Raw genomic sequence first — 72089 nt, 5'->3', positions numbered from 1 at the left:
GGATTTCCCCTGCTCAGGGAGTAGGGAGCAATGAACACTGTAGGGATCGTATCAGTTGGAACACAATTCATGCATGTAGCTCTCTTTTAACGAGCTGGATCTCTGACTTCACCCTGCTGTTGGATTCCATCATTGAGCCTATAGATGGACCTTCCTTTTACCTATGTTTTAGAATGAAGTATTCCAAAGGTGAAAAGTCCAAAAATGTCGTCTTCTTTTTTCCACAGATGAAAATCATGTTTGGAAAAATGTTAGGTTAATGAACACAGTTTTAATTTTAGGGGGATGAACTTTCCATTTGAGTTGCTTCAAACAATGTTTTTTTTAAAGATGACTTGAAATGGCCTTAGTCTATGTTAACTCCACTAGCACAAGGCCACTTTATAGACAATGAGTGAAATATTGATTCACAGATATGTAGCATGATAGAAGATGCTTTTGGCTTGCTTATATATGTTAAAGCATGGAAAATGTACTGTGTGAGAAAGAAGAGCTGCTGAAGCAGAACAAATGAGCCTGTTTGAAGTTCACTTGTCACAAAATTCTCTCAGGTTCACTTGTCATTTTATAAATACATTTGGTAATTTGCAGAGTGGGAGAGTCGATTGAAAGGTATATGCTAAAGCTGCATGACTGTGTGCTCCTTTCATTACTCCCACTAACAGTTTAGGCCTCTGATCTTATGAAACCAACCTGAGAGTAGCAGTATTTATAATAGTGTGCAATGGTTCAACATTTTTTCATCATCTACAGTATATGGTGTTTTTTTTTTCTTTTTTGTTAAATTTTAGATAACATTTATTGGTGTAACATTTTGCTTTCTCTTTTTACTCAGTGGTTTTAGACTTTATATGTTTAGATATCTGCTTGGATACTAGAGTTTCACAATGGAATATTTAGTTTTGCTTCTTTTTGTCTGTTTTACTTCATCTTATGCTATATACTGTACATTCATAAAATGGATATTTTTAGATTCAGCCGTGTTGTTGGTTGTTAATGTCGGTATGCAGCTGGCCACTGCATTGCAGTGTCACCAGGCAGCCTCAAGCTGTATCTTGTACGGTAACAGACACATTTGCGTGTCATTGTCACTTTTTGTCCTATAGCTCTGTGGGGACTGCATATTAGGGCGTTTCATTTAGCTTGGACTGCGGATTTCACACATGCTGAGAAGTCATGTCACTCTGCATCATTTTAATTAGACTTCTCAGTATGACTAACCATTTCTTTAGGGGCATTCTTTTAATTAGCAATAGCTTTAGAAAGGCTTCTAGTTAAACAAAAGTTTTACATATTTTACATTTGCATATGTGCTTGTGGTTTTGGCAGTTGCTTTATTTGCTTTAGTCACGATATGTCAACTTCTCTCCAAATATTCTGGGACAAAACTTTTGTCCTCTCACATCAAAACCCACATATTTCTTTACAACTGTTTTCTTTGCAACTGGTTTGAACTGAAAAAAAAAAATCTTTATATTTTCTGAAATTTTGTCAATAACAATAGATAGATAGATAGATAGATAGATAGATAGATAGATAGATAGATAGATAGAAACTTTATTCATCCCTTCAGGGGAATTCAATGATTCAGCAGCTAACGCATATATAGGTGCATCTCAATAAATTAGAATGTCGTGGAAAAGTTCATTTATTTCAGTAATTCAACTCAAACTGTGAAAATCGTGTACTAAATAAATTCAATGCACACAGACTGAAGTAGTTTAAGTCTTTGTTTCTTTTAATTGTGACGATTTTGGCTCACATTTAACAAAAACCCACCAAATTCTCAACAAATTAGAATGTGGTGACATGCCAGTCAGCTAATCAATTCAAAACTCCTGCGAAGGTTTCCTGAGCCTTCAAAATGGTCTCTCAGTTTGGTTCACTAGGCTACACAATCATGGGGAAGACTGCTGATCTGACAGTTGTCCAGAAGACAATCACTGACACCCTTCACAAGGAGGGTAAGCCACAAACATTCATTGCCAAAGAAGCTGCTGTTCACAGAGTGCTGTATCCAAGCATGTTAACAGAAAGTTGAATGGAAGGAAAAAGTGTGGAAGAAAAAGATGCACAACCAACCGAGAGAACCGCAGCCTTGAGAGGCTTGTCAAGCAAAATCGATTCAAGAATTTGGGTGAACTTCACAAGGAATGGACCGAGGCTGGGGTCAAGGCATCAAGAGCCACCACACAAAAGGAATTTGGCTACAGTTGTCGTATTCCTCTTGTTAAACCATTCCTGAACCACAGACAACGTCAGAGGCGTCTTACCTGCACAAAGGAGAAGAAGAAATGGACTGTTGCCCAGTGGTCCAAAGTCTTCTTTTCAGATGAGAGCAAGTTTTGTATTTCATTTGGAAACCAAGGTCCTAGAGTCTGGAGGAAGGGTGAAGAAGCTCATAGCCCAAGTTGCTTGAAGTCCAGTGTTAAATTTGCAGTCTGTGATGATTTGGGGTGCAGTGTCATCTGCTGGTGTTGATCTGCTGGTGTTTTTTCACTGCACCCGTTTACCAAGAAATTTTAGAGCACTTCATGCTTCCTTCTGCTGACCAGCTTTTTAAAGATGCTGAATTTATTTTCCAGCAGGATTTGGCACCTGCCCACACTGCCAAAAACACCAAAAGTTGGTTAAATGTCCATGGTGTTGTTGTGCTTGACTGGCCAGCAAACTCACCAGAACTGAACCCCATAGAGAATCTATGAATTCCACTGATCACCTTCATGCCATGCCGAATTGAAACAGTAATTAAAGCAAAAGGAGCCCCTACCAAGTATTGAGTACATATACAGTAAATGAACATACTTTCCAGAAGGCCAACAATTCACTAAAATGTTCTTTTTTTTTTTCTTTTTTTTTAATTGGTCTTACGAAGTATTCTAATTTGTTGAGATAGTGAATGGGTGGGTTTTTGTTAAATGTGAGCCAAAATCATCACAATTACAAGAACCAAAGACTTCAACTACTTCAGTCTGTGTGCACTGAATTTATTTAATTCACGAGTTTCACAATTTGAGTTGAATTACTGAAATAAATTAACTTTCCATGACATTCTAATTTATTGAGATGCACATGTATAACAAGAACAGTAAAGACACCTAAACAAACAAATAAATACATTTAAAAAATAAATAAATAAATAAAAATCACAATTAAAGAAAACATTCATTTTCAGAAAAAAACAGAAAATATACTTTAAATATAAATCAAAAATTGCAAATAGGTGGTGGCAGATCACTGCGTGAGTGAGTCATTCATTCAACTGATTCATTCAAATGGCTGATTGATTCAGTAACAAAACACCGTCTTGTGTTGCTCAGAGACACAAAACAGTTCTGCTGTGTCTTTGTTTTAATCATTTTTATTGATGAAATATGGCAAAAACAGGAACTTGTGCCAGCATGGGGCAAAAGGCACAGTATTGATACAAATAATTTAGCTAAAATAATGTTTTTTTTTTTTTTTTTTTTTTTGATAAGACATTTGTCTCAAAATATATACATCCATTTTAGAGATTTTCATTTGCTACTTATCATAGACAATATATATTGCATACCCCTCTGAACTCTCATTCTGACGCCACCCATTCACTGCAGAGGATCCACTTGTTGAGCAAGTGATGTAATGCTAAATTTCCGCAAATTTATTCTTATGATGAAACAAATTCATCTACATCTTGGATGACCTGAGGGTGGGTAACTTTTCAGCAAATTTTCATTTTTAGGTGAACCAATAGTTTAATTTAAATCAAACTATTAATAATTTCTATGAACATGCATTTTTTATGTGGTTCTATCCACTTGCAGACATCACTGGAGATTTGTCTGAACTTTTCTGCTTATTCTGCAGTAATTCATCATGTATTATTATTAATTGAATTGACACAAAAACTGCTTGTGAGAATAGCTTTTGGACACCACACTGTTTACAGAGCAAAGAAAATAAAATAAACTTTCTGCTGCAACATAGGCCCATTGTAAATACGCGCCTCTATATACATTTCTGCAAAACTGAAAAAAAAAAAAAAAAATAATACCTATATGTACGAAATCACTGCAGTTTCCAGTTGAAATGAACATGGAGGCCATAAAACTCAGACTTCACTCAGACTAAAACTTTTATTCCTTTTCACACAAAGTATGTGTTACACACAGAGTTTTGATTAATAATGCTAATTTTCACAATTACTTGCAGAATATTATATTATGGCTTCAAAACAATTTTAACATCCTGTGTGATTTGAAAACTGATAATTCTGAACGTTGCCGTCACACATACAGCATCATATGTGGAGTGTGAGTCTGCTCGGTAGCTCATGTGATACGGCGTTGCACTTGAGCGATGAAGAGCTCCGGTACAAACCCCGTGAAACTACAATTTGACTAAAACAGCTCAAATCCGCATAAGGAAGTTAAAATAGCATGGTTGCCACAACAAATGTGTTTTTATATCACTTTTGCATTAGTTAATACTATCGGGAAGGTTTAGGGTTGGGTTTGGTGTAGGGGATATTTCCAACATGACAGAGCATTAACCTTATAGCGACAGTCCCCGGATATTTTAATTCTGAACAGCCGCAATATGTCACCTCAAGCTGCGCAATTAAAGCACAGCAATATGTGCCTGTACCAACATAATAAAACCATGCCATAGTTACACTGAATGTGTGTTTTAGATCCACTCTCTGGATATTTTACTTTGAAACTGCTGCAAAACGTGCAGTAACGTATGCAATTACAGTGTTGCAGAAATGTATGCAGAGGGACGTATTTCCAATGAGCCTGGATTGACTTTCTAGCACTATAATATTTCATATTTCTGTCACCTTTGAATATTATGTTCTGTTAGAATTCAGTCTGACAGCATTCAGTCACATTTGCAGTTCAGCACCTATATTTCCTAGAAAACCAAACCCGTCACTGCTTTAAAAAGGGGTTTCTTTGAACATCTGCCACAAAGTTCGCTGCAACTTTGATTTTCTCAGTGCAGTATAGATAATCTGCCAATAACTTGTCATTTCAATTAAGCTATAGTGTTTATATCCTGCAGGTCTGCATCGTTGGCGCATACCCTGAATCGATATGTTCTCACTTCAGGAAACACATTTTTCACAGCATACTTTTATTCCAGAGATTCCCATTCCTGTCCATCAATATGTCACCATGAGGCTGAAGCCACCTCTAATTAGCAGTGAAGCTTTAGCTGGGCTGTTCCTGTCCTCAAGTGAAAGCCCCATATTAATGTCTCATCTTCGTCTCGACTCTTATGCCACAATCTCCCACTATAATCAATGCATATAGTGTTTATTTAAGGAAACAAACAGGAACACCAAAAAAACGTATTAAAAAAAAATCAATGCATGCATTTGGAGGAAATCTTTCTTTTAAAACATTAGGTTTAACAAAGCAAAACGTTGCGGGCACATTATAATTCCTTGCATGTATAACCACTGACTGCACACATCCGTTCAAAGCGTTTTACTCCAAAGAGGGAATCTCCTCAAGCACCACCAGCGTGCAGCACCCACCCGGCTGAATGGCATCCATAATGTAGTGGAAAGCTACACAGCAGGTTTTGGTGGAGAGAAGACTGTTAGGTGTGGATTATGAGGAAGCCATGATGGATAGGCAGTAATAGAGTAATTTGACTGGAGGTTTTCACTCAGGCAGCGCCCTGGGATTTTAATGGCCACGGGCAGGACCACAGTTTAACATCTCATCTAAAGGACAGTGGCTTTTTAAACACATTTTATGCAGTGTTCCTGTCACTACCGGACAGTGAGGAAAATCCATGCAGACTGGAGAATGAGCACCACCTGCTGGACACTCAAACACTTGAGCTTGTGATCTTTTGTGTACTGTACAGTAGGTACTGACCAGGCTCAATCCTAACCAGTTCAGAGTTCAAAGTTGTAGGGTGAATTGTTTTCCCACCAAAAAAAAGCAAAAAGACAAAACACTGCGGTAATACTTTCAGTCTTTGCTTTAATAGGGCCTACTAGACAAATGTTTCAACCCTTTTGATCTTTGTCAGATAGTCAAAAAAGTGATGAAAGTCTATTGAATTATTAATTGTTTTCTCACACACAAATCATTATGCATTATTTAAATGCTTAGCTGTAGTTAAATTCGGTTAAATTTCAGACATATATATTATCTTGATGGTTACACTTTTTAAACAGAAGATCAAACATACAAGACTTATACTATATATATTGAAGTATAATCTCTTGGTTTTAATCACTGTATTATAATGTGACACATGACTTACAAATGAGTGTTATTCAACACAGATTTGGAATGGGCTCAAAAGTCATGCAATACTTGTGAGGTAATACTGCCACCCAGAGTTCATCTGTGCTTACCTTCCTGTGTTATGCATTTTATATGAAACCAGAAATATGCAGTATGTTGTTGTTATATTTTTATTTGTTTCATTTTTAAGAATTACATTATGCTATTTGTTGATATGATAGATTTAGGGTTTGGTTGTTCTCTTTTCAATGTGCTAACATATTGCTGTTTTTTGATGTTTTATTATTATTATTATTATTATTACTTTATTTTCACATGCAAGGGGTGACAGTTATGTTGAAAAATATATTTTAAATATTTGAGGACTGAACCTATGAAATAAAACAAAGAAATACTACCATTCAATACTATACTACCATTTTTTTTTTAAAAGCCATTTACCTTTCTATTTTGATATATTTTAAAATAAAATTTATTTATGTGATGCAAAGCTGATTTTTCAGCATCATTACTCCAGTCAGAAATCATTCTAATATGCTGATTTGTTGGTGTTCAAGAAACATTTTTATATTATCAATTTATAATAAAAAAAAAAAAAAAAAAAAAAAAAAAAAAAAAGTAAAATACTGCTTAATATTTTTTTTGTGTGTGGAAATCGATTCTTTGATTAGTAGAAAAACTTTTTTTTTTTTTTTTTTTTCTGCCATGGAATAAAAATGACAATACATTTTTTCTAATTTATATCTTGCAAATCTAAGTTTATATCTTGCAATTCTGACTTATGGAGAATTGTTTCTTTATTTTCTGCCACAGAATAAAAAAATAAAAAGGTAAGTGTGCCTTTTTATGTTACAACTGCAATTTTATATCTTACAATTCTCTTTTTTCTTAGAATTCAGACTTTTTCTTTCAAATTCGAGTTTACATCTTGCAATTTTCCCACAGAATTCTCCACAGACAAATTATCAATTATTGTTTATTATTTTTTATTTTATTTTTCTTTCTGCCGCAGAGTAAAAATAAAAAAGTAAGAGTGATATACATTCATTCAGTCATTTATTTTTTTTTATTTACTTACTTTTCTCTGAATTGCAAGTTTATATCTTGAAATCTAAAGTTTATACCTTGCAGACTTTTTTTTTTTTTTTTTAATCTCTCTAAACAAATTATGCTTAATATATTTTGTGGAAAATGTACTTTCAAACCATATGTTTGAAATATAAATGTTGTAAAATTATATATTTATTTACTGTCTCTATTAGTGAATTTAATGTATCCTTGCTGAATAAATGTGTTGGTTTCATAGACAAACAAACAAATAAATAAATAAATAAATAAAATCTAACTTTTTTTTTTTTTTTTTGTAAAGAAATGCTTTGATATGACTACAGAGTTTGGACGCTCTCTGTTCAAGTGTGTTACTGTAACCTTGTTTTTGATGTTTTTTTTTTTTTTTTTTTTTTATTAATAATTTATTTTCACATGGTGAACAAACTCTGGTACACAACATAAAAAGAGTGAGCTAATTAAATAATACTGAGAAATGGAGTTACAGGTGCATTTCAGTAGATTGACCAGCTGTTTCTAGTAACCTGTATACAACACTTTTAAACAAATTCACAAATGACAGATACTGTACCGTCTATGCATTCCCAGATCACCACACATCAACAACAATGAGCTGTCATGGGAAGATCTAGAGAACATTGTGCAAGGAAATTTCCTCCTCTTTCATCTCTCAAAGAACTGCAGGGGTTTCCTCTTGTGAAATATCCACTACACACAGTTCTGGATTATATGACTGCATTCAATACCATTGCCAAACATTGTTTGATGTTTCTGGCTGAGAAACAACTGAGAAACAACCTTGTGAATGAGTTTTTCGGCATTTGAGTTTCATTTCATTCTTTCTTATACAATTTAATTTACTTTCATATTTTGCAAGCAGAATTTTGAAGAAATCATCATTCACTTTTCATGAGAATGTTGAAATTTGATGAGGACTGGGGCCTTTGGGCTCATATAAATTAGTTTAGTTTACTTTTGTTTTGGAGCTCGAAAGGGCCAGTCATCATTCATTTTAGTTAGATGAAAAAGAGTAGCCAGGATATTTTTGGGTGAAATGTTTTTACAGTTTTTGTTATCCTACTCTAAACTACTTTTTGCATGGTTTATTACTCATTCACATTCCAGGAAATCAATAATCACAAACAACTAACATATAATTATATAAAGTTGCAGGAAAATAATATATATGCACTTTTTCTCCACGTTAAATTACTTAAGGTCTGTGTCTCCCACTTACAGTTCTCTTAAAGGTTGCTTTAGCCTTCATCATTTTGCAAATGAACGCTGCAAGTCCCTGTATGTGATAATAGCATTGTGCTGAGAGGTGCAGCTTGTACTGAAAGTTTGTGAAGGACACTTCATACAGCGAGCTGAAGTGTTTTATTTATGGAGAATCGTTTGAAAGAGAGTGAGGTCCATCCCTCCTACTGCACCTCAATTACTGCATGTTTCTGAAATATCCTGCCTACAGCGCATACTGCACTGTATGGCACAACTGTCATCCACAGATATTATAAATTATTCTTCTCTGAAAGGTTTCATCAATTGTTGCATTGCTTTGAACTGTGTGGTCATTTGGATTTCAAGAGCAATCCACAATACGCTGCTCCACATAATTAGACATAGTGGTACAATATGTTTGTGTAATCTATTATTGGATGTTACGCAACATTTTTTTGTGTCTTTGTGCTGTAGACTTCTTATAAGCCTGTTCTTCCACTGAATAATAAATTAAAAACAGCTAATTGCAACTTTATATTCCACAATTCTGACTTTTCTTAGAATTGCAAGGTATAAACTGCAATTCTGACTTTCGCAAAATTTTTCCAAAGAATTTTATTTTTTTCTGCCATGGAATAAAAATGAAAAAGGCAAGTGTGACTTTTTATCGTGCAACTGCCAATTTATATCCCACAATTTGTTTTTCTTAGAATGAAGACTCTTTTTCATTTCATTTTGAGTTTACATCTTGCACTTCTGAGTTAATATCTTTTTTTCCCCCACGGAACTCTCCACAGAAAAAAATAATAACAATAAAAAAAAAAATAAAAAGGTAAGTGAGACTTTTTATCTCACACTTGCAAATTTATATCTCACAATACTTCTTTTCTCTCTCTCTCTCAGAATTCAGACTTATTTCTTTCAATTTTGAGTTTATATCTTGCAGTTCTGATGGTTTTTTTTTTGTTTTGTTTTTTTTTTCTGCAGAATTCTACATGAAAATCGCAGGGTTTTTTTTCTTTCTTTCTTTTCTTTCTGCCATGGAATAAAAATAAAAAGGAAAGTGTGACTTTTTATCGTGTAATTACCAATTTATATTTCAATTTTATTTTTCTTAGAATGAAGACTTCAGAATTTAGACTTTTTCATTTAATTTTAAGTTTACGTCTTGCACTTATGAGTTAATATCTTGCAGTTCTGACTTTTTTTCCCACAGAACTCTCCACAGAATTTTTTTTATCTTTTTCTTTTTTTTATGCCACAGAATAAAAAATAAATAAATAAAAGGTAAGTGGGACGTTTTATCTTGCAGTTGCCTATTTATATCTCACAGTTATTTTTTTCCTAGAATTTAGACTCACAATTCAGACTTTTTTTCTTTTAATTTTGAGTTTATATCTTGCAAGAATTCTCTGCAAAAAATTGCTGAATTTTTCTTTTTTCTTTTTTTTTTTTCTGCACAGAATAAAAAAATAAAAAGCCAAGTGTGACTTTTCATCTCGAAATTGTTTTTTTTTTCCGTCCTCGTAATTTTAATTTATTTTACAATCTCGAAGTTTATACCTTGCAGTTTTCAATTTGTAACTTGCAATTCTGACTTTTTTTTCTCAGAATCGTGAAAAAATGGAATTCTGAGACAAAAAGCCGCAATTACCATCTTTTTTCTTTTTCTTTCTTTCTTTCTTTCTTTCTTTCTTTCTTTCTTTCTTTCTTTCTTTTCCATGACAGAAACAGGCTTCCATACTTCTAGTTGACTTTTACACATTCTGTATGGGGGAAAAAAAATAAATAAAAAGAAAAATTCCTTTTTTACAAACCATATAATAACATATCAAACAACATGACATTAGGATGCATAATTTATTTTCCACATGACTGCTCTATAGTGTAAATTAGAAAGTGAGGGGAAAAAAGAAAAGAAAAATCTACCACACAAAATATAGCCCAAACCTACGCTAACATTCCTCTACAAAATTACTTGATTCATTTCAAATTTACATTTTGCAGTTCTGAGTTTATATCTTGCAATTCAGATATTTTTTTCCCACGGAATTCTCTGCAGAACATTTCTTTTTTTCTTTCTGTTTTTATTTTTTTCCTGCCACTAAATATATATATATATATATAAAGGCAAGTGCAACGTAATATCTCGCAACTGCCAATTTATATCTTAGAATTCTTTCTTCCACTCAGAATTGCAAATTATCGAGTTTATACCTTGCAATTCTGAGTTTATATTTTGCCATTTGGACTCCACAGAAAAATTTGCTGACTTTCTTTCTTTCTTTCTATGATGGAAACAGGCTTCCATACTTACATAGTTGACTTTTACACATTCTGTATGGGGGACAAAACAAAAATGGAGTGTCTTTTTACACTAAGTGCAAATGGCCTGCCTTGTTGGAAGAGGCTTTTTACACTAACTGGGATAATCGACACTACAAAAGATGTCTATTGAACAACAGCTCCAGTGGTGCAGTTGATAAAGCATGCACTGTAGTCTTTTTTTAACATGATTGACCCAGGTTCTAACCCACCTTTTGGTTAACTTTTTTTCTCCCTTTTAAAATCTTATATCATATTGGAAATCAGTTAGGGTTAGGGTAGGTGTAGGGAGGGCTTTATCGTCCCAATAAGGTGGCATCCATTTAATAATCTGAATTAAAACCACAAATTACAATTTATGTTATTATTGTATACTGTTTTATAATGTACTACAGTACTGAGGAGTAGATAATTGCCTCTATTTGCAAAGTCCTGCTAATTTAACACAGTGTAAATAGAATCTCTAGCTATTTGCACTTAGTGTAAATTGAACCCAGTGCTATTTGGAGCATCTGTCGTTAAGAAAATATGCTATTTTCACTTTGTGTAAATAGCATCTAATTGCTATTTGCACTTAGTGTAAATAGCATCTAATTCTTCTCAATGTCTTCATTCTTTCTTCCTTTCTTGCCATGACGGAAAAAGGCTTTCATACTTCTAGTTGACTTTCACACATTCTGTATGTAAAAAGAAAAAAAAAAAAGATCTTTTTTTCCTAAAATCTGCCAACCATATAATGACATATCACACAACATGACATTAGGATGCATAATTTGGATATATTTTCTTCAGTCACGACTACTCTGTAGAGTAAATTAGTGTAAAAAAGAAGTGAGAAAGAAGAAATGATCTACCACACAAAATATAGCCCAAATCTACAGTAACATTCCTCTACAAAATTGCTAGACTTTCATAATAAATTATGGAATGTGACACATTTGATTTGGCTCATAAGGTAAAGTGTAGCATACCGCTATTTCTAAAAATGATGTTGCTAAAAAGCTAGTTGACAACATGTTAATTGCTCAGTAAGATAGAGTAACACTGGATGTCACGTAACCTGTGATGCTGTTAAACATAAAAGAATGATCAGCAGGCCCAGACTGATTCTATGGACTTTTATCTCCATGTCACAGAAGTGCTATTTTTGGTCAAAATCTGTGGGATAAACATGCAAATGGTGGATGGTATGTAGAACTTTGTTTCGGGTGTTTTTCATAAATCTGTTGAGCTCTCCGTTGAGTGCCGTGGGCACAGATTCTGTGTGGGCCTGCTGATCGATTTAGCTGCCCAGTTTTGTAGGCTGATCCTCCTTCTGTACTGTGCAGACCATAAAGAACAAGGACATTATTGCTTGTGAGTTCTATTCAGTGAATCAATCACCTTTTGTGTATCATTTATACATTATGCCTCATTCACACTGACAGGAGGTCACAAGGTTATGTGCTGGATGCTCCAACATTATTGGTGGGTTGCATTACCAAGCAAATTAGATTTCAAATGAATTGTATTAACAGAAAAAAATAACATTTCATTGCATTTTGACAGTGAATCTATTTTGTTGCCTATAAAAATGAACATTGTGCAGAAGAAAGCATTTGTAGAAAAACAAAATTGAAGTTCTGCATAATACATCATATCATGAACAAGATTGCACGAATTAGATTCGTTCAGAATGCCAATGATCTCTGACTCGGTTTTACACAGTGTTATTATATTGCTGCATGTGGGTAGAAACAAATCATACAGGACAGTAAAATCACTCACGGCAACATTATCTTCTCCATCTTGCTGACACTTGACTGGTGTCTCACAGGAGATGGATCACTGGAGCGCCACTGTCTACGTTCCTGTTAGTATTCATAGCATTGAGTAATTGCACATAAAGTTAAACTTTTATCTACTTCTTTGTGTTGTTGGCCATGTCCTGTCACTGATGCTGAAATCATCAGGCCTCATTGAAAATGAATGAGGTCTGGTAGCTTTGTCACTGCAGATTGATGTCAATGTGAACATTGCTTCAGGCCCCGGGGATAGTAACCTGAGGTCCTACTTTTAAAACCTGGAAAAAGGGCATGAACTGATTTGGTGTGGTTTCCCATCACCATGACCTCTTGTTTATTATTGAGTAGAAACCCTGTGAAAGAACAGAGAAGCACAATCTTACAATACTGAAGACGGCAATTTCAAGAGAACCACATTTCTAAGCCCAGAGATTTTTTTTAATGTATTTTATGTGTCATTAATTTGCAGAAATGGTTTTAATTATTTCCATTTAATTGATATATTCACCTTATCAACCCTTGAGGGATTGGTTTACTTCCAGGATAAAAAAATTTAACGATAATTTACTTACCCCCATGTTATCCAAGATGTTCATGTCTTTCTTTCTTCAGATGAAAAGAAATTAAGGTTTTTGAGGAAAACACATTCCAGGATTTTTCTCCAACAGGGATCAGCGGGTTGAAGGTCCAAACTGAAGTTTCAGTGCAGCTTCAAAGTGCTCTACACGATCCCATCTGAGGAATTAAGGTCTTATATAGCGAAACGATCAGCCATATTCTAATAAAATAAAATAAAATAAAATAAAATAAATACAAATGTATATACTTTTTTAACCACAAATGCTTGTCTTGCACTAGCTCTGTGATGCGCATCCGTGACTTCATGTTTTATGTAATCACGGTGAAAAATTAATGCGTGGTTTGATCTTCATCCATGTACTCCAGTTTAAAAAGTAGAGTAAGGCAAAAACAACATCTCATTTTCTCCTCCAACACATCTGATATCTGTGTTTTACCACTGATTTACCGTTGTTTTATTGTTTGTTTTAGCAATATAAATTGACTTTTTTTGCACGTTTACTTTCTAAACTCTGGGTCGATACTTCCGCCTACGTCACTTATTTTCCAAGGTCTTACGCAATGCCTAAAGTCGAGCTAGTGCACGATGGGCATTTGTAGTTAAAAAGTATACCCTTTTTTTTCCCTTAGAAAACGAGCATTAAAACTGCAATTTGGACCTTCAACTCATTGGCTCCCATTGAAGTCCACTATATGGAGAAAAATTCTGGAATGTTTTCCTCTAAAACCTTAATTTCTTTTCGACTGAAGAAAAAAATATGTGAAGATTTTGGATGACATGGGGGTGAGTAACGTATCAGGAAATTTTTATTCTGGAAGTGGACTAATCCTTTAACCATAAACATTAGCACTGATAAACATAAATTGTTAACCTACTTGTTTCAATATATGAGCCTATATTCTGGTTTTAAATTCAGTTTACTTAAAAAGAAGACCTTATTATTCATGACAGAAGTAACCTGGTCTCATGATGAAAATGAACCTGTAGGAGCGTTTTCACAAGATGGAAATATTTACCAATAAGTACATATCTCTGCAGTTTCCAACAAAAATGTCCACTGAGTGACGCTAAAAAACTGTGCGCACCTAAACATTCCCAATAGAATAAATAAAAGCAAATGTGATCGCAATCACAAGCATGCCGTTTTAACTTGTTTTTCGCTATCTCATCTTTTAGCTCTTTTATTGTGAGTCATGTTTTTCACAGGATTCGTACCCAAGCATTCTGCCTCCTAAGTCCAATTCCATGCCAGCTGAGCTTTTGAGCAAGCTTGTTACATCTGGAAAACAAAACATATGGAGGTGTAATCACAGCTGTGTAGAAAAACTATTATAAGTACTCGCTGTTTTGCTACCTCTAGTGTTCATTTCTGTTGGAAACTGCAGTGATATGGTATGGTGATATGTATTTCGTGGCTTGCAAAAACATTCCCACATGTATGTTTTCATCATGAGATCAGGTCGGCTATTTTCTGTTTACATGAAAGGCTTCCATTTTATTAGCTTCCATTTATTAAGCCAGGCACATCTTATTTGGTGTGCGACTGGCTTAACAGAGTACAGTAAATGGTGTGTTTTCGATTGATAAATAGTAATAACACCAGTTTCACCAGTTTTGTCATGAGAGCTCTCTGAGAGTTTAACATGGTGTATATGACAATGTTGATGTGTTTGGTTTTGATGGAATAGATCTGCTATGCTGCTGCTTCTGTACATCCACAGACACGTGCTGTGCGCATGTGTAAAATACCGGATATAAACGTATATAAAATAACCCCATTTATCACACTCATGACATTACCCCATAGCAGATCTATACAGGTGGAGCTGGGGAAGGTGGAGGGTTTCTAAAACGCACCTCATCTGCAACAACAAGCAAACTCATTGGCTCAGACTGAGTATCAACCTGCGCCATCTAGAGTTTCATGACAGAACTTTGTATTTTGCAACATCAAGCATAATTATAATAACAGGAAGCATCTGACACTGGAAACTGTATACATTCAAGTGTAAAACAGCCGCACACACATTAAACAAATAGTATTTAAACCTGTTGGTTTCAGGTTTGAATCAGGTCATAGAGTTCTAGAAATGCAGTCCTGAAACTGCAGCCTCCAGTATTGCAGGATTAATCTATTGTAAATGACAAACTTGACGACTACATACGTCTCATTTAGGAAAAGTGCACCACTACATTGCAGTAGTTTACTTATAATAGTTATTTTTCTCAGACATCCTCAATTATGGAAGTGTCTGACAATTGTAACCTCAAGAAGGTGCAGCCTTTGAAATCTGAAAGCCTTCGAAAAGCTACAGTTACTACGTTTTTCAGGAAACTACCTAATTCATTTCTCAATTTCTTAATTTCCTAATTAATGAACTGTACTATTTAAATACCAAGTTAGATCACTGTATTTTTTTTTTACCACAGCAATATAACTGCTTGTAGTATTTTAATTCATTGAAGTATGCATTATTCTACCTCAAATTATTCTGATTGGAACAGAATGATTTTGCACATGTTGTTTCTTTCTATGACAAACCGTCACAAATAATATGGAAGAATATTTGATTAAAAGAGTTCTCACTGTGTTCTCTGATTGCTGTCAAAACAGAATAACCACATTTAAACCAAAGCAACAGTTTAAATTAAACATTTTCAAAAAGATCTGCATTAAACATACAGTAAGTTAACAATGTTAAAATTCAACTGGGGAAATTTAAATTAATTCTCACAGCTAAGATTGGCCAAATTAGGGCAAATCAGTTCCAGACTTTGGCAGGCCACAATGGAAAAATATTTTTTTTTAGAAGATCCCCAACAAAGAAACCCTGGTTGTCTCCCAGCAAAGGCCACCTAAATCCAGTGAACCTTCGGTTCTTGGCCTTTGTGAGTGTTAGAGATGTAATGAAACCGTAAAAAAAAAATTAGACTAGCAGAAAAAGTTAGGCAGCCATATAAGTGCATTCATATTTTTTATTAAAATATATACTTAAAAAATGTGAATATAAAACACTTTGACAACATTCATTCACACAAGCTCAGTGTACTGCAGCATTCCTCCTGACACTTCTGTTTGATTTCAGTGTAATCTGCAGTTTCGCAAATTAAGCAAACTTCACACAAGCAAATGAAGTTGAATTGAACTACATCTCATACAGATGTAGAATTACTCCCCTGTTCCTCTGTAAGCTTTCAGTGCTGTAATGATAATGCTGCAATTATGTTTCAACAAGGGAGCACTTCACAAGATGTGTAGAGAGGCCGAGTCTGTGATGAAACATTTCTCCACTTACATTTAAATGTAGAAAATATAACTGAAAATTCCTCTATGTAAAGTCCTGTTAAAGAGACAGTTCAGCCAAAACTGAACATTCTGTTTCTTAACTCCCCATCACATCGGTCCCAACTGCAAGACTTGCTTTCTTGTGTAGAACATAAATTCTTAAGACTTACATAACTTGTGTGTGGGATGTGCCCGAATACCCAGTTCAGAACGGAAATGGCGTGTGCTACAGAACCCCTAAATACGTGACGGAAGGAAAACATATATTTGAGTGCTTCCTCTTACAATTATATATTTGGGTAATTATATTGTTTATAAATTGCGGTCATCAGGGAGCCGCTATTAATATGAGGGGCACTTAAATCTCTGTTCAATGTTTTTTTTTACTTTCACTTTCGCATTTACACATACTCTGTTTACTACGGAGTGGCAGTACTTACCAAACGATTTACAAGATTAGATGTTTGTCAGCAAGTCATTCGCCATTGTCCTATCAGCCATCTCTCCTTACTCTCTCTATGTGGCAAGTAAAATATTATGTTCTGTAATGTAACAGGCTATCGCTAGCAAGCGGCTAACCATTTATCTCCAGTGAAACGGATTTCCAGCACAGTGCGTTTCAACTACAGTGTCAAATCCATGCTCAGTGTCGCCGACAATGCTACAACGCCACTGCTTTGGAACGTGTCAAATTTAGGGCAGAGCCACTTCTGAAAACAATGTTTACACCCTGTCTATGTTTCATGTTCTTCTTTTAACAGCGGTTCGCAAACTAAACACTTTATTGGTGTCATCTAGGGCACCATAGCATATAATGAAAGCATGCAAAGTGCATTTACTTTTGCATGACTTGTTCAATGATATGTGATGTCAGCTCTGTAATCCACCAGTTCCGCAAACACTTGGAAAAATATGTTAAAATTTTGCCTTGCCTACTTTTCACAGCGTTTGGTTGTCACTTGGCGTTTTGTACTCGAGATTTAAATAAAGTTAAGGAACGCCCAACCTTTTTCACCCATGTCACATGGCCATTGCCGCAGGTACAGTCATAGATATGTATAGGTAGATGCCCTATGGCGGAAGCGTCTAATTCATCCATTTGCTGAAATCTATGGGTACAACAATAAACATGATGTTATTGTTTATACGGTCATCAAGGATACGCAGATCGAATGTGGGCAGCCACGCCATCGTTTTCAAAAGTCTCAGTTTTAGTCCATTTACAATGAAATGCAGCCCCGGAGTTTTCAAACTAAAACGGGGTCTGCAGCATTTTCAAAAGTCTCCGTTTTCGATGGTTGAAAACGCCGGAGTAGTGTAAACGACAGTTATGCGTTTTAAAACGAAAACGCACTAGTGTAAACGCAGCCTTTATCTCGATTCGAAAAACCGAGCACGCTGCGACCACGTTGTTTCCGTTATGAGCGCGGCTGCCATGCTCCTACATTTAAAATAATGAACTTGAGTGCGCAATAGACGCGATATGTGAACGGCCCCTTATTCGTTTTCTGTGCCTTTCCGAAAACGGATTCATTATTCGGACACGGTCAAACAATAGCTTTGTGTGAGATAGACACCACATTGTAAACACTATTAACAAATAATCTTTTCTTCATTGTGCCATTGAGTAGACTTTGGGAAACGGATCGATCTAATCTGTAAATGACTGGTTTAAACCAATTTTGTGAAGTGAGTCAACCAATTCACTGAAAAAAAAAGTGACTGATTCAAATTCTTAAAGCCTGACTCAAATTTGTGCTCACACAAAGTTATCAAAGACTTTGAAAAAAAATGAAATATAGTTCAGTTCTATGGAGCACTTTTATGATATTTTTATAATGTTTTTGCATTTTTAAGCTTGAAGGCTTCAATTCTGATTCACTGTTACTGAATTAAAAAAAAAAAAGAAAAAGACTTAGAATTTCTCCTTTTGTGTTTCAACAAAGAAAGAAACTAATTTGGAGAAATGCTTTTAACTGTTTTAGGGGAGCAAAAACCAGCATTTGTAAAATTTTAAAAAACCTAGTTCATATTTTGTCAATTATGTACGACACTGAACCAAGAATGAAGCAAACGTGATTTGTGATGCAGTGTACAGGGAACAGGGAAGAGTTCTTTACAATCTGTTATAAGACAAAGGCAGTCTTCTCACTGTCCATGTATTTGAAGTCACAAAATCATCCATTCGTTTTACACCTCAGTCAAGATTTTTTTTTTTTCCCTAAAGAACAAAAACAAAATCACCATCACTTCTCCTATTAACACAAAATCACCTTACCACAACACCGTCCACGAAAAATCCATCATAAAAGTGAAATTCAGCTTGTGTTGGTAGAAAACAAAAGAAAGAGGACTTGTGAAATATCCTTTTTTCGTTCTTTCAAGTTATGCCTCAGAGCGCAGAGTGAGATCCGCGCGTACATACAAAGAATGTGAATGTCTTTGAACGGCAGCCTAGTTGGCAACTCCCGTATCCTTCCCGATGTACATGTCAGCGAGCTTTTTAAACTGTGGGCCCCAGTTAGAGAGGTAATCATATTCATGGTCTGCCTCAGTCACAGAGGACTCCAGAGAGCTCAGTGACTCAGCGATTGATCCATTGCCCTCATAAGCATAAGTGGCGAGAGAGTCATAGGGAGGCGCGAAAGGGTCTGTGTCATTTTCTTGCAGTCTGCTAATAATGAAGTCTCTGACATCCGCGCACTCCTTCATGGGTGAAGGTCTGTGGTAGGGAAACAGCATTTCGGGGATGATGTCGCGCCGCAGCTTGTTGCTTTCGATCACCTCCGGGTGGCGCAGCGTGCCTATGTCAAAGGCCTGCGTGTCCTCCTCGCCGCCACCCTCGTCATTGTAGCTGACTACGTTATCCCTGACGTCCTCTTTGGAGATAATCAGGGGTTCCTTCCTCCTCTGCTTCTTTAGAGCCGAGAACAGCACCACAATCACTGAAGAAGAGGGAAGACATTCACCTTGGTTAGTGTTTGTTTGAGAACAGTTCATGCATGCATGCATTTCATTTTTAATCAAAATGGATCTTCTGGTGAAACCACAGACATCTCTGGTGACATACGCAGGACTTCTCCAATCATTTAATCTGCTTAAACCCTGGCGCTTTACAATTTACCACAAGCTTGCTTTTAGAATCAGACCCCTGCCATTGTTTTTGGATCATCCTTAATCCTACCTAATACCTAAACTACCTTACTAACAGTTAATTAATAGCAAATTAGGAGTTTATTGAGGCAAAAGCCATGGTTAATGGTTTGTTAATAGTGAGAATTTGACCTTAAGATAACGTGTGATTTTTTTTTTCTTTTTTTTTTTGATAATCAGTTTCACACAGATGTGCATCACAATACAATGAAACCTAATTAAAACATTTTCATCTCTAAATTGTTTTAGTTTTTGATCAATTCAATAGTGATTCACGCTTAAAATTCAGAAATTCAGTGGTTTCCTCCATTTTATCAGTAAAGTGTAAAAAAAAACAAATTTACAAAATGACAGTATTAGTTTTTGATACATGTTATTTTATAAAACATGAAACATTTACAGCTCTTATTAAAGGAGAAAATAACACTAGACTGCAATAACATTAGACTGTGCTGAGAAAATGAACACTATTAAACATGTTTAAATGACATGCATTTTATCTTTGGAAGCTCTAAAATACTAAAACTAAAATATTGAAAAATTAAATTAAAAACAAAAACTGAAACTAGAAAACTAGTGGAGATACTAAAACTAAAAGTGATGAAAGTGAATGAAAACAACTCTAAATTAAAAAAATCTAATCTGTAATAAGCCTGCCTTGTGTTATTATAAAAGCTTGTGGGGATAAACTCACTAAGCAAGATGAGGATGCAGAGAAGTATCGCCACTAGCGCCCCGGTACTGAGACCAGCAGAGAGCAGCAACGCGTCGACACTGCAGGACCGCATGTTGCCGGTGGCGTCACAACTGCACACGCGAATGGTCAACGTGCTGGTGCTGCTCTGGATGGGGTAGTCGCTGTCGGAGATAACTACTGGCAGATAGTAGACACTCATTTCACGCCTGTTAAATCCACTTCTTCTGGTCAGGATTCTGGCTGTGTTATCTTTGGGAGAGGTGGGGGTTAAGAGAACATTCAAACAGTCAGAGCTAGAGATATTATCTCACGCTGAGTCAAACAACAGCAAAAATAAAGCTGTTTTTGTTGGTGCCAAAACAGAAAAGAAGATTAAACGCATGCATTTTCCATGAGATTCAAGATTGAAACGTCAAAGGAAAGATTTATTCACCTTCATTATCAAAGATGGTGAAGTTTGGATTCATTGAACTCAAGCTGAATACAAATTTGTGACCCACAAGAGGATCGTCTGTGTCGATGGCACTGATAGTCTGTATGAGCTGGAATGGTAGACAGGATTTTGAACAGGATTTTCTTTTATATAAAAAGCATTCATGTTTTAGGCTAAAATAGTCAAAAGCAAGTACAGAGTATAAATACCTGCCCAGCTTTGACATTCTCACACACAAATGTCTCGTAAATCATGGCAAATTCTGGCGCGTTGTCATTCACATCCAAAACCTTTATCAAGACAGGAACACGGCTTCTTTGATGAGGGTTATCTAGAGGAATAATGTAAAGATTATCGCAATGTAATGCTGACATGTATGTATGTGTGTGCATGTGTATATACAGAGCATTGCAAAAGTATTCACACCCCCCCTTGTTTTCACATTTTGCTATGTTGCTGCCTTAGGTTTAACTGCTTTAAATTATTATTTTTTTCCTACATCATAATGGCAAAGCAAAAAAAAAAAAACAAACAGGCTTTTAACATCTTCACAAATTTATAAAAAATAAAAAAAACTTAAACGATTACATTGCATATAGCTCAGGAGCATTCATACTGTATGCTTGTAGATGTTACTACATTTGGAGTCAAGAGTCAACCTGTGGCAAATTTATTTGAATGCTTATGATTTGGAAAGGCACATGTCTTAATAAAATGTCTAACAGCTGAAAATACATATCAGAGCAAAAACCAAGCCTTGAGGTAAAAAAGAAGAAGAAGAAACAAAAAAACTGCCTTTAGAGCTAAGAAACAAGATTGCATCAAGCCACACAGCTGGGGAAGAGTTCAGAAAAATTCTGCTGCATTGAAGGTTCACAGAACCTTATCCTTAATGGAAGGCGTTTGAAACAACCAGGACTTTTCCTAGACTTCTCCTTTGGCCTCCTGGACAAACTGAGCAATTAATGGAGAAGGGCTTTGGTTAGACTAGTCACCAAGAACCTGACAGTCACTCTAGTTGAGCTCCATGAACATATGCAGAGACAGGAGAGACCTACAGAAGAACAAACATCACTGGAACACTCCACTGATTTGGGCTTTATGGCGGTGTGGCAAGACTCAATCCTCTCCTCAGTGAAAACACTTGAAAATACATTTGGAATTAGCCAAAAAAAAAACACCTAAAGGACCCTCACACTGTGAGAAACAAGATTCTTTGGTCAGTTGAACCTCAATTCCAGACACCATGTTTGAAGGAAACCAGACACTGCTTATCACCTTAAGAGTAACATTCCAACAGTAAAGTTTGCTGGAAGCAGCCTCAAGCTGTGGGGATATTTTTCGGCAGCAGGGACTGAGGGACTCGTCAGAGTAGAAGAAAAGCTCAATGCACCAAAATATTGAGATATTGAGAAAACCCAGTCCAGAGCATTCAGAACCTCAGACTCGGCAGAAGGTTCACCTTCCATCAGGACAATAAGCCTAAGCACACCACAAGAGTGGCCCAGCCAGAGCCTGGGACTGAACTCAATCAAATATTTCTGAAGAAACCTGAAATGTGCATCTGCTCCCATGCAACTTTACAGAGCTTGAGAGGTGAAGAAGTGAGGAGAAGAATGACAGACAATGCCAAATGCTGATCAGCAAAGCTTGTCCCATCATACCCAAAAAAAACTTGAGGCTGTAAAGGTGCTTCAGCTAAGAACTGAGTTGTGGGTATGAATACTTACGCAATGTACTTATTTCAGAAGTTGTGACAATTCTCTTTTTACTGAATACAGGACTTAGAATGTAGATTAATGAAAAAAGTATTTAAAGCAGTTTAACATAAGGCAGCAACATAAAACATGAAAAAAATTAAGGGGTGTGAATACTTTCGCAAGGCATTGTATATATATGATGTGTCACCACGCTATTTCTTTATGCATGCGTTTACTTACTTATTTCACTGGCCAGGACTGAGATGTTGTGCCACTTTGACACTTCCCTGTCAAGAGACTTAAGAATTGTGATGGATCCATTCTTGGGGTCGATGTGGTAGAGTCTCTCCGGGTCTGTGTGTTGATCTATTGCATATCTATGGACAGGTTTAAGAAAGAAATAAAAATAACTCAAACAGTCACTGACAGTCCCTGAAGTTTGAAGAAGGGCTGGCATTGCATAGACTTTATTATAAACTGGATCACATTAGACAAAGGCCAATGTTTTGTTTTATAGAACTTCATTATGGAAGCCCATTTCTGCTTCCAGGAAATATATATAAAGGCAATTGCCCCTTACAGTAATTTGTCATAATTACAACTTTATATTGCTATAACAATATTAGCTATAACAAAAACAAAAAAAAAATCCTGTAATTAATCTACTCTTAAATTAAATAAATGCAAGTTCGGAAAAGTCCTTGAGCAAGAATTTGAACTAGCGCAGTGCATTTTATGTCGGGCACTGCCGTTAAAGCTATTGGTAACGACGTAAATTTTATTTTATACAGAAAATCTGTATTATTTTTTACCCATTCAGCATGAGTCACTTGATTTTTTTCTCAGAGCTGATAGTGGGCATTACGTCAACACTTAACTGTACTGAACAAAACCCCTATTTTGTTTTAATCTTCTTTGCTAACCACTCATAAACCATTTTCACCATGCACACTCTGCATATGTACTACTATGACATGTATATTAAAATCGTAATTTTAGTTTATTTTTTCACTGCATACAAATCATTTCAATGTAAATTAGGCTTTTTATAGACTGTGCCTTATACCCCAAACGTCAGCACTATCTGTATGTGTACATTTTCTAGGCATCATGGCAGCAGCAATTCATCAAATGATAATCAAATAAAAAGTAAGAACATAAACTGGGCATATATCCAAACACACTGTTTGGATATATTTTTTTGCAGCCGAGAGCATTTTTGTCATTTTAAAGAGTTGATTCAGGCGCTGAAGAAATGTTGTCCCAGTGAAGTATGTCAGATTGCAGTAGTATGCTGCATCTTTCACAACCTAGCCTGCAAGATGCAAATTGCATTCAACAGATGTTTTTAGAGGCACGTTTGTGCCGTTATTTGATTTGCATAATTTATTTAGAGATTCAGGTGCAGTGCAGACAGCATGTGGAAATAAACTACCGTATGCTATCGTGGGTGCAAATCATTTTAGTGAATACCCTGCAGTAACTGTTGAATAATTATAATATTTCAAATGCTCACTGGATTGGGTAATGTGTGGCATCAGGGTCCCAGGCTGAAATAGTTCCAATTGCTATTCCTTTTGGTGTGTCTTCATTGACCTCAAAGACATACTGAGGCCTGCTGAAGACTGGAGGCTCATCCACGTCCTTGGCCGTGACCTTGACGATGGCTGTGTCTAAGAATGGGCCCAGATCAGCGAAGTTGGGGTCCTGGTGTGTATTAGTCACCTCCACTTTCACTGTGTAAATGCGCTTGCTTTCGTAGTCCATTTTCTGGATGAAAATCAAGAAGATTGTGTGTTTTAATAGCGTCATAAATCATAACATATTTATAAACATTGATACAGGATTTTACCTTTTTTACAACGATAACTCCTTCTTGGGTTATCTCATCTGTTATTATATCGAGATAATCTTTGCCATCTCCGTCTACAATTTTATATTTCATTTCAGCATTTTCTCCCTCATCACCATCGTTGGCTTTGATTCGGCCCACAGTTGATCCAATTTCTGCTGACTCATAAGTGCTTAGGTGGTAAGAACCTTGAAAAGGAAAAAGGTTATGTTCATTTCACTCATATTCAGCAATTTTATGTCCTTTCTGGTCGTGATTCTAAGCCCTTCATGGCTTTTTAAGACAAAATGCACCCTATTTAATGACTTAATGCACAATACTAGATGTATTTTCATTGGTGCATGTTATTATGGACAAAAATGGTCCTCATTATATTTTAATCAAAATCAAATAACTTGCTCTTCCTCTGAAAAGCCTTTTTTCTGATGTTGGCCATACAAAAATGTTGCCTAACTAAAATGTTAACCAATAGCAAACAGATCATTAAGCAGTATTTTAGTGAGCTCACATTTGTTTTAGCTCCATGTAATTTTTTTTACAATTAGTTGTCTCACCCTACATTTCTCTGGTTGAATACTCTATCCCACTTGGAAATGCATCAGAAATACAATTCAAACAGTAGATGGGTAGCAATTCATGTTGACTTTAAAGTACTAGTTCACTCCACAATTAAAATTTCCTGATAATTTATTCACCCCCATGCCATCCAAGATGTTCATGTCTTCAGGCAAAAAGAAGTTTTTTGAAGAAAGCATTCCAGGATTTTTCTCCATTTATTGGACTTCAATATGATCCAACAGGTTGAGGGGCCAAATTGGAGTTTCAAGACAGCTTCAAAGGGGTCTACATGATCCCAGCTGGGGACGTAGGTGGAAGTACCGACCCAGTGTTTACAAAGCGAACGTGCAAAGAAAGGTAAAACAACAATGTCGAACGATTTTGAAGTTGGAGGAGAAAATGAGATGGAGTTGTTCGCCCTACCCTACCTTTCTGAACCAAAGTACATAGACGAAGAACTACCAACGTGACTTTTCAAGTGTGATTAGTTAATGTGTGTAGTTGTAGACGCGCATCACAGAGCTAGTGCAAGATAAGCACTTGTGGTTAAAGGAGTCCACTTCCAAAACAAAGATTCACATATAATGTACTCACCCCCTTGTAATCCAAGATGTTCATGTTCGTAAAGAAAATGTTTTTTTGAGGAAAACATTTCAGCATTTTTCTCCATATAATGGACTGATATGGTGCCCCCGACTTTGAACTTCCAAAATGTAGTTTAAATGCAGCTTCAAACGATCCCAAATGCTGTTGTAAATCACAGCCAAGAAAGAAGGGTCTTATCTAGCGAAACGATCGGTTATTTTCATAAACATAATACAATTTATATACTTTTTAATGTCAAACGCTCGTCTTGTCTTACTCTGCCTGGACTGTTTTTTTCCAGTTCATGACAGTTAGTGTATGTCGAAAAACTCCCATCTCATGTTCTCCCTCAACATCAAAATCATCCTATATCGCTGTTTTACCTTTTTTGTTAAGGGTGTTTGATCTTCTTTGCATGTTCACTTTGCAAAGACTGGGTCAGTACTTCTGCAGCGATGTTGGATGATTTTGAAATGGTTTTTGAAGTTGAAGGAGAAATACGATCAGAGTTTTTCAACATACCCTAACTGTCTTGAGGCAGGAAACACAGAGTTCAGGGAGAGCAAGGCAAGATGAGCGTTTGAGATTAAAAAGTATTTAAATTGTATTTTTTTTAATGAAAGCAACCGATCGTTTTGCTAGATAAGACCCTTCTTCCTTGGCTGGGATTGTTTACGACCGCATTTGGATCGCATTTAAACTGCATTTTGGAAGTTCAAAATTGGGGCACCATATCAGTCCATTATATGGAGAAAAATCCTGACATGTTTTCCTCAAAAAACATAATTTCTTTACAACTGAAGAAAGAAAGACATGAACATCTTGGATGACAAGGGGGTAAGTACATTATACGTGAATCTTTGTTTTGGAAGTGGACTTCTCCTTTAAAAAGTATACAAATTCACAATTTTTTTTAGAAAACAGCCATTCGTTTTGCTAGATAAGACCCTTTTTCCTCGGCTGGGATCGTGTAGAGCCCTCTGAAGCTGCATTGAAACTGCAATTTGGACCTTCAACCCGCTGATCCCCATTGAAATCCGCTATATGGAGAAAAACCCTGGAATGTTTTTCTCAAAAATGGTAATTTCTTTTCAACTGAAGAAAGAAAGACATGAACATCTTGGATGACATCGGGGTGAGTAAATTATCAAGACACTGTAATTCAGGAGTGAACTATTCTTTTAAAAGCACTTCTTAGTGATATCTTACTGTAAGCAAAACGTGGCGGACTGTCGTTAACATCCGTAAGGGTGACGTTGACCATGGCGGTTCCAGACAGACCACCCATCTGTCCTGCCATATCTTTGGCTTGTATAACCACCTGATATTCCTTCCTCACTTCTCGGTCCATATTGGAAAGGGCTATTCTGACAATTCCTGCACAGGAAAACATAATATTGTAATATCAATAACAGTGTAAATGTAACATCTCTTTAATATGTATATACTGTTGTGTATATATTAGTAATACAATAAATAGTCCATATCGTACATATTCATTCACATAGATAATTTTTAATTTATTACAATACATTTTTACTATTTATTCAAAGCACATGTGCATATTCATTCATTATCCACTAATTTTTCACAGTTTAATGCAAGACAGCTATTTTGCAGATCCAGGTAACCTACTGCATGCTAAACAAAAACTTACACTTCCATTTTTCTTAATATTTTATATAGTAATATTTATTTGTTTTATAGCACTACTTCCAAAAGGGTCATTATTTTCCTTTCCTGCTTAGGTTTGTGTTTATACCTTCATCTAAATATTCTTCATCCGTAACCTTTATATTGCAGCATTTATCAAGCTTAACTTCCATTCTTCCCAGCAAAAGTAATAAAACAAGCCTAGCATAGTAATTCGTTCCATTTCAAAGTTTTATTCCATTTCGTGTAAAACAAATATTCTAGTAGTAGCTGGATATGTTAACCAGGCGCAGCGGTGTGTGATCTTTATGCTTCAGACATTCCACATAAAAGTCACATCCCTGCCTCACTTTGTCAAATGGCCTCAGGCATACATCGTAGTAGTATGTCAGCAGAGAATATGTTTTCAGCAAAATGTTTGGAGGACTCACCGGTCTCGGGCTCCACAGAGAAGTAGGGCTGCCCTTGCAGAATGCTGTAGACGAGTTTGGCGCTGTTCCCGTATGTGGCATCATCTGCATCAGTGGCATTGACTTCTATTACAAACGTACCTATAAAAAGAAAGGAAAGCAAATGGAGATGTTTAATTATTATAAGTATTCTCTTTTAAGGTGACCCCCAAAAACCATCAACAATGTAATAAAATGTCCTCAGATTTGAATATACCAAAGCCTGCAATTAAAAATCAGTAACTTCACATCAAATTCTAGCAGAAGCTAAATACATTCAATTTACCAAAATACTGTCTGCCAATATTAATTTCTCCTTATTGGTATTTTAGGATAAGCATCTGAGACAAGTCAATATATCAATGAAGCGTAATTGAGAACATAACTGAGTCTTCAGAAATATGAAAGACCAATCTCTGAGCAATAAAATATTCCTCTAGGTATCAGTGGAGAAGATACAGTCACTTTAATATTAAGATTAAACCGATTAGCATCTATATAAGACTGTTCCAGGGGAAGGATTGTGCTTGGAAATACATTTATATAATACTAAATTTCTCAAATGTGAAGAACCAAGCTCTCAGTAAATTTATTATCAAGGGGTACAGTCGTGAAAGAAAACAAATAGTTGGGTCGTTGTTTTGTTTTCCGAACTGAATTATTAGAATTCATTATGGTTCAAAAGCTACAGTGCCTACAGTAACCTAGATTTACCACCATTCCTCAAATTGGAGAACACAGATGGAATTGGTTTTGTCCTAGGGTTGTGTGTCAGAGGGTAATGCGTGCTTCATTATATGATGACACTTTCCCCTTGATTGAGGGCAATAATTTCATAAATAAGATGTACAGTCCCCTATATTAGATTCCAGCTGAACACGAGAACCCATATCAGAGAAGGAAGAGCATCATTAGATTTTCTTTGGGGAGATGATACCAAACAGACTGCTTCACTGCTTGAGGACTGACTTGATTGGAAACGGGATAACCAGAGGTTATTATGATATTACTGAGAAGCAGCATGGATCTCCTGAATATTCATGCGCTGTGAATATGTATGGTGCAGTGTCACTGCTAGCACAGAGCAACTGATTGTGTGAGACAGTGGTGATAGATGATGTGCGAATGGGAATTAGATGTAAATAGAAAATGTGATAAGATGAGCAAATAGAATCTCTTCCATCAGACACTACATCAGGACTCAAGAGAGACACTGCCTTGCGGGCACTGGTTTTAGTGTTTACATATATTTGCATTTGACTACCTGCAGCACATATTATTAAATGCGCATTCTTAGAAAACTGCTACGTTTAGGTAATACGGTTATTTCTGATTATTAATAGAACCATGGTACTTATTTGCTATGTGGCAACAAACACCAAATAATGAATAGTTAATGCCAGTACTCATTTTAGCATTTTTATTCTAGTTTGTTATGGTCCCTAGACCTCTTGACAGCATCAAATTCTCCTGTCTGAACAAAGTTTTTTTTTTTTTTTTTTTTTAAATAACTCTAACATTTATTTATTATTTTTATTTTCTAATATTTATTTATTTATTTATTTTATATATATATATATTTTTTTTTTATTTAGGGGCACACAAACAATAAATAAAATAAAAAATAAAATAAAATAAAATAAAATAAAATCATACAGTGTTAAGTAGCTATAGGTCAACATGTTAAAGTGTTAAATCAAAGCCATAAAATAACCTTAATAACAAAAACAAAACAATTTTTGTCAAAGTCTAACTCAATTTTGTCTAAATCCTCGCCTAGTAATGTTGAGTAACATGATAGATAACATGATAAAGACCTAAATCAAAGCCAAAACAGTGGTAAAACTAGAACAAAACAAAACTTTTTTTTTTTTTGTCAAAGTCTAACTTGCCTTTGTCTAAATCCTTGCCTAGTAATGTGAGTAACATGATAGGTCAACAAGTTAAAGACCTATAACAAGTCCAAAACAGCCATAACAATAAAACAAAACAAAACAAGACTTAAGAAGACATGATAAAGACTTAAATCAAAGCTTAAACAAAACAACCTTAATAACACAAAACAAACCAATTTTTGTCAGTCTAACCCATTTTTGTTTAAATACTCACTTAGTAATGTTGAGTAACATGATAGATCAACATGAAAAGACCTAAATTAAAGCCAAAACAGCCGTAACAATAAAACAAAACAAAACAAAACAAAACAAGACTTAACAAGACATAATAAAGACCTAAATCAAAGCCAAAACAGCCATAACAATAAAACAAAACAAAACAAAACAAGACTTTACAAGACATGATAAAGACTTAAATCAAAACCAAAACAACAACCTTAATAACACAAAACATGTTTTTGTGTTTTTTTTGTCTAACTCACTTTTGTCTAAATCCTTGCCTAGTAATGTTGAGTAACATGATCCGTCAAGAAGTTAAAGACCTAAATCAAAACAGCCGTGACAGAAAAAAAAAAGACTTAAGACATGATTGAGACTTAAATCAAAGCCAAAACAAAAACAAAACAAGTCAAATAAAAGCAAGACAAATACTTAAATCCATGCTGAAACAAAACAACCCTAATAAAACACAAACACACAAAACAAAATGTTGTGAAAGTCTAGCTCTCTGTTGTCTAAATGCTTGATTCCATAACACTACATGCTCCAAAGACTTGTCAACTGAAGAATACGAAAAAAAAAAAGTCTAAGAACCAATAGCACTGAGGCATCATTGACCTTAAAAACACTGCAGTGACAGGAATATCACACCCTGGTGCAGTATTCCAGCATGACAGTAAATGCACTTCAAATAACAACACCAGGAGAAAAAGTAATTTTCATTCACTCACCGACGTCTGACATTTCAGGTACACTGGCAGTGTAGACAGCCTTGGTAAATTTGGGCTCATTGTCATTGATGTCATGTATCTTGACAATGAATTCAGTGGCAGGCTCCAGAGGGAGGCCGGTGATCTTGTTGAAAGCTTGGGCCTGCAGTGTGTAAGAGGACTTTTCCTCTCTGTCCAGTCTCTGTGTAGCATGTAAATCCCCAGACTTCTCATCGATACGAAAAATTGTGCCTGCTCCTTCCCCAGAGAGAACGTATCTGGCAGTTCCATCCCCTCTGTCTTTGTCTGAGCGAAGCTGCATGGACAGAAAGCAGACTGTGACTTCACCCAAGTTTTTTGTCGCAGTGCACATTCTTAATTTTTGGCACATCGTTTGTGGATATTTTCAAATCAAACACTTTAATCAAACACTAGTAGAGTCCTTCCTTCAGCAAAATGTTAATATGATATGCTGTCATGTTTTATTAAGCAGTGGACTTCAGCTAGACTTGTTTTCAATCATGGTTAGCAGCTTAGAAGAATCATCTTTTGGAGGGAAGGCTCTCTAGGGACAATAGAAACACATAAAAGCCAAAGCCTTAAGAGTACAAGTCTTCAGAACATATTCCATTAAATACTAATGAAGCTTTTAGTCGGTTTTCACCACTGCATTTTCATTGCGTTTCCATTTGCATTTCTAAAAATACAAAATGTTCCTAGGCCTTTTAGAGCATGATTCATTTCCATGACTTTTCATTTTAATAGTGGTAATACTAATCAAAATTGTATTTATTGCCGTCTTTGTCCTCTGTCAACCTGACACTTAGAATAAACTCATAAAACTGGATCTCATCACTGTCCTCTATACAGTATTACAATAAAATTGACTGATGCTAGATACCAAATCGCTAATGCTTTATAGTCTTTCAACATTTTTATTTATTTGCCATTTTCTTTCTCTCTTTTAGCATGTTTGACTTCTTGAAATTGTGATAATAATGACACTTCGAGAAAATAAGCAGTGAATAAATGTTCGATTTGTAAAATAAACTCTGTCTACTATAAAATAATACAATTGTTTATTTATTGTAAAATAAAATGTAAAGTCATGGGGAAAAGTGCAAACTGGATTTTCCCTGCTTTTTTGTTCTTTATTATTATTATTATTTCATTTTATTATAAAGGAAAGTTTTTAAGTCTGGGTATAAGAACAAGCCTTGTAATAGAACATTTTTTCATTTCAACCCTCTTAAATATTTGGTAAAGTCATTAAAAGGAGACACAATCTTTTCCTCTTCCTTTAAAATCTTAGTAGGGGACAGAAAAGTTCTCCTAATTGAAGAATCACCCTGATACATCCCACTGGTTGGGTCATTCACTTTCCCCTAAATGAGTTTATTTGCCCTAAAGCTGTCCAACTGTCACCGTCTGATGCTTAATTAAATTTTAACCAGTGGGATGAGACTATATGGGTTCTAACAGGCTTCAATGAATTTTAAAAAATCGAATAAGCAGGTGTTTCATGCGTTTATGTGTGCAGATGCAGGTCCGGCATCTGGTCAGAGTCATGGCCAGTTAATGCATTTATCCTGGGCTCTATAGGTTGTTTTTAGAAAAAGCCAGTGGTCTGATTTCACCAGCTGACCCTTCAAACACACTCAGCAGGTTCTCATAACAAACACTTTATGTTATCCACACTGACTGATAGAGAGGGCAAATGAAAGGCATGGAGAAACCTCACAAAACAGACTGTTACAAAAGCAGCACTTGTTAATTGGCTTACTATACGTGTTCTCACTCTGTCTCTAAACAGTGTACACTGCACGCTACACACTCAGCATACTCAAAACCCCTCAATTTAGTAATAAATATGTGTTGCAATGTTTAATATATACAAGTGATTTGTTCATATTACGTCTAAACTGTTATGAACTTTTTGTTTCCATTCGGTGTTTCGGAGCACATACCAAAGCCAAGTGACTACGTCACGTGATTTGAGCAAACGTGGATTATGAGATAAGGAGATCAATTCATATTATATAGATACATTAAACTTTATTGGTATTTTACTGTTATTATTTATATATCTATATGGAAATAACCAGCAGATGTCCTTTCGAAACGCGAATCAGTTTGCGATGCGATTGGTTCAATTGATTGAATGTTTCGAAAAGCCTCGCTTCTGTCATCACAACGGTTAATTTCGGCAAGACCGCGCGAAGCCTTTTTCCTGCAAAAAAGGACAGCAATAAGCTGCGAGGCACACACCTACAATGAAACGCAATCCGACGTCGCTATAGGCTACTGCACAGGTGAGTGGCATCTTGCGTGTTGCATACAGTTGAGCCAAACCAATCTGTCACCTGATTGCTGCAGTGTTGCCAAGTCCGCGGGCTAGTGAAACACTGTTGCCGCGGGTTGTTTTTTATGTCTGCGAGTTTGCGACCCCAGTACCGCCATATTTAGCCTCTAAAAAAGCGGAACGTGTATTTTATCCCCCTGAACGCAATTTCTAATCGGGGACCCCTCTCGAAACGTGATTGGGCTAGTTTTGAGTAGCAACTGGGCTTGTTTTGTTGTTAAAACCTGGCAACTGTGGACTGCAGTCAGAATCCGGTTTTAACAAAGTTAAGTAGCCTTTTGCATTTAAACGGCCATTTAATTTATGAGTAGTGATGGGAATAATGGCGTTATAAATAAACGACGTTACTACCGGCGTTATTTTTTCAGTAATGAGTAATCAAACGAATTACTGTTTGCTCCGTTACAACGCCGTTACCATTACTGACAATAAAATGCGGCGTTACTATAATGTATTATAATAATATGAAAATGTTACATTAGCACCTTTAAGATGTATTTGTATATGCGAAATAAAATAAAAAATAAAAAACTAGGAAGTGCTTCTGGACCAGTGTTGTTTACATCTAGCGAAATGGTCTATATATTTTTCTCAGTTTATCTGAATGGATGTGCAGCATACCTGTATTTGACAAACCGTAAACTCTGTGGCACACGACTAACGTAGCCGTCACTTTGTCTCACACATGCTAAGAAAGATACACAGCCACAGTCTTATACCATGCAGAATTGACACGCTACATGTAAACAATATTCTTTGTTGTATTTTCCTCTGAAAATAACGAAATTCCGTTGGAGTCCTTCAGCTTTTAAGAACTGCCGGTTTCTCCGGTAGTAGGCGGAACTAATGTGCAAACGGCGATCTCATTGGCTGGCGCTCACCTATTATCGTCCCTGTTCAGATTTCAGCAAATCAGTTCGAGCGAACGCAGACAACGTGATTAATATTCATGAACCCAGCAGCTTATTAATCCTAAAATTGTTATTAATAGTAGAGTCCTAAATTCAGTCAATATGACAAATGCATTCATTTTATATAATGTTATTCTAATTACTAAAGTTCTAATTGCTAAAGTTTAATGCTAAATTATCATAATGTCATATTATAATGTTTGTATATATATATATATATATATATATATATATATATATATATATATTTACTCACCAAACTAATATTATATATAGTCTGGTGAGTAAACTAATATTTTAATTCATTTAATTTACATTTAAATCATGTAACATATTTAATATTGGGGGCATCCAAGTTATTTGATATATTTAAACATTTAAAAAAAATAACAATAATAAATAAATAAATAAATCCCAACACTGCTTGTGAGGCCTTTTCCTCTTTTTCTCTAATTAATGAATGTAACATATTAGTTATAGAATCGAATCATGAATCCCAGAAATTACCTATAGCAGTGTTCATAATACATTTATGCAGCTAAATGTAAATCAGAAGATAATACATGAATACAAATATTGAACCCTTTATTCCTTTACACAGCATTAAATGATGGCTAAGTTTATCTCCTGATTTCTCTGTCAAGGGCTGTATCGGTGTCCACTTGTTTACTTTGCCATTTGTTACTTTTCCACTTCAATTCTTAATGTAAGAGTGCCGTGGCCATGTATTACTTAAATGTATATGACTTCCGGTGTTAGCCACCTCCAGGTATTTGTGGCTGTAAAACAGCTCAGTGCACCGCTAATAATGCAAACTGGTATTTCGTATCGTAATATTTCAATGTACTGTCGCAATAATAAACACAACATCAATTTAAATAATAATAAAATAGAACAATAATAAACACTGCACGTTGTTATTTATCTATAGAGGTTACATTAATAGAAAATACATACTTTCACGTTGAAAAAAAAAGGTGGATTTGCTCTCTGTGATTAAAATTTGACTCATAGCCAACTACCCTATCAAAGGCACTTAGTCTAGCTTGTGCAAAGTTCAGAAAAGATGTTCTGAAGTTATGCAAATGTACTCTTTTATGGTGGCATCATTATTGAGTGCTATATGCTAAATAAGAATTATACATTGAAGGAAAAAGAACACAGTTTTAAGCCTTGTCTTATTCGATGTTTTCTGTATGTATACAACACTGTCAGTGTTTTAATAACAGGGACTGTGCTGCTGAATGTCAGTATGGACTCCTCTTTCATGTTTAATGTGGCATAAATATAGCATGCCTCTGAACTGCGGCTTGATGAATTGCAGTCCCTTCCTTCACACAGCCACTGCAGATGGGTTGGAAGTCAATGGGGGGGAATGAAAAAGAGTGAGTGAAATAGCCCATAATTGTTGATTCCTGTCAGGTCTCTGCGGAGCCACTTTGTCCTGGAAATGAGAGCGGTAAAAAACTAAACCCTGGTACAAAGTATTCTTTCTCAAAACGACTCTCTCCCACTCTTCACTTTCTGTCTCTCTGCCTCTGTGAATATTCATGCCTCAGTGAGTGTGTAATTCATATTTGTGCTACTTTATGTTCTTTGATGATGGCATCAAGTGTTTCAAAGTGCCTGCCACACAGTGCCGTGTTCAAATCCAGTGTCAAACCCTATAAAGCTCAGGAAAACGACAGAGGAATGCAAAAATCAGGCATTTGCATCTCCTCCAAGCCCTGTTTTGCTAGACAAGAAGGCTCGTTCTGGGCCCGTGTTATCGTGGACGCTCACCTTGCCGACGTACTGATAGTTACTTCCTGTGTATTCCTCCGACAGGAAGAACTGCCTCCACATCCAGTCTCTTTTGGATCTGTGCAGCACCAATTTATCTCCTTTCATCAGATGGTTCCAGTGAAAGAGATTCCCATCACTCCGCTCGAGCAATATGACTGGAGAGCTCAGGTGCGGAAAGACCAGTGGAAGCAGCCAGAGGAAGTGATTCATTATCATTGCAGCCAATCGATCGGCACGACGACAGCGACTCCTTATGAATAAGCTAAGAAGGGAGGGCAGTGCTGAATTGAAAGTGATGTAGATGGCAACATCAGCAACCCTGACATTGTAGAATCGCCTTTGATCCTCCTTTGATTCCCTATAAAAAATAATCAAAGCAAAAAGTTACAGTGTGTTGGAGGTCATTGCAGCCCTTGTCAAGATGCAACACCCGTTTCTTACACTGTAATCCCTTTGTTGTTGGCGGAGTATGTCCCACAGGGCCCTCATGCAGTATTCTATTCACAGAAGATCAAACATGTAGCCTCACACAAAACCTTGCTTATAACATGCCCGTGCAATTAACAGAAATGCCTGCATCGGTAAACACAGCTAAGATGGCATAGTACGCCAGGTCTGGGTTATGGTCAGGGCAGAGTGTTATTATCTGTTAAGTGGAAATTTTCTGCTATTTACGGCATTGATGTTGAATAAATAAAAGACTACATATATAGTAATACAGATACAACAGCATGTGAAAGTTTGTGAACCGCTTGCAGAATCTGTGAAAATGTGAATTATTTTAACAAAATAAGAGAGACCATACAAATCGCATGCTATTTTTTTTTTTGTTTAGTACTATCCTGAGTAAGATATTTTATATACAAGATGTTTACATATAGTAACTATATATAGTACCCTTGGTTCTTAATACAGTGTGTGGTTACCTGGATGATCTAAGACTGTCCTGCAGATTCTTTGGTTTTCCAGCAAATTTTGCATATTTGAACACTTTCCAGCAGTGACTATGATTTTGAAATCCATCTTTTCACACTGAGGACAACTAAAACACAACTATTAAAAAAGGTATAAACATTCAGTGATGCTCCAGAAGAAAACACGACACATTACCGGGGGGGTGAAAACTTTTGAACAGGATGAAAATGTCCAAATGTATCTTATTTTGTTACAATATCTTTCTACAATATCTACAATATCTTTCCATTTAGGACTGCCCTTCGGAAGATACTTGCATGTTTCCCGGAAGACAAATGAAATACAATTTACCTTCTTCAGATTCAGAAAGCGTACACCCCGGGCTCTTAATGCATGAGTCCCTCAATTATCGTCCTCCTGTGAAATCTGCAGGATGTGGAGTATTTTTCTGAAGAACAATGCTTAGTTTAACTGTTCAAAACAAACAAGGGACTCATGAATAATCATCACAAAACAAAACAAAACAAAACAAAAAAGATTGTCGTAGATCATCCAAGTAACCACACACAGTATTAAGAACCAAGGGTTCCCAAACATTTGAAGGGGGTTATTTTAATAATTTCAGCTATTTTATTGTCTTGTGGACTATATGTAAACATCTTTTATGTAAAATATATTACTCAGAACAGTACTAAATAAAAATAACATGCATTTTATATAATCTCTCTTATTTTGTTAAAATTATTCACATTTTCACAGATTCTGCAAGGGGTTCCCAAAGTTGTGCATGCCGCTGTACTTTGTGTATAACAGTATTCATGTTATTAGATTACTTTCTTAGGTTACAGATTAATGAAAACACTTGCAGTTGTTTTGCAGAACATATTTTGCTTTGTTCTTATGTGTAGAGCTTTAATCACCAGATAATAAATGAATGAATGAATGAGGCATTTATATAGCGCTTTATTGTGTATTGCTGTACACCCAAAGTGCTTTACAATCACAGGAGGGGATCTCTTCTCAGCCACCACCATGTTGAAACATTGAATCATTTTGCAGTATAAAAATTTATTTCAATGTTTCAAAAAGCCTCACGGTATGCATCTTATGGAAGAACATTGTAGCTAGAGGTACTTTGCTCAGTTTATGTATATGACTAGTCATGCCAAGCTATTTAACAGTGGCTGCTGTCATTTTTGGTCTGAAATAATCTGAATATAAACACTTAACTACAGGCATACTGTTGTGATGCTAGACAAAAACACATTTTGGAAGATGGACTGATTATATACTTGCTTATGTTGATTTAGTAAATTTTGAACAAACGATCAACAAAAAATTTACATAGTGCACCTTTAATTTAGCGTCACTAATGCACAATGCATGATTTTTTTGTGATTGGCACTGTGATTGATATGACCAACTGCATTTTTAGAATCTGCTGTGAGGCAGGGTTTGCGTTAAACTCGTTCGGAGGGGGGGAGTGAATAACAAACCATATATATGTTAGCTGAGCAACGTCTGTAGGGTAAACGGTCAGGTAAAACTAATAAAGATCCCAAAATAATAAATGAATATAGTCAATATATAAAAAGTAGATCCAGCTGCTACAAACAGCATTGCTATTGATCAGGATCTGCTACCAATGTTGTTCGGAGATTCACCCAAAAATAAAAAAAATTCTGTCAGTAATTACTTACCCTCATGTGGTTCCATCTCCATTTGGTGTTCATCTTCAGAACACAAATTAAGATATTTTTTTATTAAATCAGATAGCTTTCTGACCCTGCATAGATAGCAATGCAACTACCGCGTTCAAGGCCCAAAAAGATAGTAATGACATTGTTAACATAGTCCATGTGACATCAGTGGTTCAACTGTAATTTTAGCAAGCTACAAAACTACTTTTTTGTGTGCTTCATTCAACAACTTGATTTCTTACGTATCAGTAAGACGCATACATGTGAAAATGCTGCTGATGCAGGAGCCAGCATTCAGACATAGAACTTGGATGTGCTGTGCTTTGTTTGCAAGCAGAGGAATGCTCACGCATGCGTCGCGGTACTCTCGTGAATAGTGTCGAGACTAACCTGAAACCTAAGAAATTGTTGAATAAAGTTTTTTTTTTTTTTTCACACACAAAAAGTATTCTTGTAGCTTCATAACATTACGGTTGAACCACTAATGTCACATGGACTATTTTAACAGTGTTCTTACTACCTTTCTGGGCCATAAAACATTTCAGTTGCATTGCTCTCTTTGCAGGGTCAAAAAGCTCTTGAATTTCATCAAAAATATGTTCATTTGTGAATGGACAACGTTCTTAAAGGTTTGAAACTACATGATGGTGAGTAATTAATGACAGAATTTGTATTTTGGGGTGAACCATCCAAACTGGTCTCATGACAAAAACATACCTGAGATGCAAAATATGTACCAATAAGTACATATCACTGAATTTCCAAAAGAAATAAACACTAGAGGCGGTAAAACAGCAAGCACTTTTAATCGTTTTTGTACATAGTTATGATTACACCTCTATATCTTTCACTTACAAGCGTTCTGACAACTAATGCTACCTATCAGATTATTCTACCAACACCATTTTTTTTTTTAGAGTAGGTTTAGGGTTGGGGTAGGTGTACACGACAGGGTAGCACAAATGGACACAACACCGGACGTAACAAGCTTGTACAGTAGCTTAGGATGTGGAATCCTTGGGTATAAATCCTGTGAAAAAAAAAAAAAGCTAAAATGTCACATTCGCTTTTGTCCATATACTATCGGATAGGATTAGGCGTAGTGCAGATGGTGCATTATTTTAAAAAGTCAAATAAATTACATTTTCTACTTGTTAGATTGTGTTTTATTAACATCTACACCCACCCCAACACTAAACCTACCCCTTACAATAATGCAAAAACAGTAATTACTGTGTGGTACATCTGTATACTATCTAGCTTTTACAATAAAATGTACTTATCAGTGAGTTTCCCACAAAATTGGGCTACTTTAACACTGTTGCCATGGGTTGTTTTTGATGTCCGTGGATTGAAGAGACCCCAATAATGGCATATTTAGTCCCTGAAATACATAGGGACCCCGTTCGAAGCACAATTGGGTGGGTTTTGTTGTAAAAACCTGGCAACCCTGCCCCACGTTTTCACCATTAGACCAGGTTGGAACTATCCCTTTAAGTTTGGGGTTTAGGTTCAAGGTAAGAGATAGTATTTGTTTTAGTGTATGCAGGCAATCAGTATTGTGACTAACATGAGCAATGAACTTTTTAGAATCTGCTGTGTGATGGGGTTTATGCTGGGGTAAACCCCCCCAGGAATAATGAACCATATGCGCTAGCTGTAGGTTACTTCCTCTGTAGGGAATGTTTAATTATATTTTATTTAAATATACAGCGTTAAATCTGCCTACATGATTATCCAGTAACTGTATGATTAGGCTAATGGGAAACTAAAAATATGATGGAATTTTTACAACCCAGACTGTCATGGTGATACAGACCAATTATTTCCAGCACAACCTCTAACTGTTATTCGGTCGAGACCCTCAGCATCATTATCGATCGAGATAACGTTCACATCTCGTGTGGATTTTTTTCTCCAGTCACAAACAATGATTAAAACAAAGTCTGCAAGTGAATGAAGTGACAACTCTTATTCACAAATTGATTCTTATTCCAATGTCATCTTTTTATTCCCTTGTCCTCTTAATATGTTCCACATCCAAATCGATTTCCAGAGGGAGTACTATGGTACGGGTGTTATAGCTACATCAGAGACGAGAGAAATCAACGTACGTAGCGGGATCAATAGCAGACCTTGATTATATGTCACAGAATGACTAGGGTTGGATTCAAATGCTGGTCACACGACCTAAAAGCTCTTGCTTGCTGCCTCAAATAGTGATTGCTGCTGGCGGAGTGGCCTGCCGCTGTGTTTATTCCTGAGCTTTCAGGCTGAGTGTTTAAGCATGACAGCCGATGTGCGATACATTCAATTAACTGGGACTAAGTGAAACATTACTCACCTCCTTCTCACCTTTTAGAGAGGATTTTTCATGAGCATCTCCTTAAATGTAGCAAACAGAGTTTTAATGTTGCTAAATGTTCAAATGCCTTTTTCCCAGAGATATTTAACACCACTATTACATTTCTGAACCGCTGGAAGCAAACACATCAGTGTTCAACGTGGCCAGCAGGCTCCAATTTAGCTTGCAGGTTACATGGCTACATACCAAAAAAATAAATATGTATACAGTAAATATTGATTTGAGCTGAAACAATGTATGCCATAGCTTCCTCTAAGAAAAAAAAAAAAAAAAATAAAATACAATCAGCCTAGCAACAAAAACACAACATCAATATTATAGTAACATTAATACTAAAATCCTCTGAGATTATTTTCATTACAAACAATAACTGAGGCAAAATGGCAGCAGTTACATTTGTGACAATAGTGAATTTCCCATACAGATTTTTTATTATTTCATTCATTTTTTAAAGCCCCATTAACCATGAACCAAACCAACCAATAAGGTGAATTACAACATTGCAAACTTTAAAATGTATTTAAAAATCAGACTAAAATTCAAGACTGTGCACATAAGTTGCTTTAACAATCTACAATCTCATGAAGCTTTGCAAACAATATGGAAATCAATGTATATAAAATATGACTTTTACATCATTTGCGGTGCTTCCGGGAAGTAGATGAGTTTTCTATAGAATCATGAGTAATCTAGTTTTTACAGGAATTCAGGTTAAATGCCATTAGTTAAAACTAAATTTGTGTTATTATTTATCTAATAAAGCACATTCAAACACAACCTTGGCTGACCAAAGTGCTATATGTATAGCAGTATACAAATGCAGTTACAAAAGGTTAAAAGCGCAAAAGATAAGCATTTTTCTGATCCCGTAAAGCTTTTAAAATACAGAAACAAAATCAATGTATATAAAATCTGTCTTTTACATCAGGGAAGTGGATGAGTGCTGAAGTGTATTCTGTAGAATCGTAAATAATCTATTTTTTTTTTTCCAGGAATTCTGGTTAAACACAATTATTTAAACATAAGTCTGCGTTCTGATTTATTTATTTATAAAGCACTTTAAAAAACAACATTGGTTGACCAAAGTGCTATATATTATGTAGTATACAAATGCAGTTACAAAAGATTAAAAGTGCAAAAAAAAAAAAAAGATGAAAAAAAGATTTGAAATCAGAAAAAGTTAAAATAATATGGGCTGATGAGCTTCAACAAAAGCATATACCATTGTTTAACAACCTTGTAGCACACAATAGGTCTCTAAAGGCTTGTAAGTCATTATTGTTCAAAAATCAGTGCTTCTGTATTGAAATTAATAGGATTTTAGTTTCCAAACCAACGGTTTGACTCATCTGAAAACATCAGACCGCTGAATGCCACGGCTGGCCAATCAAAATCAAGTATTCCAAAGCACCCACTTCATTGCTGACCTCTAACATCATATAAAATTCATCACATTCCAATGTCCTTTGTTGTTCTGCAGAATAACTTCAAATAGACAGATTTTCCTGTCAATAGGAAAGGAATTTTCACTAAAATACCTTCCAGGTGAACATTTTTACATGTCGCATTCATCCTTCAGCATGACAACAGTGGCCATATAGCTGTCTAAATACCTTTCTGATGCTTTAATATTGTTTAATAAAGTGCTGTGTATTTCCTAGTTAATTCTCAGCCTTGCCCCCGGCTGGCATAAAAACCATTTCTGTTTTGTAACATGTAATCCACTTTGATTATTATTATGATTAAATGCTGCAGTTATAATTTAAACTCTTTCCATGAACCTTATTAGAATATTAATCCTAGATGTGCGCTGCATAATAAGCAGCCTTTGACATCTCATGAATTTTAAGGTATAAGTGGTCAGTGATTTGGCCGAGGAAAGAGAGAGATGGGCATTAGATACACTCTCGGGACATGCCATATATCACCTATTAATTAGAGAATTAGCATTAATGCCCGCAGCTCCGAGTCAAGTACGCTTAGTCCTTGTATCTAAGCTATCATGGAACCAAATCTGGGCTCCCTAATGACATATAATATCTAGTTTTTGCCTGAATTCTGCTGCTATCCAGGCGAGTATGCAAATCAAATGCAGTTTTTTATGCCCGTGACCGTCCTTGCCATATGTACAGCAGCTTAAATCACCTACACAACTGCATATGTTTAAGCACTAGTGAGAAACATTTACATTTAAGGGACTCCTATCCAGCACTTTAGCATTTGACTCCAACACAACAAGCTACAGATGCAACAGTTACCACTTGGGGGAGCCCAAGACCTTTTTCTCTCTTCTCCTCCCTGTATGAATCTCCCCATCACTCCATCCCTCATGCTGGACGGCTCTCACAGCTGGCCTCTCCCTTGCAATATTAATGCCCTGTCTTCTTTGTTTTGAAACTTTGGTACAGATCAGATATGCACCATGTTGATTGCCTGCCTGGAGGATCGGCTTTGATTCTGCCAGGTTCTCAGACTCAAGGCAATCATTTACACCCTGAGTTATTAGACAGAACACTTTCTCTGATTTCGTGTGGCTCTGAGGATCTAATGAATTCAAAAGTGAGCTTCGGCAGGAGCTGACGGAGGTCTTGTCTGATTAAAAAAATTATGCGTGTTGTCAGAGAAGGGCAAAGAGGAAGGGAGAGCCGCAGTTGCGGATACTGGAAACGCTGGCTAACATTGCTAAGGGTTTAACTGGTGACTGGAATTCACACAAATGCAAGATGCAACAGTCCTTGACTCCCTAAAATGCTTTTTTACAGGTCACTTCCTCAGGTCAAGGCGTAAATATGATTACAGCACCTTGCTGAAAAGCAATTGGTGGGATCTTTCACCTCATTATGAGGCAAATTGCCTTGCATTTTGAGGCAGAAAGAAACAGAGGGAGATGATATCAGAAGACAGAAACGGAAAGAGAGAGAGCTTCACTGAGTGGAAGCATGTGGGGCTTTATCTCGTGATTTATCTCAGTGTTGAAAGGCAATTATACATGTGACACTGGCTCGGAGGAAGTGTGCGCTTTAATTTGTGCGAAACAGTCATGCCATTATGTGTTCACGTCAGATGTATAAATCACAGCCTGCATACATTTCAGAAGCACAGTGAAAAAATCAGATCTAAAGTCTAACAAGAATGGTTTACACTGTCAATATGCAAGTGTGGTTTTTTAGGTACACAGACAAGAATCGATCCTTATTGGTGATACAGCACTTAAAGTGATTTGCTTTTAACTTCCACAGTCGCAAGTGCTACAAACAACATGAAAGCTGGAAAACACTTTCAAACATACAGTGCTGCTCACGGAGGTTTAGTGTTACAGATTTGCCAACATACTACAGAACCTGCACCGCTTTAGCTAAAACCCCGGGTTAAGGATCACAAACAGAGACAGTGGTGCATGAAGCAATTTCCCTTCGTCGGCTGTGATATGTTTCATGTCAAGGATCAAACAAGCACGCAGACCTCTAAACACGTGTGCACACCTCCTTGTAAAAAGCAACGGGGTGATTAAATGCATAGAGATAGAGGGAGTATTTTAGAAACTTCAGCTGCAATCATGACTCCTGTGGGTGGTAAAGTTTAACTAGACTAGACACTTTGTTTATATTTAAATACATTTACATATATATATATATATATATATATATATATATAGACTATTTATATAGATAGATAGATAGATAGATAGATTACAAATGTCCAATAAAAGAGCATATGACCAGCATTTCATGTAAGATTATATGATCTGGCAAGTATGTGGCATTATGACAGAGGGCAAAATCCATTCAAATCTATTACATTAAAAATCCAATCCATTATGAGGCTGTTGAGGTTGTTACCATGGAAAACCGTAATTCCAAGCAGAAGGAAGCATTCCAAAGTATTTCGATTTAGATTTGAGTTTTGCCTGTTGTCAGTTCCACAGCAACAATTTCAAACTAGTAATAAAATTGCAACGCTCTTTCCATGCTATTTAGATTAGCTGGCGTTATCTGAAGAGTAAGAAGCATAAGGCTCTTACCTTAACAAAACAGACTCCTGTGCTTGTCTGAGAGCATGTCATCCTCATGGAAGTACGACGCTGGCTTCTGTATTCGCCTCTTGGCAGCGCTCAGATTCCAAGACTGACTACAGTTGTGTGTGAGACTCCAGCTGCCTCTCTCTCTCTCCCTCCCTTGCTCACACATAAAGCCCTCTCTCTCTCCTGCTCTATCCTTTCTTTCTTGCTCTGCTGGACAAGGATGCAGTTTGCAGAGGGGAGCAGGCTCTGATTGGTTGCCATTCATAAGATTGTGATTGGGGATGGAGTTGACTGGGAGGAGGGAGCGAGGGGAGAGAGACCAGTGTTGGCTACAGACCAGGGCATTGAAATGAGGACAGTGGGTTTAACACAGCAGGCATGATGACTTTCAAGAATTAAATCTTGGGCTAAAAACATGGGTAAAGGGCAGGAACCAGAGGCATATCCGTGGCACGCTTAAAACGGCAGATCCTAAATCTGCCTAACAAAGGTTTTCGTAGGGGCTGGTTGTTTTCATCACACGCATAAGCGCAAATATAACTGTCAGATTTTTCTGCTGAATGCATAAATCAGATCACTCAGTGAAGCTGGCAGTCTTACTCAACAAAAGGAGGAGTTTCATGCAGCAAAGAACACAGAGAAAGTAATACATTTACAGAAATTAGAAATATCTCAGCATTTGAATATAAAATACAGATTTTGGAAAATGAAAGTCTTAAATTTCAAGGCTTCTGTATGTTCACTTGGTGAAAATGATCATTGAACATTGATTTAGAAACTAAATGATGTTTCGATGCCAGAAGGTTTGACAAATACAAATGAACCTTAAAAGTGTATGATATCAACGTTTTGATATTCAGTGAAATAATTTAGACTGTATTATTTTTTTTTCTAACTTGACAACAATAAGGGTAATATAGCAGATGCTGCTGGAAAACCAAAGAATTTGTGGGACCTGAAGGATTTTTTTTCTGAAGAACAGCAGGCAGCTGAACTGCTCAGGACAACTATCACAAAACATAAAAACAATCATGAATCATCTAGGAAACAACACACAATATTACGATTCAAGGGTATGTAAACTTTTGAATGGAGTTATTTTTTAAATTCAGTTATTATTTTGTCTAATGGAGTATATATAAACATCTGTTATGTGAAATAGCTTATTCAGGACAGTACTAAATAAAAATAACATGTAATTGTCATGATCCCTCTTATTTTGTTAAAATTATTAACATTTTGTATTTTCTCTAAGGGGTATGTAAACTTACAAGCGCAACTGTATAATATAGAGGATATCTAAGTAAATATCTTAAAATCTGAATACAAATTTAGAAGAATACTGCATTGGTTTTGGGTATTCTGTCCAACTTCCATTCAGCTCCATAAGTTTTGTATAACAAAATTGCCTAGCCATACTAGAAACTTTTTTGGCTGTGTTGAGGTGAATTGGAGTTAAACTCTGCAGGACACCAGCCCTCCAGGACCGTGTTTGGGCACCACTGCATTAAACTAATCAAATGTGACAATATAGAAATTTGATAATCTTGCAGAAGTGTTCTGTTCAGATAAGTGCTGTTCACAATGAAAAAAAAAAAAAAAAAAAAAATCCTGATTGAATCCAACACTCTCAGCAAAAAAGGTACAAAAGCTGTCACTGGGGCAGTATGTTTTCAAAAGGTTTTTTTTGTACCTTTTAGGTAGTAATATGTACCTTTAAGGAACCAATATGGACTCTTTAGGTGTAAAAATGTACCTTTTGAAAAGGTACCACCCCAGTGACAGCTTTTGTGCCTTTTTTATGAGAGTAAATATATTCATGTCTTTCTTTCTTCAGTCAAAAAGTAATTAAGGTTTTTGAAGAAAACATTCCAGGATTTTTCTCTATACAGTGGAATTAAATGGGAGCCAATGGATTGAAGGTCCAAACTTTCAATGCAGCTTTAAAAATCTTTACAGGATCATAGCCGATGAATAAGTGTCTTATCTTGTGGAACGATTGGTAAAAAAAAAAAAAAAAAAAAAAAAAAAAAAAAAAAAAATGAAATGAAAGTCAAAAATCCAGTATCTCAAAATATTAGAATATTTACATTTGAGTTTCATTAAATGACCATCCCTACAGTATAAATTCCGGGTATCTCTTCTTCTTTGAAATGACAATAATGGGAAAGACTGCTGACTTGGCAATGGTCCAGAAGACAATCATTGACACCCTCCACAAAGAGAGAAAGTCACAGAAGGTGAGGTGGCTGTTTAAAGAGTGCTGTTTCAAAGCATATTAAAAGCAAAGTTGACTGGAAGGAAGAAATTGGGTAGGAAAAGGTGCACATGCAACAAGGTTGACAGCAAGCTTGAAAATACTGTCAAGCAAAGCTGATTCAAACACTTGGGAGATCTTCACAAGGAGTAGAATGAAGCTGGAGTTAGCGCATCAAGAGTCACCACGTCTTCAGGAAAAGGGCTACCAAGCCACTTCTGAAACAGAAACAACGTCAGAAGCATCTTACCTTGCTCAGTGGTCCAAAGTCCTCCCAGATGAAAGTAAATTTTCCATTTCATGTTGAAATCATGGTCCCAGAATCCTTCCCAGGAGGAAGACTGGAGAGGCACAGAATCCAAGCTGCTTGAAGTCCAGAGGTTTCTGAAGTCAGTGATGATTTGGGATGTTGTGATATCTGCTGCTGTTGGTCCATTGTGTTTTATCAAGTGCAAAGTCAATGCAGCCATCTACCAGGAGATTTTGGAGCACTTTATGCTTCCGTCTGCTGACAAGCTTTATGGAGATGCTGATTTCCTTATCCAGCAGGACTTTCGCACCTGCCCACAGTGCAAAAACCACTTCCAAGTGGTTTGCTGACCATGATATTACTGTGCTTTATTGGCCAGCCAAAATGCCTGACCTAAAACCCCATTGAGAATCTATGGGATATTTTCAAGAGAAAGATGAGAAACAGTCGATCCAACAATATACAGACAATCTGAAGGCTCAGTAGTGCCTCAGCAGTGCCACAGGCTGATCGCTTCCATGCCACACCTCAGTGATGCTGTAATTTGTGCTAGGAGCGAGTAATTTGCTGTAATATGAGCTGCCGACCAAGTACTAAGTGCATAAATGAACATACTTTAAAAAACTTAAACTTTTCTTTTTTGCAAATCCGTTTTTTTCGATTGATCTTAGGAAATATCCTAATATTTTGAGATACTGGATTTTTGACTTTCATGAGCTGTAAGCTCTAATCATCCAAATTAAAAAAAAAAAAAGAATCTGAGATGCACCTGTATATATATATATATATATATATACTTTTTAACCACAAATGCTTATCTTGCAATAGCTCTGTGATGCACATACACATCTGCATGCATTACGTAATCATGCTGGAAAAGTCATATGCGGTTTGTTCTTCAATTTGAACCTTCAACCCAATGACTCCCATTGAAGTGCACTACATGGAGAAAAATCCTAGAATGTTTTCCTCAAAAACCTTATTTATTTTTGACTGAAGAAAGAAAGATATGAACATCTTGGATGACATGGGGGTGAATAAATTATCAGGTCATTTTTATTCTGGAAGTGAACTAATCCTTTCAAATGTAAGAAACTCCTTTCAAACACAAGAAAACATCTTACCAGCCCAAGACTTTTAAATGTCATAGAATCAGACAATATGTGTACTGTAAAAAAGTGTGGAAAATTACCATGTTAAATATGTATTTGTATAGTAGATATGGTATTTTGGTGCAAAACCAGATATTGTAAGCCAAATATTATATCAAAGCTGTACATTTCTAGCCTAGAATCTGAGGATAATAACTAATATTGCAGTCATCTGAATGTAAAACTGAAAATGTTGCATCAAATCATGCGTCTATGTAGATTTTCTCCAGCTACATACAGTGTAATTCACACAGATCCACATATTTCACTCTCTTTGTATAACAAAATTGCATAAATTTCACATACAAGTCCTTTATTGTATGTATAGCATGCAGTTTCAGGATAAGTGTCACCGTGGATAAGTGCTGGAGATGAGAGCACATTGAATAGATTCTGACTCTCTCTGAGCTAGAAAGAGCCAAGGTGGGGATGGCAAATACAGCTTTTCATTTGAGCCCTGCTTTGATGTACTATATGAGGTGGATCAAAGACCACACTGATGTGCCTGTCCTACGGCACAGATGTTGGGAGAAATTCCAGTCAATGTATTGCGGAAAGAATAAACAAATAAGTTTGTAATGTGCCACATAAGCCAAGATGAACATTTGTTTTGACTTTTTTAAGTCTTAACATTTTCAAAGTACATAGCGAAACTCTGAAAGGGTAAGATGAACGATCGCAATTAGCTTAATTTAATCTCAGTTGTTAAAAAAAGTAATGTCTCTGTGCAGTGTGCAATTATAAGGATGTGTGTGTGCTTTTGAGGGCAGACAAACTACAATATAACTGATTTAATATGTCTAATTCAAAAGGCACTTTGCTTCATCTGCAATAGTATATTGACTGAACCTTACCCAAGTACCGTATCAATTCAATAGATCCATTAACAATACTATTTGATACTGTGCCTTCAGTTTGCTAGTGCATAGTTGCAGTCTTAAGGCTATGATATAATGACAGCCTTGCAATGAATGAATAGTAATATTCATTATAATGAATAGTAAGTTCACAAGAACAGTAAAGTCTTATTTTTCACTTTTGATCTTTGATCCTGATCTTTTGGTTTTGTTTTGATTTTTGCACCATTGAATAAGTACTCATTTCCTTCAAAATAACATAAAAAAAAAAAATAATAATAAAACATCTTACTGACGCCAAACCTTTGAACGGTTGTGTATATGTAGCTTATGTTTCATAAAATCTCTGATCATTTCAGTCCACCCACAACAGTTTCTGTTGCATATTTTAGCATGGATTGCATCGTAGACCTGCCACAATGTACTAAAGGATGGAGCAGTGCCAGCTACTGTTTTGGTCCCAACAGCAAACCTTCAACCCATGAGTAAGTGTTGTTACTCATTTCAAATGTGAAGAGGGTGATGCATAAGACTCTTAAATGTACCTTAGAAAAAAATGGCCTCTTTAGTTCTGAAGGTTACAGATAGAGTGGAATATTGTGTATAATTATGTTGTGGTGGAAAACAATGAATGTCAGGGAGAAAAAAAAAATACAATTAAAAAAAAAATGTAAAAACAATTAATTATGCAGTGTTTATCAGATATTTGTGAGCAAATATAATGCTTTTTTTAAAAAAAAAATATATATATATAAAATTACAAAAAGGTGCATTTAAAAAGTAAGCTTACAGAATATTTATTAAGTACAATATGTATCCAGTATGTTTTCTGAAACTTTTCTGTATTTACCTATTCACATATCATTGCAAAAAGCCTTGCCTGTTTACATCAGCTCAAAGCCACTAGTGTATAGCAGTCTCCTCTTACAGAAACACCTTTTTATATTTATTTTCATTGCAGTCTGAACTTTAAATCACTTTCATTAGTTGTGAGGACAACTAGTCAGGTGACACATTACAACTGCAAGATTCATAAGAAACATATGAAGGTCTGACTGTCTTGAATATGAATAATCAATCATTTGAAATATGTTTTTAGTAAGTTTTTTTGGGGAAAGCTACTTTTTAAACACACTTTTATATGTAAATTGATAACTTAAAGGCTGAAAATGCCACACAGGAGCTCAAATCAGTGAGTTCATTTAAGGTTCCTTGAACTGTTCAGATGAATCGATTCACTTGACTGAATTAGACTTACGGCTGTGTGTTGGGGTTTGCACTTAACTTGTTTGGGAGTAAAAAAAAGAACATTTTAACACTCTAAAGAACCTTTTTCCACTATAAACAACCATTTGTGCTATAGAAAGGTACTGTTTATGCTAAAGGTTCTTACACTCTAATAAATGCTGGGTTAAAAACAACCCAGCTTGGGTTATTTGGCAACCCATCGCTAGGTAAATATTAGACAGAATGCATGCTGGGTTATTTTGACCCAGCTGGTTGGGTTAAATGTTTTTACCAAACATGCTGGGTTATTTTGGTTTGATGTGGATCAAAGACCACACTGCTGTGCCTGTCCTACGGCACAGATGTTGGGAGAAATAATGGGTTATTATTTTATTTAAGTCAACTATTGTTTAAAAATTATTATATTGCTGGCTTAAAATGCACTGGAACTTATTAAAACACACACAGAGGCAACAGCAATAATCAAAAGATGAACATTTATTATTAAGCAAGAACACATGGACAAAGTACAAGACAAATTGAATTTATTTGGGTGAATACAGCATAGTTTATAACATTACATACATTTAAACTCGTTTAACAAGCATTTTAGACATTAAAAAAATGTAGAAGCGTTTTAATTTTAGCATATTCAACCGTTCTCTGCAATCGTTTTTTACTGGAATAACGCTAATTCTCGTGCCAGTGTGTCGTGAAATCTGAGCCAGTGAAGGGCTGCTGTTCACCGAGGTAATTCCGAAATTCAGACCGCGGCCTGACATTTCACTCGTAGATGATGCCGTGACTGACTTCAAAAACCTGCCCGTAAACAAACAGTACTAAGATTAGAGAGTATATTTTAATATTAACCTAAATTAAACTCAGTACAATAACGAATGAAATCCATTTATTTTATGCAAGGCAAAACGCATTTCGATCCTGCGAAACAACTGCTGCTGACGCAGCTGACTGACATCTCGATCGTCCTTATGTTGTGTTGCGTAAAATAATACAATTTACAGCACAGTTAAGACTTTATAAATTAAATAAAATATAACCAAAACTTTATTTCACTAAAGAAGTGCACCAAATCGGTGGCGCTGAGAAGCACTCTCTCCTGTAAAGGACCCAACGGGCTGAACCCAGCATTTGGGTTAAAAAAAAAATAACCCAGCATTTTTTAGAGTGTAGATGCCAATAAAGAACCTTTATTTTAACCTTTATTTTATAGTGTAAAACAACTGAACTGCTGTAATGCTACTGGACAATTTACTAAGGTTTTAGTGAAGTACTTTCAGTTAGGCTAGTTAATTCTTAACACTGGTTTGATGTAACCATCTCATTTTCTCTAGGAAGTGCTGTCACAGCGGAAACATGCTACCAAGAACTGACGACAGATGGATGGTGAATGAAATGTTAATGGATTCAAACTCCTTACCCCATGTCTGGGCACCATTACAGAGATAGCAAAGTGAAAACATCAACTGCAAAAATGATTGAATGTCACAGTTAAAAAGTCAAAGTAAAGGCAAAATGTGTAGAGAAAACAAAAGCAACATAATAACTATATCTCTCCTTATTTTGGCGCTTGGCATATTGCATCAATGCATGTGTTATTTCATACAACGCCTCCTCCTTCTCCTCCTGACAGTACCACGCCTCCACCTCCTTGTCTTTCTCCCTGCGTGCCTTCCCTTACATTACTCTTGGCCAGCAATCCTGCCAAGACTAATGATTGCACATGGACAGTTTTTTTTCACACCCATGGACCTGTTAGCATTTCTAGCCAATGCATAAATGTGCAGTACTTTCATCATGTGAGCATTCCAAGTTGTGTTTCTTGCACCTTTTGTAGTGTTTTGCAATGTCATTGCAACCACATCAATATTGTAAGCAATCTCACAAGCAGCGTCACTAACACTTTGTGACAAATGCACTAAATTAAGTGTAACCTGACTAATTTCGTGAACTGATTTAATGAGTCATTACACTTTAATGCATTTCGAACACAGAAAGACAAAGGCAGTTGCATATGTCTTACATTAAAAGAGTCATCTGTATATTAAGTTTTTTAGACCAAAAAATGGTATTTGTTTCATGATTCAACATTTTGATTGTTTCAATGAGTATTTTATCTAAACTAGGGATTTTCAAACTTTTTGATGCCAAAGACCACCAAATGTGATTATTTAATTACATCTTTCCTAAAATGGAAAGGCAGCTATACAGTATATTTTCACGCATAAAAAAGATTTATTCAGTGAAACCTAAAAAAAAAAAAACATAATTGTAAACAACTGTAAATATTATCTGAAAAATAATGATAATATTTTAATGAAATAATGAAAAACAATGAACAGTCTAAAGCTGTAAGCAGTGATTACCACAGTTCAAGCGCTCAAGAGACATTACATATTATTTAGCAAGCCTGTCGCATGTACCCTACAAGTTTCGTTTAGTTTAGAGTTATCCTTTATGCTTTATATGATTTTGGGTAAATTTGGACAGGCCCCTTTTCTACACGACCCCGTTATAGCTTCCCAAAGAGTAAATTTCAACATTTATTTTTGATAATTATTGGCCTAGAGAGTCTAGAGAATTATACTGCAGTGTTTTTTTCCCAGATTGAGCAAAAAACCTAGGACTAGTTCCTAAAAGTAAGTTTTTTACAGCTTCTCATTCATTTAACAAACTGTTTGATTGGCAGCAGTAGTTCTAGAGGCAGAGTTGTCCAGAATGAGGAGTCCTATCATATGAAATGAATATTGTGCGTATTGGCTTTTGGTAGTGGCTAATTTATTTCACATTTCTCTCAGATCTCTGGGGCTGTGAGTTGAACAGGCCCACTGAGTTGCATTCTGATCGGTCTCTGTTAACCTTGTCAAACGGGTGCTCAAATTTGTCGGCCAATGGCAGCCATGATTTTTGAGATACGCAAATGCCCTTGTATACACTTGTGGCACTTTGGACAAATGGTTGCGCATTTATAGCCTTTTTTTAATGTTTTTTCCCCTCTTATCCACCTTATTTTTCAGTGTGGAAGTAAGCTGTTTTCTGGTAATGTGTTAGACGTCTGGTTCATAATCCACCATAGGGAAATAACGAGAAGAATATCGAAGTGCAGTAAACGGTAAAACTGTTTGCACTACAGACCAGTGCGTTCATAATTAAGATAATACATTAAAATAATATGGTAAGACATGCCAGTTTGCAATATCAAGCTGCAAAACAAGGTATTTTGTGCAGCTAAAAAATAGCTGGAAGTGGATGAGACCGGAAGCCAGACACAAAAAATTGGCTGCACCCACTGGCTGCATTGACACAAATGGCTGCACCCACTCTTATGGGAAAAATAAGGTGGATAGCTTATAGCTTAGTTTATACCCAAGCTTTGCAGTTTTTCTCCTGTGACCTCAGATTGAGCTCAGATGATATCTCATTCCGTTCAGGAGCTATAGGCGTTTTACTAAAAGTGACTCTGTCGCATTCAAATGTTTTGGCACCCCTTTATGACAGTGACTCAAAAGTTCTTTTTTTTTTTTTTTTTTGATAATTATTGATATTCACTCTCCAGAGAATCTCTCTGCACTGGGTTGTTTCCGATCGTCCGAAAAAGTAGGTTTTTAAAAAAATTTGAATAACCTGAAAATTTCACCTGGCTCACAATCAAATCTGATGCACTTTGTATGGCTTGTGCCCAGAATTCCAGTGACATAAGACAAATGAGCCTGTGACTGACGGTTTAGGAATTATGAGTGATTTCATACTTTTGATCACTGTAGCGCCTCTGTCAGGCCTATTGGGGCGAGCCTTGGTCACACTGTAGGCAGTGTGCGTACTACAGTCCCTCCAAGTTTCAAGTCTCTACGACTTACGGTTTAGTCTGCACAATCAGTTTTACGTCTTGGAGATCGCAGATTCGTGACCATTCTAACAATTACAATAGGGTTTCAGTGCTATGTGCCTGAACCCCTAAAAAATAATTATAATGAATTAAATACAAGCGTTTATAATGCAAAAGTCTTCCTATTATTTTTGTATTTTTCCATACATATTTATTGTATTTATTATTTATATGCAACCTCTTTCATGGACAAAATACATACATATTGTAGTTCCAGCAAAGTATGCCAGATCATAGTAGTCTGCTGCATCCCACATATCTAAGAACTTAAAACTTACACTCTGTACAAGATGTGAGCTTTTGTAATATGCAAATAGCATTCAACACAGATTTTATAGTTATGTTTGCTCCAATACCTGATTAACCTTTAAAATCTGCACATTAAAATGGCACAGACAGCACATGCAAATAAACAGTGTTGCCAGTGCTGCAGTTCATTCTCTCTGAATCCCCTCTATATTGCTGTTTAAACCTTAACTTAATCATTCTTATTGCACAACATACTTCTAAAAAAATCAATAGTCTTGATTTATCAGTTTAGAATTGAGCTGAAACGGAAATGAATGCTCTCATGTGACGCTTGAGCTTTTCTCGTCAACAGGTTGCAGTGGCTTTGCATAATAAATTGCAGGACTTAGCAGACATGGCCAATTGATTAGCAAATTAAGAGGCGTTCGGTTATGTGTGCACAGACAAAGGCGGGTTTGGCGCCCGGCAATAGCTGCCGAAGATTTTGACTGATTGTTATTATTAGTGAATTTCAGTCACGCAGCACGATTTATCAGCACCGCTGTAGCATCCTGCTGACAGGACCTCTTCCTCTTCAGAAACACAGCATTAGCGGTGGATCTGCACCTCCATCTGACTCACCCTGTCTCTCCCTCCTGCAGGGCCTCACGTGAAGCGAACAGACTGAATGAACGCTACTGCCAGATTACTTCTGCTCCATTCCCATATCCATGCCGTAATGTTTGCCGTCTGAAAGGTATTTCATTATTTAGTAGAACAGCCAATTACAGATGTAAATTCCTAAATGAGACTGATGAGCATTGGGCTGCATTACGTTTGACGCTTAAATTTGACATTTCATGCCGGGGCTTAATTATATAAGAATCTGAGGCAATCCTTTCACCGCAGAGGAACCCCACTAAGCGCCCAATACTCCATTGATTGAAATGATAATTGTCTGTTTGCAGAAAGAGCCCAGGTGCAGTGACATTCTGCTGGTTTACCATGAGCATCAGAATTGCCCAATCAAGGCAGTGCTCCAGCTGACAGACCTGGTGAGGAAATTACTAACACTTGAGCAACAGATGGCTTTGGCCTCCACACAGTCTGAGTGGCCATCATGGATGCTCCATTTGGGAGGGTTTCGGAGGAATTCACTCTGTGCTGGCTTTCTAATACAGACTGTGGTTACAGTTTCATCAGCAAAGGGTACAGTAATTTGATCTAGCTGATGTTGTTGAAGATATGGTGGAATAATGCGACACTTCATCAGTAATATATGAAGATATGAAGTGTTGCTGTTCAATTGTATTCCACAGTCAACATATATTATGTATTTCCCTGAAACTACTGGAAAATGTTTGCAAGAGATGAAAGGGTCTGGCAGACTCATTTTACTCCAGTAATCTGATATGTTTCTGAGTGACACAGGATACTCATCCAGAAAAAAAAATAGAGCGGAACTGTCTGCAATTGATTGAATCATGAAAAGTGGGTTTACTTACCAGAATGGAACCAGGTGGTTGGAGCGGATGGTTTGAAAAAGGATTGGTGATGTCAGCTAAAAGGATCATGATTTCAGAGATGAAGTAAGTTGTTACATTTTTAGGAGCGATTACGAAGACAGGCAGTTTTTTTTTTTTTTTTTAGAAGAACATAATGTACACTGATAAATCATGCACAATAAGAATGTGTATTAAGAAAGTAAATAAGGTTAAATTAATGTTGCCTTCCAGTATTGCTGTTTGCTTTTGGGGAATTTTAATTTGGTGGATCTGAAAGAAGTAAAAACGAAAAGGAACTTTACCTTTCATCCGGGAGTTTTAACCAGATGTTTGCAGATCTAAGGTTTACAACACGGTTACAGATTTGTTTAGTGTGTTAAAGGGTTACTCCACCCCAAAATGAAAATTTTGTTATTAATCTCTTACCCCCATGTCGTCCTAAACCCATGAAAGCTTTGTTTGTCTTCTGAACACAAATTAAGATATTTTTGATGCATTTTGACAGCTCTCTGACCCTCCCATAGACAGCAATGCAATTAACACAATCAACATCCTGAAACGTAGTAAGGAGATCAGGAAAATAATCCATTTGTCATCCAGGGGTTCAACTGTAATTTCATTAAGCTACTAGAATACTTTTTGTATGCAAAGAAAACAAAAATAATGACTTTATTCAACAATTCATCTCTCCACGTCACCCTAGTCACCCTTTCTTTGAGTACAAAAAGTATTCTCGTATCTTTGTAAAATTACGGTTAAACTCCGGAGGACACATGGATTATTTTACTAATCTCCTTGCTACATTTCTGAACATAGCTTTAAACTTAGCTTTAAAGAACTGCTTTACCTGTTTTCAGTGTGGTGGGGGCATTGTCTTGCATGAAAGATGCAGGCTAATTGGGAGATGCTTTCAGGGAAGAAACTGCATGTTGCTGAAGGAGGTTCTGATGAACATTTGCATTCACCCTGCCATGTATGAGGCCAGCAACTTCTGCTGGAGAAAATATTTTCCAAACCATGACATCTTCCAAACCACACCTTTACACAGTCTTTCCTCTCTCTGATGCCAAACAAAATGTTTTCCGTCATTAGATGCAAATCAATTAAACTTCCTATTAGGGGTGTGCGATATGACAATTTTTTATCGTGGAATTTTTTTATTCGAACTCTGTGCCCAAGCTGAGCCTCGGGTTTGAGCCTCCATTAAGGACAGCAAGCCAAGTTTGTTTACCATTGCCCATTAGGACTGGATGGGCAGGCGAACTCGTGAATTGTTATTAAAACAAAACACAAAGAGAAAAATCGCTCACTGCTCTTGATTGAAGAACTTTAATAAGAATCAATGTACAATTCATGTATATAGTGTATAAGTATATAGTGTTTCACTTTCTTGATACTGCTAAATACACCTACTATACCTTAAAAATAAAGCACGGTTGGTATTCTTTGTTTTATTTTTTATTAAGAAAGATAAAATAATGACAAAGATTTTTATCTTCGCTCACTTTGGCCTAAATATCTGCTATTCTTTTTTATTTTATAATTTGTTACCTTGAAAGTCTTTGTTTTTAGTTTGGCTGTACTGCTCAGATAATTTGCAAAATAGTAAAACCAACATGACAAAAGAATCGTGATAAAATCGTGAATTGTGATATTTCTGATAAAATCGTGATATTTTTGCCGTATCACTCACCCCTACTTCCTATCATCACTAAAGTGAACTTTGGACCAGTTCCCCTCTTTCCACACAACATGCTCTTCAGCAAAGGTGAGTTTTGCCTTTCGATTCTTTCTGCTGATGAGAGGCTTGGTCACTGTGGAGAGCGCTTTCAATCTGACTTCTCTTAAACATGCCGAGACAGATCCTTTCCCTGTTTAGCACTGGCAAGCAATTCCAGCTGCAGTGTTGAACCGATTCCCCAATAAGAGTTTCTGGATTACCCTGTCTTCTTGTGCATTTGTCTTACATGGACGACCAGCCTTTTGGGGGGACTTGAATGAATTAGTATCATTGTAAACCCGCAATATTTGAGAAGTCACAGATTTGGAATGACCAGCTTATCTTGGAATGGCCACCATCTTGCAATCTCAGTGAAAATTGGAGGAATGCAACCAGTTAAATAGGGTTAGTCATATAATTTAGGAAATTGGCACCAGGTGCCAGATTATCACCAATATCTTTGATCAGAGTTCTTTTTCAAATATCTCATTTAAGTTTTGTTATACTGTGCTGTATGAAATATGCTTAAAAACTGCCCTTCTACTCCTGTTAGAATAAATTAAAATAGAATAAAGCAGTGACCTTGAAATTTAGGAAATTATATGTTGTTACTTAATCTTGATCTCCACTGTATATAGAGAGATTTAAAAAATGCATTTAAGCTTTTAAAGAATTATAATGAAAAGCATCAGAAATTATATAGTTAAGCACAAATCTTATATAAACATTATTGTTCAAAAGTTTGGGGTCAGCAAACTGTACATGTATGTAAATATATCTGTATATGTTAATTTACTTATGTTATGACATTTAAATATGACTATTTTTGCCTTTGTAGTGTCTGAAATGCAGTAACTTTCACCAGAATCAGCTTTGTGACAGTGGGTGTAAAGCTTAAGGTTATGTGTGGTATTCAGTGAGGTTAATTGCTTGTCATTTGTGTGACATTTACCAGTGTAAAGTGTTAGGTCTATCTGAGTGTACTTTCTTTTACTCAAGGTGCAATAAAACTGTAATGTTTAAAGTTGTAGCATAGGCACAGTCTCTGCCCTTGTGTTGTAGGGTAATGTGAGCTGTGTGTAATGTAAGTGATTAAATCAAGCGTCTCTCTTAGTGGTCGATCAATCCTCTCTAGTTTGCCCAGCCTTGAATCTGATGCTAATGGCTATTTTTGTCAGATAATGTCTCCTGCTGTTTCTTTATAGTTGAGAGCTGATGGTTTGTGTCCATCTATTGATGTGCTCACTCTCAGCAATCTTTATGTTTTGCAGATACAGGTACTTCATGGCAGAAAAAGAGCAGTATCAGTACAGTATATAAAATGGTCTGATGGATTTTTATGGAGAGCACTATGTCTTACACTCATTGGAAAAATTCTGTGCAGTTTCCAGGTGAAATAAATACTAGTGGCACTAAAACACCAACAATTTTCATTTATTTTTGCACATATTATGATTACAGGGGCATAATACTGATACAATAATACATTTTCTTTGCACAGTGCCAAGTATAGAATGGTGCATGATTTGTAGACTTTACAGCAGGGTTCCCCAAACTTGATCCTCAACACCTGCCTGGAAGTTCCTGCTATACCTAGTAAGAATTTGATTAGCTGGTTCAGGTGTGTTTAGGGTTGGAGCTAAAGTCTGCAGGAAGCCGGCCCTCCAGGACCGAGTCTGGTGACCCCTGCATTACAACATGGCTTATGGCTTTTCTGCTGGGGTAAGCTTGCTCTGTAGTTCACCCGGTACAGCTCTGGCATGGTTGCTTTGGCAAATGCGTTTTTATCACACATTTGCTTTTGGCACCATGGAAGCAAAATAGGCAATTCTTACGTTTTTGTTATGGAACATTGCAGTATTTATTATGAATGATTTATCTGTTGATATGATTTAAAAATATATATATTATAATAATCATGAGCTCTCATAATTTTTAATCAAAATATCTCCCCCTCTCCCTTGCAGCAACATCTCTTCTCTTCTCTGATGACGTGTTCACTGGCGCGAGGACGGGACAATAACCTCTCCACTCCAGCAAACTCACTCACATGAGATTACAGCAATCTGCTTGTTAAGTCTAACGTCACGCATCGCCATTTCCAGGTTGAAGCGCTCTATAAGATTCACAACAACAAACTATGCTATTACACACTTATGGTGTGCTGTAATGCTAACGAAAACTGATGATTATATATACATACTGAAATCCGCTTAGTTCGTTGTCTGTATATTCTGGTGTTCTAACCATGACATTTTTTCACGTAAGTTTTTATTACATGAAATAACTTCAGTTATACAAAACAACAACAACAACAACAACAACAACAAAAACTTGTGAAAAATGTTCAGGGTGTGGTATTTAGGAAAATGTTGCCATATGGCAACAATGTACCACAATAGAAAAAATGCCCCAAAATTAGTTTTTCTATTAAAGTATGATTTTCTTTTCAATTCAAATACACATTTCTTTAAGGAATTGATGCATTTCCATCACAATCTGCCACACACACATGCAGACACATATACACATGCACACACACTCGTTACGGTCACTGAAGACTCATTCTCATTGTCATCATATGGAAGAGCCAACTCTGGACTTTTCCTATTGCCCTTTCTGTGGAATATTGTAATCATTTTCTGAAAAGACTAAATAATTTTCTCATTTATACATAAATACACATATACTACAATAAACACTTCAAATAAATAAATAATTGCAATCAAATTATTGATGTTTCTATCTATAAAAAGTCCCAATAGGGAAATACATTACTTCAATTCCACTTCAATTCAACATACCTATTTTTCCGTAGTAGTACAGTGTTGCCTTACGGCAACATTCATGTTTTCTCATTTTACAGAAAAACGTTTTTAGATTATGTTGATTTCTGAATAAAAATATGTAATTTACTAACCAAAGATGAAAAAAAAAAAAAAAAAAAAAAACCTCTTGAGAAGACATGCTCAGAAATTGGGTTTACAGAGTGTCCTCCATGTTGGGGTGACAGTGAAAAAAAGTGTTTTGGAGGAACATTCAAATGTCATGTGGCTTAAAAACAGCACATCATTGATTACCTTAAGGGCAGCCCTTTTAATTAACATATTGCAGTATATTGTATTGTTTTTTTTTTTTTTTTTTCAGAAAAACAAGGAATAAGTAGATGGCAACTCCATACCATAGAGGGTTAAATAAGTAAAGCTTGGCAAAAAATTGCAAGCAATTTTCTCTGTTGAAATCTTCATCAGACTTTTATATACAGCGTGCGTCATTTTTTCTACAAGGTGAAGCGCAACCGGGTTCTATATCAGAGCGCCAGCTTCTGTGTCAGCACACACAAGCGCTTTCCTAAACGCTCTGCGAAGACTGACATTGAAGAGAAGAAATTGTTGAATGAAGCCATTATTTTTGTTTTCTTTGCACACAAAAACATATTCTCGTAGCTTTATAACATTACGGTTGAACCACAGATGTCACATGGTCTATTTTATCGATCTCCTTTACAAGCTTTCTGGGCCATAAGACATTTCAGTTGCATTGATGTTTATGCAGGGTCAGAAAGATCTCAGATTTAATCAAAAATGTCTTACTTTGCATTCTGAAAATGAATGAAGGTCTTACGGGTTTGAAACAACATAAGGGTGAGTAATTAATCATTAATTAATTGTTGGGTAAACTATCCCGTTAAACAGATAGCACATGACAAAAATTCAATCATTTGCTGATAAACAAAATCAAGTACTGCCCCACATTTTTTTCTCTCTCAATTAAGAAGCGGTTTCACTCTGATGTGTGTTACAATAAGGGGAAAAAAGGCAATCACAACTTCCTTTTTGTGCCAAGGTCAACACCGTTGGGTGTTAGATTTAGGTTAGGGTTTTGTTTTTAGTGCCACACATTGTATTAATTTCAGAGCTGTCGCAACCCTGCAAAAAATGCTTTTCTTGCTTAGATTTTTTTGTCTTGTTTCCAGCCAGAATATCTAAAAATTCTTAAATCAAGAAGGATTTTCTAGACAAGCAAAAATTATTGTCTTGTTTTCAGTTTTTGAGTTTTTGCTTAGAACAAGCAAAACTAGAACTGATTATTTCAAGCAGAAAACAAGATTATTTTGCTTACCCCATTTGGCAGATTATTTTGCTTACTTAGACAAAAAATCTAAGTAAGAAAAGCATTTTTTGAAGTAAATATGTTATGACCAATTGCCACATTTACTTTCATCTGTTTTGGAGAAAATTTAACATGATTTTGGCATTAACATTTTGTTGAAATGTTGCCATAGACACATTGTTTTACAGTTGTTATTATATTACGTTGTTTGGGTTGTTATTACAGTTGTTCTTATTCAAAACGAGACCACTTTTTGAAACCATTCAATTTGACAACATTTCTTTGTTTATATATGTGATATAACACTTTTGCTAAATGACAGTGTGAAAAACAGTAAATGTTACAGCTGAGAATAAGTAAAAACGACCTAATAATATTTATAGTTTAGTTACTGGGTTATTTTAAAACAATTTCAAAATGAAAACTTGTTGATCATATTCATAACTTAACGGCAGTTCTTTGCTAAACCAAATGGTGTTTTTTTTTTTCTTCTTTTGTAGCAACTATAATTAGAAGAACACGCTGAGTGAACACAGTACACAAATAATGTAATAATTTGCATCAGTTCACCTGTTCATGTGGAGTTGGAATTATGTCAACAGAGATTCTCCATGGTATCACGCACGCCTTTGCTTTGAATCCAGAATAGAATCCCATCAGATGCTGCGGCTGATGTGAGAGCTCAGAGAATTCTGGTCATAGTCACACGGTCAGGGATTAAAGTATGTGTACAGCTTAAGGTTAAGGTGGGCCACACAAGAGAGTGAAGAAAAGGCCGCATGTGTGAATTTGTGAGAACTCCAAGGGCACTAAGGCAGGTAATCCCTCTGTGGTTTCTCCGTTGGTTCTCAGAATCATGAAAAATCTTTCAATCTTTCAGGGAGTCTTTGGGAATTTTCATGTTCTCCCAGTTGGAGGTGGGGTGGGGTGGTGCAGCCTGGCAATCACAACATAGCCCACTTACACCAGGTGCTCTGGGGGATATTGTGCACATCTGCTGTTCAGCATAGCTTGCCTTTGCCCTAAACGTCCTTCACTGCTTGCTCTGATGGTGGCTGATGTAAAATGCCGAGGTTGTCCGCTTTGGAAGATGCATCTTGGGAGTTTTGAAGAGGTGGAGGTGCCTACTCTAGTACCTACTCTAGCGCGATTACAACAAGGTCAGACCCATCTTCATGGGTCGTGGAAGTCACCCAAATGCATAAACCCATGGCTTTGTAGAGTGTTCTGTTCCTCAGCATTCTCAGCCTTCTAGACAAGGTTATTTTGTCAGTCATTGCGTAGGATGATAAAAAGCCTGTCCTCACTTAAAGCAAACCACGGGCTCTGCCAGCAATTCTTGCCCCCATTATTATGAGAGATTCCTCAGAGATAGAATGAAATCTTTCGTTATTGACCTTTTCAGTCTCAGAATGTTCTCTGGCGTTCGCCGTGTTGTGATGTTTTCTTGAAGACGCTTCAGATGCTCTCCGGCTAAGCTGAGGTGTTGGAGGTCAGGATGGAAAGCCATGTTATCTTCTCCAAGGCTGTAATTTATGTGTCTTTGTCCTTAGCAATATATAAACCTCATTTAGACAGAGTTTTCATGGAAAGCTACAGTAGATCGAAGCTAGATGACAGATAATGTCTACTTATTTCTTCTGCTTGTTATCGTAATGTCTGATCAAAGTGACACAGGGTCAATAGCATATAATTTTTATAAGAAGAAAGTCTAATTTAAATAACAAGTGGTAAGTTCTTAGAAATGTACTCTTTGTGTTTATATAGATTTCATACGGAGATGTCATATGGTGACAATTTTTTGACCATTTTCAAGCTAAATTTCAATTTAGTAACTTTAAATATGTCATGTTATGACCACATAAAACCTAAAAGTAGATTTTTGGTAAATCTTGAATGCATGTAAGTCTATACATATATATATATATATATATTTTTTAATGTTTATTAGTTTTTAATATTTTTAAATTTGTTGGGGTGGGGGACACCACATGACATATCACAACCTTGTTTCAGAAAAATCAGAAATTATCTGATCTTTCAGGAGCCTCTGGCACAGTCATGAGAGTCCACTCTATGATATAATTTCCTGTTTTATTTTTTGTTTGCTTATTTATTTATTTATTTATTCCTGTTGTTCTAAATTTATAGAGGATTTACAGAGGTTTACTGTTATTCTTTTCAAGAAACTTTTTCTTCATTATCTTTTCAGGACACTTGTATTACCCTGACATTTATATAAATTAATTATATATAGATATTAATACAACTGTTTGTTGTGGTCCTCAAATCTGATTAGCTGAGAGGTATTTCCAACCATGAGATATTCACCCAGTATTACCACAGGAATCATTTCACCATTTGTATCACCCTGTTTGCAGCATTTCTCACAGCTAATATCATGGTGGACATCCAAATCCACCATAATTTTACAAGGACTAATGTTATTGTGTTACAGAATGTAGTTTTTAACTGAGAATGTAGTTGTTTAAACTTCAAATATGCAGTTTGTTTAGAACAGTCATTTTTGAAAATTTGCAGCTGTCAGCAGCTGTTGAACGCTCATGAACCCATCGAGATCAGCCTTACCTCAGTCTGTTCTTCTGGCATTTGCCGCTGACTCTGATGTCTCTATAGTGGTTAAACTATAGAGTTATAATTCATTTATAACTCTAACAGGCAATTCTTTATAAATCTAACAGGCAATCTTTGGTCTCATGAATCAATTATTTCTTCCAGAACAAATAGTTTTGGCTAAGGGGTGAGATTAATAACATTGTTTTTTATTACTTTAAGCTTTAAGCTTTTGTACTTTTGACTGAATTGTTTAGTAACTTTTGATTAACACAATTCTATGAAAACAATTCAACAAAGGCATCAGTAAACTAGTGGAGAAAGTTTATTAACACACATGTGAGTGATTCTGAGAACATAAAGTTGATAAATTATGCAAAAAAAAAAAAAAAAAAAAAAAGAATCGAATTGGCTCTAAATATTCATGTTCAAAATTATTCAATCACCAAAAGTCAAATTTGGTGCAGAATTTTCAATAAGAATTTACTCTGAAGACTGAACAGACCACTCAAGAACATTTTACCGAACCCTGAACCAAGCTTAAGTAGATAATGGCTGTTGTTGTTTATAGAATATTATTGTTTAATCAATAAGATTGTACATTAACAATATTACTATTTTACTATTATAATAGTACTAAAACGGGGTTGTAAGCAAGAAAATTATTTTTACTTTGAACAACACATTGTAAGACACAACCGACAAATGCGTTGACCAGCATTGTCATTGAAAATCACCCTTAACAGATGAAAGGATATTATGACAAAGATATCGCTTCCCATTCAAACTAATGTGAATATGAGATTGAGCTGAAGAATGAATGCTCTAGCAGATGCAGGTAATCACACTCGCTCAGACCATCTATCTCACAGAATACTCTACATAATACAGTGAGCTTTTAATACAGTAATACAATAAGCTTTCAATGAAGCAACTTAACAGTCCTTCGTTACTAGTTCTAAAGAGGCATTTTCAAATGGTAAATCAGCTGTTAAAGGAACACTGCACTTTTTTTGAAAATAGGCTCATTTTCCAACTCCCTTAGAGTTAAACAGTTGTGATTTACCATTTTTGAATCCATCCAGTCGATCTCCGGGTCTAGTGGTAGCACTTTTAGTGTAGCTTAGCACAGATCATTGAATTCGATTAGACCGTTAGCATCTCGCTCAAAAATGACCAGAGAGTTTCGGTATTTCGACCTATTTAAAACTTGACTCTTCTTTAGTTACATCATGTACTAAGACTGACGGAAAATGAAAAGTTGTGATTTTCTAGGCTGATATGAATAGGAACTATACTCTCATTCCGGTGTAATAATCAAGGAACTTTGCTGCCGTACCATGGGTGCGGTTCCTTTAAACTGCCTACTTGAGATTTGAATCTGTGGCAAGATGGTTTGTGGTTGTTTTTTTATTTTTTATTTACACACTTGTGGCATCGAACTGTTGTATAAATGTAAAATCACACTATATATTAGCAGCATGGCTGTGATTTGGCCATTGGTAATCACATCCATGCTGAATACTTGTGCGATATTGCCCATATATAGAGTATCATTATATATATATATATATATATATATATATAGCAAGTTTTAATTCCTGAAATTAAAAAAATCTGGTAATTTATTTGTCATAGAAGAGGTGTATTATGTCTTGACATGTAGGAATTTGGTCTATTTTAATTAAATAAGACAAGAGAATGAGTGCCACGTCACTGACTGACCCCCAATTGGACCTTTAACAGTGACTACAGCAGAAAACCAAAAGTCTGTACCAATTGCTCATGTTTCGTGTGCTGAATCCAGACCATTTAATGCTTCTAACTGCACCAATATTTCACACAATGCATGCTATATTAAATAGTGAGATTCACTACATAATGACCCTGGCAATAATCACACCATTCCAGTCTAAGTCCAGCTGAGAATGAAATTGCTTGCACCTCCAAATTACTCATTACTGAAATGTACAGTCCTCTTGCCGTACGGAGGCACAAGGTCAGACATTGTGATAAATCAACTAAAACCTCAAAGGCTTTACGATAAACTTTGCAAATGGGTTGTTTGTTTAAAATTCTCTATATCTGTCAAGGTTAGCATGTTCAAACAGATGATTTTATTACAACCTACAAATAACACAACTGGCAATCCTTCATCATAAGTCTTGCAGCACATTAGAAACTAATACTAGCAGTTGACTACAGTGGATCTCTTCCACCTGTTCATTTAGAAATTAAATATGTTAACAAAAACAGCTTTTATCTATTTGCACAGCCAACCAGTTTTACTCAAAGCAGCTTTAGTATTAGTTTAAAATTTGATTACTGCATGAGGCCAGTAATAAGCTGAACTTTAACATCTTGAAGTAGTGCTACGTAGAAGCCTAATTATAGATATAAGGTAGGAGAGAACTGGTGAAATTGCTTAAACAATGACGCAAATTGCAGTATGCAACAAGCTGTACAACAGTATCCTTTATTTGTTGTTAACTTGAGAAAATTGCATTTTTATGTATTGCATAATCTTCATTTTATTAGTTTCTGGCTTGTTCTTCCTAGTATTTAATGGTTTGCATCATGCAGCTGAGATATTTGAAGATCAGGATGTTCTACAGTTACTTAGCCTTATTTTTTTTTTCTCTCTCTCTCTCCTAATTCTTTATTTTAAGTACACCCTGAAGGTTACACATTATCGAACTGAGGCTTAGGGTATGTGAAAATCAATAGAATTAATTGCTGGAGTTTATCATGCTCTTTGATTTTTTTTTTTTTTTTTTTTTTTTTTTTTTAATTAAAATTATGGTTATTATTTATATAGGGTATTTGGAGTTTGAGGTCATGTCAATGTAGAATAAATAAATAAATAAATAAATACAAATAACACTTATTGGGCTATTTATTTATTTATTTATTTTTATTTATTTTTTTTTTTTTTTTTATCCACAGTCCTCAACAAACAAACTTAAAACGACTTCCCATGGCTTTATTACTCATCATTAGCAATTTTTTTTTTTTTTTTTCATCCAAAGTGACTTACATTACACTAATTGCATGGACACTGCTTCTGGAGCATCCTGGGGTTAAGTGCACTTTTCGACACCGCAATGCTCACAATGGTGATAGGAGATCTCATTAAGGCTCCGGTTCATGGGCAACGCTCCCTCTAAGCTGCACATATGTGCGGGTGTGCACTTCTGATGTCGCTCCCACATAGACCCAGAGACGATCCGTGCACAAAACAGACTCAGAAATGTGTGGAAAGAAGCTTTCTTGAGTCTGAAATTTCGATTAAATTATAGCTAAATTAATAGGCTATGTTTCAGCTGGAGTCGACCCATATGTCTACTGATTCAGTATGAAACAGAAACTGTGGAAAGTCTCATGCATGGAATTATATAGCACTTATTAATTTGTCAAATAAGGACCATATCCTAGAAGAGTACGGTGATTTTCTGTGCTTACTGGCAGCATATGGTTTCTAAACATAGAAGCCTAGCAGCCATATAATATTTTTTGTCTCTTTTTTTTTGTCATGATGTGTATATGTCTTTTTTATTTAATAATTTTTCTTTATGTTTTTGAAGGTTATGTTCACTGTTTATTTAGTAAAACAGTAATGCAAAGTGATTTTTAACCTTCAATCCGTTGAGCACCATTGAAGTCCACTATATAGAGAAAAATGAAATGAACTGAAAACTGAAATGTTTCCCCAAAAACCTTAAATTCTTTTTGACTGAAAAAAGAAAGACATTAATATATTGAATGACATGGTGGTGAGTAAATTATCAGTATGTTTTTCTGAAAGTAGAGTAATCCTTTAAAAATTGATGCTCTCATGAACTCTGTAGCATGCAAAATACATATTTAGTTTTGTGTGTTGTTTTCACTTTGCGCAGCTTGTAGGTCTCTGGCTAACTGCCTAACAGCAATATCTGTCCATTTTCAATTGTCTACAAACGTGTCGATGAATAGTGTTGTTTGATGAATAGTGAAATGTCCATGAATAGTGATGTTTGTTGTTGTTATTACTTAGAGTTCTGATAAAGAATAAACCAATATGTTGGTGTACAAACTGCAATGCTTTACCAATATGTTTCTGCATATGCCATGGCTGTTTGGGTGTTTAATGTAATGGTGATGGGTGTTCCGTTTCTGACATGCGCTGCACGCAGTAGACCAATAACAGCAGACGTGGTCATCGGACCAATCACCACAGATTAGCGTCATGCAAAGGAGGGGTTTGGACAAATGATTCGTTGAGCAAATCATTTGGGAGTCACTGAGCAAAAAAAAGAGTAAAAATAAATGCATAATATATACAGGTGCATCTCAATAAATAAAAAAAAAGTTAATTTCCACGACATTAAGTAAACCCCATAGAGAATCTATTGGGTATTGTCAAGAGGAAAATGAGAAACAAGAGATCAAAAAACGCAGATGAGCTGAAGGCCACTGTCAAAGAAACCTGGGCTTCCATACCACCTCAGCAGTGCCACTGACTGATCACCTCCATGGCACGCCGAATTGAGGCAGTAATTGAAACAAAAGGAGCCCTTACCAAGTATTGAGTACATATACAGTGAATGAACATACTTTCCAGAAGGCCAACAATTCACTAAAAATGTTTTTGTTTTGTTTTTTTGTTTTTTATATTGGTCTCATGAAGTATTCTGATTTGTTGAGATAGTGAATTGGTGGGTTTTTGTTAAATGTGAGCCAAAATTATTACAATTAAAAGTACCAAGGACTTAAACTACTTCAGTCTGTGTGCACTGAATTTATTTAATACACGAGTTTCACATTTTGAGTTGAATTACTGAAATAAATGAACTTTTCGACGACATTCTAATTTATTGAGATGCAATGAAAGGCAATGAAAATATTTTTTGTCCATGCATGCATGTCAACCTGTTGCTTGGGACTCCTAAAACCAAAATATGAACCATTTTATAATCCATAATAGGGGCACTTTAAAATGTAATTTATTCCTCTGTTGGCAAAGCTGAATTTTCAGCATCATTAGTCTTCAATGTCATGTGATCTTTCAAAATCATTCTAATATGGAGAGTTGGTGTTCAAGAAACATTTCTTATTACTAACAATGTTGAAAACAGCTGTGCTGCTAAATAAAATTATGATTTTTTTTTTTTTTTCCAAGTCTAATGGTAATAATTTTCCTTAGCAATAAGTAAAACCTTTACATGGCATTGGTATCTATGGCATTGACATTAGCCTCTAGGCCACCATCATCAGATATAATGGATACCGTATTATCGATTGTTTTCATTCTCTTGGATTTCATTCCCTTAGTGAAACTGCAGATAATTCATTTAAACAACATGCATTTGATTTTGTTTCTGTTTAAAATGGAAAGAAGAATATTTCTATAAACAAGGTCTGGCCGGGAATTCGCTGTTTAATGTGAGATTATAATTGAGGTGGCCAATCAATGGTCTGAAGTAATTAGAAATCACAATATCCTCAATTTGATTAGAGGCACTTACTGGTGTTTTTCAGCAGCATGTGCAGGGAGAGGAATGGAGAGAAAGGGGGGAGAGGGAGCAAGAGAGAGGCAGAGTGCTTGGCTAAATAGAGTGCTTTCAGAGCAATAGGGTCTGCTCGAGAGGCTTGCCAGCGGAATTTAATGTCTGTAAAAATTTCTTTTGATATCGCTCTCCAATACAACATTCTACTTTCATTTCTTCAAAGGAGAGCATAACTGGGACATCTTGGCATTAAATGCAGAGATTTCTGCTGAGCAAGAGTGCAAAATCACAGGCTTTGTAAAGATTCGAGTGCACAGTAACCAAAACAGGATGACAGCTTCATCAGAATTTTACAGACACACTGTCATCATTTTTTTTTTTTTTTTTTTTTTGCATGTGCAAAGTATTTTGTGCAAAAGTTAGTCTGATTAATTACTGCAAAAAGCTTTCTTTTTTTCCCAAGTTGAGCAACTTTTAACTTGACAGTTGATACATTCAGATGCATTTTAAAACTTCGATTTAAGTCAGACTAAAACAGTAATTTGCCTTTTTAAAATGTCATGTAAATACTTTTGCTTGTCTACCAGTCTGGGTTTGGGTCTGTGTTCTGAGTTTTCTTATGATTCCTAGTCACTGAAATATGCAACATTGACGTACTGACAGCATCTAAAACTTAAATTATTTACATATGTACAGCTTGTAGGCCTGCATATTATTGCATATTGCCTTTTACTATATACGTTCTTTTTTTATGGTTATGATTATGTTTACGTTTGGTGGTATGGGTTAAAGGAAAATGTATCTATAAAACGTTAAAAACGCAAATATCTATATGATATAAAAGATCTGTGAATATTTTGCGGTCTACAGTTAAATAGTTTAGTTAAAGGGATAGTTCATCCAAAAATTAAAATTCTGTCATTAATTAGTCACCCTATTGTCGTTTCAAACTTGTAAGACTTTCATTCATCTTCGAGACACAAATTAAGATATTTTTGATGAAATCCATTAGCTTTCTGACCCTGCATAGACAGCAACGCAGCTGACATATTCAAGCCTAGAAAGATAGTAAGGACATTGCTAAAATAGTCCATGTGACATCAGTGGTTCAACGGTAATTTTATGAAGTTACGAGAATACTTTTTGTGCACAAAGAAAACAAAAATAATAACTTTATTCAATGATTTCTTCTCTTCCGAGTCAGTCTCCACTGTCATTCAGTCTTTTGGGTGAGTAGTTAATGAGAGAATTTTCTTTACTATCCCTTTAAATACGTAATAGTGTTCATGTTTAGATGTTGGCAAATCAAGGCGAATTGAGATGAAGGAACGTAAAGGATAAGTAGATCTAATCACAGCCACAATCCAGCAATAAACCAGAAGGCATTCCAAAAATAAACCAGCAGAGGCACAGGAGAGAACAAGAACATACAAACTCATTGTACATTGACACTACAACAATTGTACTAAAAACAGAGTTTTCCTTTGTGTTTTTTTAAAAAGTTTTGTGTGCAAATGACAATTTTGTCAAAACAATCCCTGTTCACACAGATCACATAGTATTAAGCATGACAGTAGTTGGCGATGCCAGTTTGTAAGGAAACACTACATGCCCGCCCACATATGCATATATTTCTATAGACTGAACACATAATGCACATGCACATGACATCACCATTTTCACAAATTTATGGTTCTTTAGTTTAAATGGAGGTAATAGTCGCATCGTTTTTTCAAAAACTTAAAACGTTTGCATGTTTGGTTAAAATGAACACCTGAAAATCCTAAAAGTCTAAAACAGACACTACAACTTAAATAAACTAAAATATCTGAAAATATGTCAATGCCATTTTTAAGGTCCCTAATATTGTTTGGGGAGTCTCCTACAACAGGTTTACATGCAAGCATGTTCAAACAACTACACTGTAAACAACAATTTGTTGAGTCAACTTAAAATAATTTGGAACCTGGCTGCCTTAAAATTTTAAGTTCAGTCAACTCAAAAAAAAAAAGTTTATTCAACTTTAAAAATGTTTTAAGTTTTGAGTTGAATCAACTTAAAATTTTAAGTCAGCTGGGTTACAGTCAAAACACAAATTGTGTTTCAGGTTTTAATTTTAGTTGACCGAAATTAAAATTTTAAGGCAGCAGGGTACAAATGTATTTTAGCTGACTCAAAATTTGTTTTTTACAGTGTATTTAACTTAATAATTTGTTACCCGGCTGCCTAAACTGTTTGTTTAGTCAACTCAAATATCTAAGTTTTCACTTAGTACAACTTAACATTTCAAATTGACTAAACTTATTTGAGTTGACTGAACTTAAAATTTTAAGTCT

The 72089-nt window shown here is 35.8% G+C and overlaps 1 protein-coding gene across 1 annotated transcript; it reads right to left on the bottom strand.

The window, feature by feature from the left end:
- Positions 1-16226: 16226 nt before the first annotated feature.
- Positions 16227-44646, bottom strand: cdh10a (cadherin 10, type 2a (T2-cadherin)). The gene is made up of 12 exons (XM_051095865.1): positions 44482-44646; positions 35478-35838; positions 30444-30738; positions 27581-27700; positions 26706-26873; positions 24354-24541; positions 24018-24271; positions 22742-22878; positions 21011-21132; positions 20802-20910; positions 20366-20617; positions 16227-19463 (listed from the first exon to the last, which is right to left on the bottom strand). The coding sequence occupies exons 2-12, from the start codon at positions 35694-35696 to the stop codon at positions 18973-18975; spliced, it is 2355 nt and encodes a 784-aa protein (XP_050951822.1). The 5' UTR covers positions 35697-35838; positions 44482-44646; the 3' UTR covers positions 16227-18972.
- Between the last annotated feature and the right edge of the window lie 27443 nt (positions 44647-72089).

This window comes from Labeo rohita, chromosome 2 (assembly GCF_022985175.1).
Source record: "Labeo rohita strain BAU-BD-2019 chromosome 2, IGBB_LRoh.1.0, whole genome shotgun sequence".
Lineage (NCBI taxonomy): Eukaryota > Metazoa > Chordata > Actinopteri > Cypriniformes > Cyprinidae > Labeo > Labeo rohita.
Note: the sequence above shows the minus strand (reverse complement) of the source record. Positions and strands in the feature narration are given on the sequence as shown.

Coding starts and splice junctions, on each gene's coding strand:
- cdh10a (XM_051095865.1), bottom strand. CDS start 35,696: ATGATAATGAATCACTTCCTCTGGCTGCTTCCACTGGTCTTTCCGCAC. Junction 27,701..30,443: donor ACCTGAAATGTCAGACGTCG/GTGAGTGAATGA, acceptor TTCTTTTTATAG/GTACGTTTGTAATAGAAGTC. Junction 21,133..22,741: donor AGTCCTGGCCAGTGAAATAA/GTAAGTAAACGC, acceptor TTATTCCTCTAG/ATAACCCTCATCAAAGAAGC.